Here is a 72,089-nt window from a genome sequence, read left to right as displayed (position 1 = left end):
TTCTTTCTACCGACCTCCACCACGTTCAGTTAACCTAATCTGAGAATATTGTCGGTAAATTATAATTGCCCTATTGGTCAGAGTGATTGTACCTTAATTTTGAGCAAGCTTACATGTAAGAGTTATCGCTGTTATAGGAAGCTTGTAAGTGCTGCTCTGGCCTAACTATAGCAGTTTATTTTATAATTTTTGGCAAATTGTATTTATTTCGGTTTGCAGTCTCCAGTTCTTTTACTATTCCAATGCTTCAACATTTCAATTTTTTAAAAATTTGTTTAAGTTCATTGTAAAATTGTGTTTGATATTTCATTTAATGAAAATTTCGAATAAAAATTATCACATACTGCTCAACATAGTCCTCCCACTCTCTGTATGGCACAATATGTTCGTGTAGGTTTCAGGAGAATGAAAAATATCCTTTTCCTCCCATTCCAAATGATATACACTCCTGGAAATGGAAAAAAGAACACATTGACACCGGTGTGTCAGACCCACCATACTTGCTCCAGACACTGCGAGAGGGCTGTACAAGCAATGATCACACGCACGGCACAGCGGACACACCAGGAACCGCGGTGTTGGCCATCGAATGGCGCTAGCTGCGCAGCATTTGTGCACCGCCGCCGTCAGTGTCAGCCAGTTTGCCGTGGCATACGGAGCTCCATCGCAGTCTTTAACACTGATAGCATGCCGCGACAGCGTGGACGTGAACCGTATGTGCAGTTGACGGACTTTGAGCGAGGGCGTATAGTGGGCATGCGGGAGGCCGGGTGGACGTACCGCCGAATTGTTCAACACGTGGGGCGTGAGGTCTCCACAGTACATCGATGTTGTCGCCAGTGGTCGGCGGAAGGTGCACGTGCCCGTCGACCTGGGACCGGACCGCAGCGACGCACGGATGCGTAGGATCCTACGCAGTGCCGTAGGGGACCGCACAGCCACTTCCCAGCAAATTAGGGACACTGTTGCTCCTGGGGTAGCGGCGAGGACCATTCGCAACCGTCTCCATGAAGCTGGGCTACGGTCCCGCACACCGTTAGGCCGTCTTCCGCTCACGCCCCAACATCGTGCAGCCCGCCTCCAGTGGTGTCGCGACAGGCGTGAATGGAGGGACGAATGAAGACGTGTCGTCTTCAGCGATGAGAGTCGCTTCTGCCTTGGTGCCAATGATGGTCGTATGCGTGTTTGGCGCCGTGCGGGTGAGCGCCACAGTCAGGACTGCATACGACCGAGGCACACAGGGCCAACACCCGGCATCATGGTGTGGGGAGCGATCTCCTACACTGGCCGTACACCTCTGGTGATCGTCGAGGGGACACTGAATAGTGCACGGTACATCCAAACCGTCATCGAACACATCGTTCTACCATTCCTAGACCGGCAAGGGAACTTGCTGTTCCAACAGGACAATGCACTTCCGCATGTATCCCGTGCCACCCAATGTGCTCTAGAAGGTGTAAGTCAACTACCCTGGCCAGCAAGATCTCCGGATCTGTCCCCCATTGAGCATGTTTGGGACTGGATGAAGCGTCGTCTCACGCGGTCTGCACGTCGAGCACGAACGCAGGTCCAACTGAGGCGCCAGGTGGAAATGGCGTGGCAAGCCGTTCCACAGTACTACATCCAGCATCTCTACGATCGTCTCCATGGGAGAATAGCAGCCTGCATTGCTGCGAAAGGTGGATATACACTGTGCTAGTGCCGACATTGTGCATGCTCTGTTGCCTGTGTCTATGTGCCTGTGGTTCTGTCAGTGTGATCATGTGATGTATCTGACCCCAGGAATGTGTCAATAAAGTTTCCCCTTCCTGGGACAATGAATTCACGGTGTTCTTATTTCTGTTTGATATTTTGTTCTTGAAGAAATGACTGTGTGGGAAAGGATTCTATAATATTTTGATTCAAAAGTAAATTTCGGAAATAACATACTGAGAATATGCTGTTGGATAATTGTCAGTCACATTGACTTTTTTATACTCTAAAGATTCAGTTAACGAACTGGCGTAATAATACCTCGTCAGAGGACTATGGTGCACGTAATGTAAATCTCTGGAGTATAGAACATAAACTTTTATGTAAATCCCTATCTTTCTCATCATGCACCCATATTGTAACCGGGCATAGTAATTCGATCGGTATGGACATGATTAACGGTATTATAAATTTTATGTCATTGCCTGTAACAGTACGTTTTGCAGTGTCTGTGTTGCATGGTTACTGCTACGGTCTACAGCTGTGTGAAATAGAAGAAATGTATTTGCTGTTGCAAATACGATTAGACTGCAGCTGCACTAATTATTAGTGACACAGGACAATTTGTGGCGGGACGGGAATCGAAACAGGATTTCCCACTTTACGCAAGCGGTCGCGTTAAGGACTTCTACCATCCGTCACGTGTCCAGGACCGAACCAGACCTCCATACGTCACGTTGTCCACGACACTTGTGGTCACATATTTCACGATTCCTGCAGAAGTGGGGGAAAATATTTTACTGTCGTCTTTTTAGCGTGTCGTGGCATATATGTATTATTGATGATTGCAATGTCCGCATCTTTCCGTTACAACGTCGTTCACTGTTTGAAGAACATTGCGTAGGACACCGTAAAACACGGACACTGCAAGATAGTATTACATGCCGACACAAGTCGCGAAAGTAATAAATAAGTCTCTCATGTGCGGGAAGCGCAGCAACAGTGCGAGTGCAGAACGTAGACAGACGGCGACATATGGAAGTCTCGGTCGGTTCAAGAGGCGCGCCGAGATGTGGTTGAGACGACCGCTCGGGTAAAGCGAGAAACCGCGGTTCGAGTGACGGTCCAGTACAAATATTCGTATGTCAATATTAAATTGTGCAGCTTGTAACAGCGTCTGAAGAAGGAAACTGTAATATCGGTAACAAAATTGCCGGATACCGTTAATGACGTCCATGTACCCAAAGTATGTTCTTTCTTCGCATAAACTGCGAATTTCATCTGTACAGGGGCGGATGGATTACGACTGGCGTCTGAACGGCGTTTTGAAATGAAAGAGTGCAGCAGTTTAAATTTTGGAGGAATTCTACCAGTTGAGGGTACGTGGTACTTGCCCGGACTGACTGCAAGTGCGCGCGCTAGTGTATGTGAAGTCAGCGCATGAGGGTATAGGAAGAGGGAGAGAAGGCTGGTGGCCATTCGGAGACAACAGAGCCAGAGACAGATTGCTCAAGCTATTCGCTCGCTAGAAAAGCTAAAAGGCAAGAGGGACAGAGGCAGTCAGCCCGAAGATGTCCGCTGTGTCTCATAGTGCCGGTCGCGGTGGTCTCACGGTCTTAGGCGCGCAGTCCGGAATCGTGCGTCTGCTACGGTCGCAGGTTCGAATCCTGCCTCGGGCATGGATGTGTGTGATGTCCTTAGGTTAGTTAGGTTTAAGTAGTTCTAAGTTCTAGGGGACTAATGACCACAGCAGTTGAGTCCCATAGTGCTCAGAGCCTTTTTTTTTTTTTTTGGTGTCTCATAGCCGGAGTAAAAGAGAGCTCTCTACCCCAAGACGCCGCCAGCAGTTTCCAAGTAACTAAGTTACCACGCTTCCTGCGGGTTAGCCTACAGACGCGTATGGATCGCTTTTTCAGCAAAGCACCGGAAAGATGGCGTCTTCTGACACGTAGCGACTGTGAGGACTTCAACGCTGAAAGGCGTACAAAACAGTTCAGTATAAAATTTAGTAACCGAACCCTAAAATATTTCCAGACTGGCGAGGCGTTCTGTACACACAATCTCTATTGTGGTGCTCTTCTTGCTAATTATTACAGTATATTTAGTAGCTGCAGAAATAATCCAGTATGATGCAGTATTTCGGTGGGAGTGGAGTTTGGTTGATGTCGTGCGAGATTATTCTATTAAAAGTAATGACTCGCACAGTTACTAGGTCGCATACATAATCAAAATAAACCAGGAGTCTGCGCTCAGTTTTCCAAGTGACTTAATACCTGTCATAGTAACGTTTCTAGGAAATAAGCTTTCGCCCATAATACTATTAAAGCTTTAGACTGGCACCAGTGAATATACAATGATCAGTCAATACATTATGATAACCAACCTAATATACTGTACGTCCGCCTGTGAGGATAACACCGGCGACGTGCCGTGGCAAGTAAACAATGACACCTTGGTAAGTCGCTGGAGTGAATTTGTACCACATCTGCACACACAAGTCATATAATTCCCATAAATTCCGGGGACAGGGCTGTGGAGCTGTGACTCAAGGTTCAATCACATTCCAGATGTTTTCGATCAGGTTCACATCTGGCAAGTTGGGGATCCAGCATATCAACTGAAATTTGCCACTGTGTTCCTGGACCAGTTAATCACACTCCCCCTTGTAACATGGCGCATTATTTTGTCGAAAAATGCCACTGCCGTCAGGAAACACGATCGTCATGAATGGGTGTACGTGGTCTGCAACCAATGTGCCATACCCTTTGGCCGTCATGGTGCCTTGCACGAACTCCAGTGGATCCACGGATGCCCCAGAGCATAATGGAGCCACCACTTGCCTGTTTCTGTCTCGCAGTACACGTGTCCAGGAGCGGTTCCCTTGGAAAACGATGAATTTTCGTCCTCCAATCGGCATGATGAAGAAGGCATCGGGATTTGCCGATGTTGTGGTGTTAACATTGGGATATTCATGGGTCGTTGGCTGCGGAGGCCCCTTCGTTGGGTGTGTTCGGTGCGCTGTATCTTCAGACACACTTTTACTCTGGCCAGCATTAAAATCTGATGTTAGCTTCGCTATAGTTCGCCGCCAGTCGTTTTACCAGTCTGCCCAGCCTACGCCGTTCGACATCTGTAATGGGGGTAGCCGACCACTCCACGACGTCTGGACTTGATTTCACCATGATTCCACTACGTGTTGAAGACAATCACCACAGCACTCGTTGAATTCCCGAAAAGTCGTGCAGCTTCCGAAACGCTCTTGCAGAGTCTTTGGGCCATCGCAATCTGCCCTTGGTCAAACTGAAATAGATCGAGCACCTTACCCATTCTTCATATGGGCAGCAGGCTCTCAGATACTACTCGTTCATGCACCGTGAGTGAGCAGCCATTATTCACCGGGTGATGTTGCTTTCTTCTGGACGAGTTTATGTCGATAGTAGGTCGTTGGTCATAATGTTCTGATAGATCAGTGTACAATCAGAACCTCGTGTGTGTGTGTGTGTGATTCCGATGATGTTAAAGACTTTCAGGGATGACTGAGAAGAGTGAATGTGTCAATCTGAAAGGGGATCCTAGTCCAGAGACGCTTAAGCGAAAATCTACTCAAGTTCAACCTTAGCCTCACTCAGCACCCGAACTAAGGACCCCAACTTGTAAACCATGAAATGCCGTACACAGGTGGAATTGAATATTGTCCAATACCCTCAGATAATTTCCCTTGTTGATGGACTAGCAAGAGGTACGTAACATAATGTTAGTTGACGGTTGGAGACACAAAATTGTTGTTACTGGTAATCTATTGAAACCAGTCCATAGATGTTGGCCACTGATGGAATCGTGTATACAATTGGAATTAACTCCCTCAAAGTTAGTTAAGGCCTGAAGATGGTGTACTGAAGCACCGGAACTGGTGGCCATATAATACATAACATAGGGAAGACAGCTGTAAGTGTTCCATTTTATTACATGAAAAACTTCAAGAGTTCCCAAAATGTGAACTCTTTAGGAACCCAGAATCAAATTCACCATGAAGGTGGAACAGAATGATGAACTCCTCTTTTTGGACGTATCTGTCAAGCGCAGATCGAACAGCGGCATTGAACATGGTGTGTACAGCAAATCCTGATACTCATTTGTATCTCTGGCGCCAGCTGCCATTATTCTTACCAGAGTTGTACTGACGACTATTTTTGGTTGAAACAAACAGGAATGCGGTAGTAAAAGCGATAAGTACATGCGAATCACAGTAAAAAGAATAAATAAAGTACAGGGAAGGGCTGCTGCTTTCCTTTTGATATCCGACGCTCCAGTAGTACCAGAGTGTATCAAGGCAGGATTGTTTCACCCGAATGCACGATGTTATGACCACAATCTTATGTACTGTTTATGGATGGTAACGCTTTGGTACATAAGGATGAAGCAATTTGCGGAAATGTGAAGTTTCCTTTAAGCTGGAAGGCAATGTGCACTGCCTTCAATTTCTTTTACCTGTCCTAGTCCTTGCAAAAAGTATACCATAGCATGTCCGCAAATGACGAAAGCCAGCAAATCATTGCAGCCAGTATTTTCACTGTTAACAGTTGCGTTGCAAGAAAGGCAACCACCGGTTCCCCACCGGCAGCAGGCTCGTCTGTTGTCATTATAAATATGAGAAAACTCGTCTCCACTACAAATATAAGAAAACAGACAAAAGGTGTAACAGTCATGATTTTCCATTACTTTCAACTAGATTTAACCCTAAATCACCGCCAATTGAACAAATAGTAACATAAATGGGATGACGGTTCTTTAACAACAATCATATGGAATAGTTCCTATTGTTGGCATTAGATCGACTATAAATATCTTTATATACTGAATAAAGAGACAGGACACTTGTCAGATGGAAAAATCGCAGCTAACCTCACGAAAAGCTTATTATATTTTTACGGTCAGCTTTGTAGAACAATCAACAAAAGGCTCAGAAAGAAAATTCTGGACTTTGCCTTATCGTTGAAAAACCACAATTGCCTAACAGGAGTTAACGAAGACATAACAGAAAACGTTATCCATGAATAAATATTTAAAACCATAATCGATAAATTTGGTGGATAGCCTACGTGGTGAAATTCAGAATGCATAGAAGGAAGTCAACAGAATCGTAGTGAGCCAATGAAGAGTTACTGGAAGAGTAGGAAGGACAAAACACGTATTAAAAAACTTCAAAGAGCTCCTTAGTTGAGCACAACGAAGCAGGAAAATAGGTCTCTTCCACCGACCACACGTCAGAAAACTTAAATACATGCCTCTTCCAAGTTCTCAGAAGGCTGTATCAACTTAGTTGGAAAATATTGTGACCCTGTCACCAGCATTCACGAAACAGGAAAACTGGACATAAAAAAGAGACAACGCAAACAAGTGCTGTCTACGGATTCCACTGCCCATTTATTGAAAGAGTAACAGATGCGAAGGCTATTAAGCTTCATACTGAAAGAAGGGACTGAGATTCTAGTATCACAGCTGGATCAACAAACGTAGTCCTTACGGCTGTTTCGGAGGGCGTACTGTAGAGAGCAGTTTGCATATCGGATGAACTTGGCATTTTCTGCGTCCTCCTTATCAGCAACTTGATCTTTAGTGTGTCTGCTGCACAACCGTCTTTGAAGCAAATAGAAGCAAAAACAGGGCAGTGTGCTGTTGTGATACGTACGATACTTTTCCTCCACGTTTCTCTCTCCCATATAACGAATCTCATTTTCGTTCCTTATTTCTTACTCCACATTCTCCAAGCCCTCTCCCTGTCATATCTTCTATCTCAAATTCTATATAACATTAGTGTGGCTCAGCGTCGAATGAAAACGCCCCTCTTAACTATGCACATTATTAAGTCCCAAGATTTTGATATGGTTTTGACGAATAGATTGATATACGATGAATGTTATATATAATTTATACTTATAACAACTGTAATTCTATGACATATGGATTGATATTTTTTTCCATGTTTTGTTTGCATTTGTAGTGACATCTCGTGGCAATGATAGGAGCTACAAGCGGGTCACACAGAAGAGGCGGTATCTGGTTAAGTAAACAACCATCTCAACTCCACAGACAAGCAATGCTTGCCCCGAATCTGCATATAGCTTTTATACTCCGCGGCGTTTTTCTGCCTGTATGCGAACCCTATTCTCAGCATCTACTACATAAATTTTGATACTTTTTTTTTTACTAATATACAGGGTGGTCGGGTACAGTCTGCAAAGCTTTTAAGGGTATCGCTAGGGAGATTATGCTGAGAAATAATTGTTAAGAAAAAATTCGGTACCTTGCGCCGTTTCCGAGTTAATTAGCAGTGAAGTTAACCGACGAGGCCGTTGCGTGCTCAAATTCAAGCGGAACGCCAGCAACGGTGTGGCCAAACGGGTTCTTCGTTTGGTTTCCTATAGCCGAACAAGAGAGCGATACAAAAATTGGCACGGTAATGAGGATAGAAGGCGAGGCAAAGCTTGAGCAGCCTTATGCGCTATCATCAACATTATGAGCCAACTGACGCAAATTCTGTCTCATGGGCGGCTTGAATTTAAGTGCGCAACGGGCTGATTGCCTAATTTAATTGCTAACTAACTCGAAAGCGCCGCAACGTATCGAATTTTTTCTGAACAATTATTTCTTAGCACAACCTTCAAAACCCTGACATGCTCACTCTATTGACTCTGCAGTGAGAAACTGTCCCTATGGCGGAAGGATCAGCAGTGATCAATGGCATGAGGATTCAGAAGGGAAAGGAAATCACTGGTTTAAAGACACATTATAGGTATCAACAGCACATATGGCCTGAAACTGCAGAAGTTTCAAAATGATCTGGCGAAGATTCCGGACTAGTTCCCATTCGGATCTCCAAGAGATAATTGTCAAACAGATCTGTCCATGAGACACAGATCGAGTAACCAACAAAAGGATAACGTGGGCGTGGATGTCAGAAGTTTGGACGTGGTAGGGATGCTAGAAAAGCCGAAAAGAGAAATGCAAAGTCTCAATCTAGATATAGTGGAGCTCGGTGAAGTGAAACAAAAGAAAGGCAGGGATTTCTGATCCGATGAGTTCAGGATAATATCAACAACAGCATGAAACGGTATAACGGGAGTAGGATTCGTTATGAATAGGAAGGTAGGTTAGAGTGTCAGATACTGTGAACAGTTCGGAGTTAGGGTTGTTATTATCAGAATCGACAGCAAACCGACAACGATCGTTCAGTTATTCATGCCGACGTCGCAAGCTGAAGACGATCAGATAAAGAAAGTATATGAGGATACTGAACGGGTAATTAACTTACGTAAATGGATATAAAAGTCTCATACTCACGGTGGACTGGACTACAGTTGTAGGGAAAGGAGTGGGACGAAGGCTTAAGGGAGAATTTTGCGAAACCTGATCACTTAGTAGCGACCGTGGGAAGTTTTCACCTTAACGATCGAAGGAGGACTACAGTTAGAATGAGTAACAGCAATTCAGTGAAGCTAAGGGCAGAAATAAGTAAGCAAGATTCTTCTTGTTCGGGAATTGTTTCTGATGTAATCAGCTGGGGCACTTTGCTAGAGATTTTGAGCTTCGGGTCCCACATTTTAAGAAATGCTGATGATACCGATGATGCAGTTGGCCACCAAAATATTGTAGTGAGAACATCGGGGTGAATCATGGTCATCTTTTCATTTGCACTGCTATTAATTGGGAGTTGGTTTGTAATTTGCTAGATTCGATTTCCTGATAGCTATAGTTCTTTCTTCGTCTGTTATGATTATTGGTATTGAAGTTATAGGCTCCTTCGTAAATTACTACCCTTAAAGGCAGTTAAACAACAATGCCATACCATCAATGGGGAAAATTTGCCACTGCTTGGTAAGGTACGGCTCAATGTGAAAATTCAGGATTTCTGTTAGACACCGAATTTCCTGGTAGGCAGGGGTCTTTCTTTGGGCATTATTTTGGGCCATGAGTTTACAATAAAGACACACTGTAACTTGGATTAATCTGGGAATAATTTCCTGTTTAAATTTCAGCCTTAGAAGAAGTTTAGACTGTGATAGTATACTCAAATCGATGGTATTAACGTAGTGGAAAGGGGAATGAAGTAAATTTCATTTGGATCATCTTAGGACAGGAGATGTTCAGGAGATGTTGAATTTTCGGAATAATTTCCTTAATGTTTTGACAGACCGAATGGGCTTTACAAACAAGAGCGAATAGGATATTCAATTAACTGGTCAGGCCTAGTGTGTAGTCCTTACCGCCTATCCCCTCTCAAGATGCGTTAGATGAAGCAGACTGTTACTCAGTTGCTTGACGATGCAACCACTACATCCTCCAGTACTCCTTATAGTGTTCCGATATTTTGGTTTCAAAAAGGGAAGTTAAGGGACACTGACCGCATGTGGATTACCTGGCTTTAAAACAAAAACTTGTGTTGGAGTGGGTGCCCTTAGTAGATCTTCAAGAGTGCCTTGTGTGGTTCATGTGAGCACGTTATTTCGCCATACTTGATTTAAGTCAGGCCTGTTATGAGGTACGCTTAACCTAAAGATCCAAACCCTTACAGCCTTCTGTATGGGTTGGAACCTGTTAGAATACAGCAGAGAACCGTTTGGCTTGTGGAGATGCAGTGCTACGTGGTCTACTGGATTCTATTTCGGGAGATTTCAAAATTACTTGGATGACGTGATCGCTTTAGTAGAATTTTCACGGAACGTCTTGATCATTTGAGGTAGGTTCTGGATTACTTAAAAGAGCCTGTCTTACTGTGTAGCCTAGCAAGATAGAATGTTCCAAAATTTACTTCTTGGGACATCTAGCTTCGGCTCAAAGAATTAAGATCGATAAGGAAGTGACCAAGATCATTCATTACTATCCCATCTCAAAAGACACAAAAAGAATAGCTCTATTTATTGAGATGATCAATATTTTTCGAAACTTTACCCGAAAACCTGTGCAGTTGGCGCCGCTGGTAAAATAAACAAACAAGGTGAGTTTCTTTACTGGTCTGAGAGCCAACAATCAGCATTTGAGGCCGTAAGTGTGGCTCTGAGCGATATGCCATTTACAATGACCGCAGATTCTGGAATAGAATTTGTTCTTCAAGCGGTTGCCAGCAGTAGCAGAGTAGCAGCGGTTCTGCTTTAGGAGCAAGATGAGGAAGACATACCTACTCTTATTCCTTACATGTTCACTCCTTGCCGAGTGCCGAAATGAAGTATTCAGTTCACGAGTTAGAGGTTCTGCCCAAGTTATTGAGTTTAAATAAATTTTGTTTCTCTCTCGAGCCTAAAAACTTGGAGACTGATAATTAAACCTTGAGCTGGACCAGGCCCCAAAAAACCGGGAGTATAGAATGTTGGACAGACTGCTCAAACTTTCGGTGGAGCACATCCAATAAGCAACTGGAGGATTTCTCAAGTCATAAGTTCAAGATGGAGAGGACTGCTGATGCCCTTCGGGAAGCGAGTGAACATGTTTTTTTCAATTGCCGCATTCTAACAGAAATATGTCCGCAGCTCGTGGTCTCGCGGTAGCGCCTCGCTTCCCGAACACGGGGTCCTGGGTTCGATTCCCGGCGGGGTCAGGGATTTTCACCTGCCTCTAGATGACTGGGTGTTGTTGTGTCGTCTTCATCATCATCATCATCATTCATCCCCATTACGGTCGGAGGAAGGCAATGGCAAACCACCTCCACTAGGACCTAGCCTCGTACGGCGGTGGGGGCCTCCCACATCGTTCCCATACGCTCCGTCAAGGAGTATGGGACTTCATCATCATCATCAACAGAAATTCCCACAGCTGGGTCTTGGCCACTCGTCTCGTATAGGGTGCCTAAGGGATGCTGCATTCTTGGAATGCTATACAACAATTCAAGCAAATAACATTAGTAGTTTTATTTCTATAAAGCAGATTGACAGTAGTTAACAAAAGGTGTCACAAGCAATGGACGACCAGCAACATAAATCCGAGTCCTTGCTATACACAATGTTCAGGCAAGTGTCACACAGATTGTGGATCACTACCAACTGTTCTCGTAGCATTCTCTGCTAGGCCGTGCTAACACTCCAAAAACGTCTGGCGCAGGCAGGCAGGAGCGGAACGTATATTCACTTCCTGCAGAGGTCTCTCCTGTCGTGGAACAGTCCTTGTCAGTGGGCGACTGGCTGACGTAGCCTCACCGCCTTCTCTGGTCTTGCGTTCCTGGTTACGACAGGTAACTAAATCTGCAATAGCAGAACATTGCCTTGACCTTGAGCACACCATGGAGTATGACAAAACTAGGATCTTGGCTCAGACCCCCCGATTCTGGGCTAGTGTCATTAATGAATCGATTGAAATCAAGATGACGGAGAACTTGATCAACCGAGAAGCAGGATATCAGCTTAGTACTGCGTGGAATCCTGCTTTGGAACTACTACAGAAACAACGGAAGGAAGTTCCATCCTCCAGGAATTAACTACAGACGTCCAAGGGTATAAGTAACGGAAAAGAAAGGCATACGCGACACCAGGCGGCAGCAAGCTCCTTGGAGGATGGCCATCATAATATGCAGCTTCAACAAGAGCCGGATGCCACAGGAAGCGCACCTTACAGGCGCATACGGCGTTCAGAAGGCCAGGACAATGGCTCGGCCACGAGAGAAACTCGCCGCGGTCGCGGACAGCATAAGGAGCTTCAGCAGAGCCATGATAGTGCTAGGATCGCGCCTATCGGGCGCCGACCCAATAGGGAACGCCTTGGGACGTCCGATACCTCAGAAGAGAGCCGCAACGGGCGCGGACCGAAGAGGAAGCGCCTAGAGACTGATACCACCAACAGAAACGGCCACAGCGGGCGCGGACGGCATAGGGAGCACCACACACCGCCCAGGCATGGGACGAGGTCAGCTCGCCAACCAGTCTCAGGGAACACCTGATGAAGACGCCGAGTTACGACGTCGAGATATCGTGTTGGGAAGACGCGGACCATCGGCAGTACACCCGATTTTACGACATTTCAAGCTTCCTGCTGTACCCCGCCATCCAGCCTCCGCACTGGCGGAAACGCCCCCCGGAAAACAACCAGAAGGGTACGCATTAACCTCCTGCTGCCATGAACCGGATGAAGAAGGCGGTGGCTGCTGCGCTGTGGGCGGGTCCAGCTCCATCGGTAGGACGAGAGGAGGCGGAGGAGGTGAAGGCTCCATCCCCATGGAGTCGTCCTGTAGTGACTTAATGACACCCTCTGGCGGGTGTTGCTACCGCACCGTCCTCTGGACCCGTGAATCCGGGGGAAGAGAGACTGGAAGATCATCGTGTACATGACAGAGGTGTAGTTCATTTTGATGGCGGTGCTGCAAGCCATCTGGACCTGAATGAAGATACATGCAAGCGCCAAGGCGATAGACGATCTCACCTCGCACCCAGCGTTTGCTGCTTCTAAAAACGCTGTACAAGACAATATGATGCGGCGCCAAGCGATACTTGCATCCTTCCTTCGGCGCCGGATTCTGAGGAGGCTGGAGCAGGTGGAGCAGTGTGCGATGGCGGCGGCCGTGAAGCAATTCCTCCGGCAACGGTCCATCTCGTGGGTGCGAACGATATGAGGCGAGAAACAGTTGTAATGCTTGATCCATGGTGTGTGCGGAACGAAGTTTGGCCATTTGCTGCTTGAAGGTTCTGAGAAAACGTTCGCCTTGCCGTTTGGCTGTGGGTGGAACGGAGCACAGGTTAGATGCTGTATGCGTTCACAGAACCTTTCAAATACATTTATAGTGAACTGAGGTCAGCTGTCTGACACTATTACTTCAGGTAACCTTCGAGGCAAAAAGATCGAAGGCAACATCTGAATTGTGCTACAGACGTTGCCGAGTTTATTGGTACAGCAAAAGGAAACTGGCTATACGAGTCAACCACAACCAACCAACGAGTGTTCCAAAACGGTCCCGCGCAATGTCTATGTGCACACATTGCCAAGGCGATTGCGACTTAGGCCAGGAAGAGAATTTTTGTGGTGGGACGGACTGATTTTCCGTACATGAGTGACACTGTGACGTCATCTGTTCTATTTGGGCGCCCATGTCCTGCCAAGTGCAGTGTGGACGTTCTGTTTCGTACGAACAGTCCCCCAGTGTCCTCGATGAAGTAACTGCAAGACTTCTTTTGGAAAGCTTTAGAGATAAACGCACTTGATTAGCCACTGTCATTTTGAACAAGAATTACACCTTTCTGTACAGCGATACCATGCCGACGTGCAAAGTATAGGTGCACTACAGAGTTCTTTATGGTATGCAAGGAACGAGGCCAAGATGTGCGAATGTATGTTAGCAAAATGGCCTGTGAAATTTTCATATAGTTCAGCGGGAAGGACTGAAGCAATTCAGTATGTTGAGCATTTATGTGACAACAAGATGCAGCAGAAGCGTTGAAGTCTTTATCAGGGCCAATCGGAAATTGGAAATTTGTGGTAAGTTCCTAGGGGACCAAACTGCTGAGGTCATCGTTCCCTAGACTTACATATTACTTAAACTAACTTATGATAAGAACAACACACACACACACCCATACCCGAGGGAGGACTCGAACCGCCGGTGGGAGGGGCTGTGCAATCCGTGACATGGTGCCTCTAACCGCGCAACCACCCGGCTCGGTGGGCCAATCGGAAGAGGTCAAAGTGCGTCCGCATTACGATGTTGAGCTGTCAGACGATACACGATCTCGTACTGGTATTGAGACAACAACAAAGCCCATCTTTCCAATTTTTGGGCACTTCGTACAGGACCCGGTTTCGTCGGATGACACAAGGACTGCAAAGGCTTGTGTTCCGTTACTAAGTAGAATTTTCCGCCATACAAATAGTGGTGAAATTTGTTGACATCATTCACAATAGCGAAAGCCTCTTTTTCAATTTGTGAGTAGTTACACTGAGCTTTAGACAACATAGGTCTGTCATTACCACCAATTCCGTGAGAAAGCACTGCGCACTGCACCGATTCCGTAAGAGGAAGTATCAACTTGCAACACAACTGGTTTGGCAGGATCAAAGTGAACTAAGCATCGATCACTGGTCAATGCATCTTTAAGTTTTCGAGAAGCTACTTGTCACTTATTCGTCGAAACAAAGGGACATTCTGGCGACGCAAGCGATGCAATGGCACCACTCTTTGTGCAGCATTTAATATGAACCGAATATAATAGTTTATCTTCCCTAAAACTGTCAGCAATTCTATGATATTGCGGGGAACTGGCAAGTCTCGTATGGCTAACAAATGCGACGGAAGAGCATGTATGTACACCTTGACTGTTGTTGACATGATCAAGATATTGCAACTCAGATTTAAAAAAATCACACTTGTCCAGTCTACACTTTAGTCCTACATCAGATAACACACGAAACAAAGCACCTAAATTTGCAATATGTTCTTCAGGTGTACGACCTTCTACCACAATAGCGTCCAAATAGTATGAACAATTTGGCACTTGAGCAGTCAGCTGCTCCAAATACCGATGTAAAATGGCGGGTGCCGAAGCACTGCCAAAAGGCAAACGGGTATATTTAAACAAACCCAAATGAGAATTTACAGTAAACTCCCGTCTATCGGATTCGTTTTATCTGAAATCTGCTTTATTCGAACAATTTTTTCCGATTTTCGCAGCTCACTTTGGCGCTGACTGACGCATCGCGTAGCTACACTTTTGTCTAGCTAGACTGACACTTGACGAGTTTCAACTTGTCTGGGCCTGGAGCCACGCATTCGCTGCTGTTTATAGGCAGTCTACTGCTAATCAGTGCACTGGCGCGTGTCAAAAGTCCGAGTGTCCTCAATTCATGCGTGTGTTGGTTGAAGTTTTAGCGTGTTTCTTGTTCGTATTGCGTGGCTTCATGCCATTGCCATCTATTGGAACCCCTGGAAATTCAGTACGTGCAGTATTGCTCTATGCTGCGCGCGACGTAGGCCTGTCGAAACCGACAATGAGAGTACGGCGCCAAACACTTTCCGCCTGTTGTTGGTACATCAGACGAAGCCAAGCGCTTAACAATTTAACAGTGAACGTGCAGTGCACTGTGGTGTTGCCACGTTGGCCTGGATAGGAAAGGGGAGAGGGGACAGATTTATCGAATGTTTTCATTCGATGGCTGCCGCAGCCTGCTTTCAAAAGTCAAAAACTTTGTCTAGTGCGTCTCGAGTTTTGTTATGTCGTGCGTCTGCGTGTTTTCGATTTTAAGTTTCGTGCTCGCGCTACTGTTCACGCTTGTCCAGACATAAAAGTGGCCAAAAACCAAAATAAAATCAGTTGAGTGTCGACAAAAAAAACGATGAACATGAATACGGGAGCGAAACGAAAAAAGAATGTGATGTCGTTGGAACAAAACCTTTGGCCTTTGCAGAGAATTGATGCTCGTGAGCCACCCGCGAAAGTAGCTGTGGATTTGAATGTCGGCAGGAGTGCGATTACTGGTTGGAAGACAAAGGGCCCAGAAACTGAAAAATTTTGTTCCATCCAAGCGTCAGGCAGCGCAGTGAAATTTCGAAAAACAATGAGAACAGGTGCACATTCTCAGTTAGAAGAGGCGTTTTTTTGTGGCACGAACAAATGAGAGTCAAAGGTGTGCCAGTTTCAGGTCCTCTACCTCGTCAAAATGCGATGACTCTTTATGACCTGATAGAAGGAAAGGAGCAAGAATTCCTCGGAAGTGATGGCTGGCTGAATCGATTTAAGAAGCGGCATGGCATTCGTGAAATTGCCATCAACGGCGAATCATTATCCGTGGATGAAGCCTCTATCGCTGAATTTACAAAAACACTTGCCTCGAAACAAGAAAAAACGCATCCGGATATAAAAAAGCAAAGAAAGAGTTACTGTCCTCGCATACAGTAATGTCACTGCCAATCATAAACTGCGCCTTACTTTAATTGGCAAATCCCAAAAACCAAAAGCATTTAGATGACAAACAGCTGATAAACCTTTGCCATTTTGGTACACGGATCAGTCTAAGGCGTGGATGAATGGTGCAATCTTCAAAGAATGGTTCCAGGTAGAGTTTGTTCGAGCTGTAAAAAAAAATACATGGAAATAAATGGACTTCCTCGAAAAGCACTACTTTTTGTGGACAAGGCCCCTTCTCACCCAGATGATCCACGTGATGGGGATATCAAAGTTGTGTTTCTTTCACCGAACGTAGCGTCTCTATGTCAAGCGATGGACCAAGGTGTTCTTGAGGCGATGATTGTTGGTGGGTTTAAAAGAGAGGGGGAATGGACCAAACTGCGAGGTCATCGGTCCCTTGTTCCGAACGAAACAACGCAATAAGGATGAGAATAAGACAATGAGACAACAAAGAACAGAATGAAAGGAAAATGACAATAACGAATGAAGGGCAAAAACCACTTAAATGGACAAAAGGGAACAAGAAAACCACAAAGATGCAAGAAACAGGTATGACAGGTTGAAACAAGAAATGAGGTTACCATGGCTGGCTGACTATGAGAATAAAAAGGAAAAGCAAGTCACTTTGCAACACATTAAAACCCCCACCCTCAAAGCACTAGGATGGAGCACACATAGGGACAAAGGACATGCCTTAAAACATAAGACAAATGATAAAAGTCACCCCCATTAATAAAACGTAAAACTAAAGCTGCTGTTGAGGTATTGTCGCCCAACACCGAAGGTAGGGTGCTGGGAAAGTTAAAAGTCCGCCGCAGAGCGGCTAAAAGTGGGCAGTCCAGCAAGAGATGGACGACCGCCATTTGTGAGCCACAGCGACATCGAGATGGGTCCTCACGACGGAGGAAATAACCATGCCTCAGCCATGTATAGCCAATACAGGGTCGACAAGAACCACAGCGCCCCTGCACGAGACGCGCACAGAGGTGTTCCACACATTCATAGTTTTCTTAATGGCACACACCTTGGTGTGCATACTGTGGTTATGCCATTCTGTCTCCTAAAGCTACGAAATCTTGCGGCGTAATACTGAATGCAGGTCAGTTTCAGTGAAGCCAATCTCCATAAGCGGTTTCCGTGTAGCCTGTTTGGCTAGCCTGTCGGCAAGTTCGTTGCCTGGGATTCCAACGTGACCTGGGGCCCAGACAAACACCACTGAACGACCGGACCTTTCCAGGGCAAAGATGGACTCCTGGATGGTCACTACCAAAGGATGGCCGATAGCTTGTAGGCTGCTCAAGGAATCAATACACAGGAGAAATGAGTCACCTGGGCATGAGTGGGTGTGCTGAAGAGCACAAGATATGGCCTACAGCTCTGCAGTTAAAACACTTCAGCCATCTAGCAAGGAGTGCTGCTCTATATGTCCTCCATGAACGTAGGCAAAGCAAACGTAACCATTAGCCGTCGTGCCATCGGTGTAAACTGCTACGTGGCCCCAGTACAAGTCGAGAATCGTGAGGAAGTGACAGCTGAGAGTCGCAGGGTTAACTGAGTCCTTAGGGACATGTGAAGAGTCCAGGCGAAGCTGCGGCCTAGGTGTACACCATGGAGGAGTTCGTGAATGAACCTCAACTATAGGTGGTAAAAGCAAGGATTCAAGTTCAGAGAGAAGGGATCGCACACGAACTCCAATTTTAAACCCTGACCTGGGCCGCCGATGCGGGAGATGAACCGCCGTGGGCGGAAAAAAGAGACTTTAGTTCGGATGCGCAGGAGAACTACGAACGTGTACAATCTACCAGGAGAGAAAATCCGCATGCCTAACCTGCAATGGATGGACTCTGGCCTCCACCAGGATGCAGGTCACTGGACTCGTCCTAAAAGCTCCCATTGCCAGTCAAATGCCACAGTGGGACACTGGGTCGAGTAAACGCAACGCTGAGGGGGCCGCCGAGCTATAAACAAGACTCCCATAGTCTGAGTGGTATTGAACAAGGGCTCTGTAGAGCTGCAGCAGTTAGTGTTGCTCAGGCAGCGGTGGGGATTGAGGTGCTGCCAACGCTTCCGTTTAAGCTGACGAAGGTGATGAAACCAAGTCAATCAGGCGTCGAAAACCAGTCCTAAGAATCAATATGTCTCCACTACAAAGAGTGGATCGTCATTCAGGTAAGGTTCGTGTTGTGGATGAAAGTTATGATTCTGACAGAAGTGCATAATACACGTCTTTTCGGCCGAAAACTGGAAACTGTGGGATAAAGCCCATGACTGCACCTTGTCGATGGACCCCAGCAACGCCAGTACTGGTGGAGCAGTACGAAATGCTGAAGTCATCCACATACAGAGAAGGTGAGACCGACCGCCCTACACCTGCTACTAGTCCGTTAATGGTCACTAAAAATAGAGAGACACTCAATACAGAGCCCTGTAGGACTCCATTCTCCTGGATATGGTGATAATTACGGGAGGCATCAACTTGGACACCGAAAGAATGAATTTTGGATAAAAATTGAGAGTGGGCCTCAGAGACCCCCCCCCCCCCCCCCCCCTTGTATAAGGTGGTAAGAATATGATGTCACCAGTTGGTGTCATACCCTCTCCATAAATAAAAAAAGACGGCAACCAGGTGCTGTCATCTGGAAAAGGCTGTTCGGATGGCAGACTCGAGGAGCAAAAATTATCAGTGGTAGAACGATCCTAGCAAAAGCTACCCTGTCGTGGAGCCAGTAGGCCACGTGAGTCCAGGACCCAACCCCAATGCCAACACACCATACGTTCTAGCAACTTACAAAGAACGTTGGTGAGGCTGACGGGCGATAGCTATCTATATCAATCTCTCTTTTTTACTTGGTTTAAGTGGCAGAATGATGGTGCTCTCCCTCCAATACCATGGAAAGACGCCGTTTCACCAGATCCAGTTGAAGATGACGAAGAGATTTCACTTCAAATGTGTGTGAAATCTTATGGGACTTAACTGCTGAGGTCATCAGTCCCTAAGCTTTCACACTACCTAACCTAAATTATCCTACGGACAAACACACACACACCCATGCCTGAGGGAGGACTCGAATCTCCCCCCAGGGCCAGCCACACTGTCCATGACTGCAGCGCCCTAAACCGCTCTGCTAATCCCGTGCGGCAAGATGCTTGTAGTCAGATGAGAGATGTTTAATCATCTGACCGTGTATCCGATCTGGCCCAGGAGCAGTGTTAGGGCAATGTGCAAGGGCACTGAGGCACTCACACTCTGTAAATGTGGCGTTATAGGATGCACTGTGGTGTGTAGTGAATGAGGGGACATTCCTCTCCCATCCGCCGTTTGACGGTGGAAAAGGTTGGGGGGTAGTAATCTGTTGCAAAGGCTCGAGCATAGTGCTCAGCAAAGTGCTCTACAATCGCATTTTCGTCTTTATACAACACGCCATTGATGTTAATGCCAGGGTACCTGTTCGGGTCTGGTACCCAAAAAGATGTCTGATCTTCGTCCAGACTTGGCATCTAATGGTAGAGATGTATCTCTTCCAGCACTCCTGATTCTGTCTTGGCGAACACAAGCATGGAGCCACTTAAAGGCTATGAGGTACTCCAGGGAAGCGTGTCACTTATGCCACTGTAAGGCTCGCCAACGCTCCTTAATTGCCTCAGGGACTTCCAGCAACCACCAAGGCACCGCCTTTCTCCGGGGGCACCCAAACAGCGAGGGATCGCGTTTTCCACCGCATTAACGATTTTTGTAGTCACCTGCTCAACCATCACATCAAAGTCACCATGCGGGAGAGAGTCAATGGTGACTGTTGAGTTTAAAGTTTCCCAGTCTGCCTTGTTTAAAGCCCATCTGGGTAGGCCTCCGTGGGCCTGACGCAGGGGTAGTGACAGGAAGATGGGGAAGTGGTCACTACCACACAGGTCGTTATGTGATCTCCAGTGGATAGATGGGAGAAGTCCTGGGCTGCAAATGGATAAATCAATGGCTGAGTAACTTCCACGAGCCACACTGAAATGTGTAGCGGGCCTAGTATTTAAAAGGCTGAGGTCAAACTGAGACAGGAAGGTTTCGATATCTCTGCAGTAAGCATGGTGCCACGCTACAAGGGGTTATGGGCGTTAAAGTATCCCAAAAATAGGAAAAGTTTCGATAGTTAATCAATCAGCGCAGCTGATACATCAGGAACTGGATGTTAGAGGTTACCCGAGGACCTAGAAACTATGGAGAGGGTCTGTTACTGCCACAACCACAGTGGTCCACAACCCCACGACAACGACCACAGTCCATTTCACCCCTTCGCTGCCCCACACCGAACCCAGGGATATTGTGTGGTTGGGCCCCCGGTGGACCTCCCCCCCCCCCCCCCCAGGGAATGTCTGACATCGGACTAGTGTAACCCCTGTGTTTGCATGGTAGACTAATGGTGGTGTACGTGTGTTTGGAGACCTTGCTTGCGCAGCAATCTCCGACGTAGTGTAGCTGAGGCGGAATAAGTGGAACCGGCCTGCATTTGCCCAGGCAGATGGAAAATCGCCTAAAAACCATCCACAGACTGGCCAGCTCACCGGTCATCGACACAAGTCCGCCAAGCGGATTCGTGCCGGGGACCAGATGCTCCTTTCCGCTCCAGAATTCCGTGCGTTACACCACTCAGCTAACCCCCTGGCCATATTCAGGGGTACTACACCTTCTGGAGGAAGATATACAATGGAGAGTTATTTCCTGTGTCGTCCCAATTCTGACAGCCACAGCTTCAAGAGGGGTTTTAAGGGGCATAATTGCACTACAGACTGAGTTAAGGACATAAACTCCACCTGTCACTCGATTATAGTCGCTATGGTTCCTGTAATATCCCTTATAACTGCAGAGTAAAGCCCATGACTGGGCAGAAGGTACTGTTTTTATCAAGACTGATCCAGAGCGCATTTTGGAGATGACCTCCACCTCCCCAAACTTGTTCTCTAAATGCTCTACAGAAAATTGTAGCTTCATCGAAACAAAGGAGACCCCATCAATTCTCTTACATACGAGGTACTGCAGTGAATAAGGTTCGCTGCCATCCTTAGCCTGTTGTTTCTCCAGTGGTGTGTCTAGGGAGGGGAATGATTTAGGGTCATACTTTCTTGCATTGTACTGAGACTTGGAACGCTTAGAAACTGCTGTTGTCTGATCACCAGCAATTGATGACATGGTACGCTTCATAGCGCGTCATCCATCCTAATGGCACCCACCCACTCTGACCAAGGGTCTTCCCCATGGGCGCCAATCAGTCGCAGCAAAAGCCACCTGGCAGGATGGCCTTTGCCAAGAGTTCCGATGCCCCAGGGTGATGGGCCATTGGCATATGTGGGGAGTTAACGGCGCAGGCATCAGCAGAGCGATCCCCGCATTGCCAGGGGGCTACAACCAACAGGGTACATGGTGGCCCCACCACAATGGACTGGCTACTATGCTGGATATAAGGTGCAAAGAAGTCCATGGTGATCGTCGGCGCAGAGAGTGGCACTGCATAGTGCATGGTAGAAAATGCACCCATGAAAGTGGTCTCGCCCAAGAGATGGAAAATGGGCATGACTGCAATGCGTCGACGAGAAAGTGGGCTAAAGATCTCAAGACACGATGGACACGGTGCACAATGTAAGGCCCCCTTCCCCAATTGGCTCGCTCTTAGGGAATATTTTGAAAAATGACGGTCAAACCCTACACGGAACTATCACATAAAGGCCGAAACATAATACCTAGGGCCTATTACGAACCCCAAACCCGCAGGGGAGTTTCCGAGGAGATAAAAAACGTATTACGGGTGCAATCTGCTGGAATAATTAATCGGTGCGATTGGTGCTGAAGAAGATTTTGTGCAAGATCTTAAGACTATCGATGTTTTAAGAATCATTCATTGGATTGCTGAAGCTTGGAATCGAATTCCTCCAATTTCTCTCGTTACATCCTGGAGAAAATCTCTTAGATCATAAGGCAATTCATTAGTAGTGGAAGAAGGAGGCAACACCGAAACTCTGGCAGACGTTCCAGAAACAGATGACAATGATGTAATTTTGGTGAATTTCCTGGAGAAGCTATCTGGTTGTGAAAACGCGAACTTCGAAGACTTTGAAGAGTGGCCAGAAAACGACTTTTTTTATTTGACTGTGGAAGAAATCGTTCAAATTGCGACCAGTCAGAAGGCGTGAGACGAATGTGTCTCTGATGAAGTAACACAGAAAAAGGTTCCTCACACAGTCGGTTACGAAGCTCTCCAAACCGCCCTGGAGTACATCAGCCAACAGGAGGAGGCGACTTATCCTAATATCGTTTGTTTCCAAAGTTGGAGATATATTGCCGCAACAAAAGTTTCTCAAGCCAAAAACGAAAAACCATTACAATTTTCTTTACTAAAAAATAAATTCTAATGAAGCGTCGTAGAACTTCAATGTCCAGAAGTTAAGTTTTTCCTTCTTTTTTGTTTTAAACTTCCTTTGAAAAAAAACTTTTCGTTCCTTTGAGTGATCTTTAGATTTGTTTCATAATTTTGTACAGTAGTTTATTTTTTATTCAAAAGAGTAGGTGATAATATTAGAACTCCTGTTTTTTCCTGCTGCAAAATTTGGCAGTATTTTTTTGTCAGAACGCAAAATAAACGACCTTCGTTATTCTGCATTTAAAAACTTTGAGTTTTCAATCTTACTTCGGCGCCTTTTTAACACGTCAACACAGTTTATTCAGTCAAAACATGTAGACTTATTCACAACCATATCAATGACATTCTGCGTACCATACGCACGTTTTACGACCATATTAAGTGGTATTGACGCAATTCGGGGTGTCTCACGCGCGGAAACAAAGGGACTTAGGTTTACCCGAAATTTTCGTCATCAGACCCGGCCGCTGTCCCGATTATTTCGGATAAGCGGGAGTTTACTGTATTACACACACTTTTTGGAGTTCTTAATCGAGCAGTATCTGAAGATACGCATAGCTCAAATCAGTTTTGCAAAGTAGCGTCCAGCGCATAATCTGTCCATGAGATCCAGTGGGCGTGGCAATCGATAAGTATCAATTACAGGTTGTGGGTTGACTGAAGACATAATGTCAACACAAAGGCGAATGCGACCTGAAGGTTTGGGGAGAAAAATCAGTAGACTTGCCCATTCACTAGCTGACATGGGCGCATAACGCTGTTATCTTGCAATTCTTTAAGTTCAGCAGTGACTTTGTCCCGTAACGCAATGGGAACGGTTTTGGCCTAGCAAAATTTTGGCTGAGAATTGTCTTTCAGCGTAATACGTCCAACAGAATTATTAGCCTTGCCTAAACCGTCACAAAAGAGTTCTGGGAATTCCTTTAGGAAGCTATCTACACTGTCTTTTGCATTGAATGAGGAAACTGACAACACATTGGCCTGAATGTTAAAGCTAAGCAAATCAAAAGAACCAGGACACAGTATCTTCTCACACTCGCGTGTAAAAGTCACTGTTCACGTATGTGAGTGATACATGGCGGGCAAAGTACATTTTCCAAGAATGGGAATGTCTTGTCCATTATAAGCTGTCAGTTGTGTGCTAGTTTTAGGCAGGCGTCAGGAGCCTAACAGTTCACGTGTGTGACGATTTAGCAACGTGACAGAGGCGGCAACTGTGTCCAACTGAAGTTTCACAAGTTCCCACAAATACGTAAATGAACAAAAAATTTATTTCGACTGGCGTACCACTGAAGAAACTGCACACTTGCCTGTTGCAGACTTGGGATGTACTACATTAATAACATGGGCCTTGTGACTAGATTTTTGTGAATGGGCCAAATTCTTATATTTGTTACCTAGGAAAAATACGGATTGCACTTGTGCTTTCCCACCACAACCGTCACACTTGCTTCTCAGGAGGTGGAGTTTGTGCCGTGAATAAAACCTAGGGCATGACTTAATTGCATTCGCCTGTGTAGCCGCCTTGCTTATGTGTCGTGGAATGTTATTTACTTGACGTGGCTAGCGCACGCCGCCGGTGCGGAACGGGGCAATCGCAAGAAAGGGACTCAACCCGATAAATAGTTGGCTTCTCAGATATGTGAGTCGACAAGGCACTGGAATAGTACTGATCTAGTTTATATGCACTACCTGCTGAAATGACGGATCGGATTGTTTCCAAATTTGTTCTCGGAGTTTGGCATCAGGTACATTTTACACGACTGCATCACACAATGTGAATATAAAGCACCACAAGGACATTTGGATTTGCATTTCCTTGTCATACCTTGCAAATTTGATACACACTTGCGATAAGTTTGTTTTGACCCTTTTTTTACAATTAAAAAATTGATACCTAGCAGCTACCACATTCACTTGCTGGTAGTAATAGTTAGTTAGCGAAGCAATAATCCGGTCGTAACTAAGTTCACTCGGTGTGGCGTTAGGAAAGAGCTTTTGAATTAATCTGAACACTGCACTTCCTACCTTGGATAATAGATGGGGAAGTTTCACAGTACCTACAACATTGTGGGCTAGTAGGTGTGCCTCGAACTGCGATAAACACTCGAGCCATTCCTCTTCTATGTCACGAAACTGTCAAAAGGGTGGCTATTTATTTGCTGCGACTGAAACTGATACGTCTGCAATAGCTGTGTGGCATCTAATGCTTGCGGCGGGCGGCGCCTGAGCAGGGGGCTGGAAAAGTGGGCAAGACATTTTGGAAGACACCAAATCAACATAAAGACATAAATATGTACCAAGAGATTTTCTGCAACGCCCACCTGAAAACGATGATTAGCAAAAACGACAAGAGACCGTTAAAACAAATTGAGTGCCCCTGCAAAGTAAAACAAGAGAGAACTAAGGCGCTAGCACAATATAAACGGAAAGTTCATGGCAGTCGGGCACTGGGTTTGGAGGATTCTTGTTGCCAGTTGTTGGATCTTGTCCAATTGTCTCGTTTAGGGTGCCTAAGGGATGCTGCCTTCTCGGAATGCTATACAACAATTCTAGCAAATAACATTAGTAGTTTTATTTCTATAAAGCAGATTGACAGTGCTGAACTTTAACATACAAAGGTGTCGCAAGCAATGGGCGACATGCAACATAAATCCGAGTCCTTGCTATACACGGTGTTCAGGCAAATCTGTCACACAATTTGTGGATCACTACTAATTGTTCTCATAGCACTGTCTGCTACGCCGTGCTAACAACCCACTAATGTCCGGCAGAGGCTGGCAGAAGAGGCACTTATATTCAGTTCTTGCAGAGGTCGCACCTGTTGTGGCGCGGTCCTTGTCAGCGGGCTATTGGCAGACGTCGCCTCACTACCTTCTCTCGTCTTGCGTTCTTCCTCTTCGTTCCGGCGCTTATGGTTACGCCAGAATAACCTTCTTATTCCAAAATTTGCAGGAAAAGAGAGGATGAGGATGAAGTTCTGGGAAGCAGTAAAATGCATTAACGGGAAGTAAGTCAGTGAGTGGATAGTATAGGAATAAAGGCCAAAGGGTCGTCTACTGAAGCAGCTTGTGCCAACAGTCCTTCAGTGTTTCTATCGATCGTTGCGCAGAGGATTATTAGGAAATTACAAAACGATTCAAATAATTAAGCAGCAACAAACTTGGTCTATGTTGAATTCTGTCATGGGAACATATGTGGCTCAGGATTGGAGTGTGGCTGTGCAGGCCTAATTCAAATACCCGTAGGGGTTTGTTAAACGCTAATCGTGACGAGCTATTCGTCGACTATTTAAGGCTGCTACCGTACACCAGTAACGAGAATATATATAGCAGCTTTGAGCAGTTATTCCCTAGCAGGGAAATGACCACTGATACCACTATTCAACAACTCAAACGTAATGTTCTCATTTTGGTCCGGCAGAGGTTCTGGTGAGTGATATCGCCGAGCGGTTCGAGGCGCTTCAGTCGGGAACTGCGCACTGTTACGGCCGCAGGGTCGATTCAGGTTTAGGTAGTTCTAAGTTCTAGGGCACTGGTGACCTCAGTTGTTAAGTCCCATAATATTTCACACACATTTGAACATTTTTGTTAAGTCCCGTAGAGCTCAGAGCCATTTGAACTATTTTTTTTTTTTGCCCTTTAAAGTCTGCATTAATTGGTTTTCATGGGCGTTCTCAAGAAATTCGGGCAAATTCCTGTTGTGGGTTAACTTCCTTGCCTCCAATTCGGCGGCCCACGAGTCCCATAAAACTACTATGACGAAACTGGTCTTGACATATTTGCTAAATTCACCTACAGCAAATGCACAGCATATTGACGATTTGCTGTTTGACGAAGCGGATCTTAAGGTGATTAAGAGCAATTGATCTGCGGCATGTAAAAGTATTCTGCTTGCATACCAGAGAGTGGCTGAGAGGTACAACCGAGAAAGACGCACTGTCTTGCTGAATATTGCGAATTTGCATCCCATTAAAGCAACTGTATCCAGAGAAGGGCAGTGAGAGACATTTCCAGAAAATTATTGCTCCGTTTCGTGGTTCCCTATAAAATTTTAGAGCTCCTTACACCGATCTGCTTTTGGGTACGAAGCGTAGCCATGGACAGATCAAGGATAGAAGATTATCGGGCGACGAGGTATGAGAGACCGGGAGTTTGAGCCATGTACTGGGTTGTATCGCTGAGATGCGGGTAAGCCAGCGAGAATGTAAGCCCGCGAGTTGCTGACAGGTGTCATGGCTTCCAGATTGGGGCCCATACGAGGAGACGGGGAAGAAAATATAATGATTTGTCTCCTTAGCAGTATTTACTGGGTCTTAGTTCGGGAGCAGTAGCTAGCACCACGGATGGATTGCAATCAGTGTTCACACTCTATGAGAAATTGCGTGATAACTACGTTGACGCTGTGTGGCATTTAGCCGTAATCGTTCCCTGTGTGTGCTGCAAGGCCAACAGACGATAGTCTGCGTCTACAGCCGAGTGGGCATATAGCCCTTTGTCGCAAGTTTTGGAGGCAGGACTACGGAGAGCCAACACGGCATGTGGCAGTTGACGAAAGATGTTTAGTTTCCATGAATACGATGTAGAAATTTCACCCAAAAAATTACAACCTTCTTGAATCTAGTCGGCTTGAGCTTGGTTAAATTCCAATTAGTAGTAAGTAAATCATTGCCCAGTGATATGTAATGCTCCTAACTGAGTGTTGAGGAAGTAAAAGAGAAGTAACATCGGTGCAGAGCTATTTTTATGTAGTGGGAACAATCTTATTTTATCCTTTAATATGCATAATGATTTACGTAGCCAATTATGTGAAGAGTATTGTTTTGACTGCAATCATTTTCAGTGCTAATCAACTGCTTGTGTTCCGTTCGTATAGTCGCTAACGTTGATTATTGTAATTTTGGCCGGCCGCGGTGGTCTCGCGGTTCTAGGCGCGCAGTCCGGAACCGTGCGACTGCTACGGTCGCAGGTTCGAATCCTGCCTCGGGCATGGGTGTGTGTGATGTCCTTACGTTAGTTAGGTTTAAGTAGTTCTAAGTTCTAGGGGACTGATGACCACAGCAGTTGAGTCACATAGTGCTCAGAGCCATTTTTTGTAATTTTGTTGTATTATGTTGCAATAAATTGGGCTCCTAGTGTGTGGCTTTTTGTAACTGATTTAGTGAGTCATTCGATCAGGCGAGAATAATTCGATCGGGTGTGAATGATGGACCAAGCTACTTGATATCGCACTTACGATAGAGAAGGAAATTGTTTGTCCAGATTGAATTTTTTCCTTTATCTGCTAATTTGAAAGAAAAATTAGGACCATGTAGTTTGGAAAATAACAATTTTCTTGTTTCTTTATGCTTGTATTCAAAATTTTCTTTTAAAATATCCTTTGCTAATGTCCCTAAGAATCAAATAAAATTTAGAAAGAATTTTATGTTTCGTGGCCTAGTCCTCCCACTCCCTGCTCCATGACCTACCAGCATTTAAAAGACTTACTAGTTAACGCATAGACACGACATAGTTTTAGAAGTAGAAGCGTTTCTCCACACTTGTGTATAATTTAACAAGAAAACACTATGTTATCCAATTTATAAAACAACCAATGTCATATCGAATCCTCCAGTGAGTATCTTAAAATGTCAAATTCAGTGACTATTCCTGAACTGGCCTATTAAAACTGTTCTGCTGTTTGAGGACTCCTTCAGACATTGAATCTAAGGTACAATATGAATAATATGGCAGGTTCACAAAGGTCTGTCAACATCTTACTGGAAAATATTGTCTATCTGTCAATACTAGACCTCACACATACAGTACAAATCGTTTCTTTGCGTTGTCCCACCTTGTGTCACAAGTGATATTTCGACATTTCACCAAGTCATCAGGTTATCTGTTTAATTTACTGCTTTATCAGTTTTTTGTACTGGCTGTCTAATGTTCATTTGCTAACACCAGCCACTAGTTTGCTCTTGTGGATTACATTTCCAGACAAGCGGCAGACGGCTATATAATGCATGCAGGGGTGCTCAAGTAACCCACAGAGAAGGAAAGAGGCTAGATATGCATGTTTTGGGAGCCCACCACAGACAACACGTTTGCTTATGAAATGCATGCAAGATGATGTTTGCTTATCATTTGAAGGACTACGTTTTTGTGTCCCTAGTCACTGCAACACCATACAGCCCTCACATGTTACGTGCGAATAGCCAGGGTTTCAAACGACATGCTGCCTGCTAAATCCATTCTGTGATGCCGTGAAGACCATTTGATTTCATCCCAAAAAGAAACTGTAGAACAGAATAGAATTTTTCAGTCAACTAAGAAGCTCAGGGTAGAATTACTTCTACATCAGTTAGTTTTTCGAAAGTTCTTGTCATCAATTACTATTCTCTTTGTTGCACATATATGTGATTCAGTTTCTGCAAGATGGATTTGTTTTCATGTGCATGAATCCATATGTTGCTGCAATGAGTGGGTGAATGAGAGGCAGATGTTGAGTGTCAGGGCTATAGTTTGTTATGATTACATTGGATTTAAGATAATAATTGTAGATACATTATCCCAGGATTTTATTCTCTTCTGTACCGTTATTGAAATTTAAGGGTGACAGTCTGTTATAATAATATTAAAATTAAGATCCCAGTTGTAAAATCGTTTTCACATAATACTGTCCTCTTTTTCAGCTGTCACAGATCTCGTGTCTGACAAAGTAAATGATTATGATTATGATTATGATAATAATGATGATCTTGTATAAAAATTTTTGAGAGAAATCCTTGAATATCAAAAAGAATATTCACAAACATTGTATGTATACAACAGTTAACAAATGTTGTCACCAATATCTATACATACTGTAGCAGCAGTTGGAACGCAAAGTGTACAAGCGCAGTGACTGTAATACCCAGATACAGTATAAAATGTTAGGTACATCTATGTTCAACTGTTTATTGGATTTTAACGCCCTGTTGACATACGAGCCTGCTTTTGACATCACTAATTTGCCCCAGAACGTAAGATGGGGCACAATTCTTACTACATTAGATCATATAACGTTACATTATATTAATGCCTGTGCCATAGGTCATGAATATGATGGATGTGTTAGTTTGACATAAGTCTTCCTTACAAGATTTTTTTCGGTTACTACTTCATACCTAAAACTTCATCTATTGAGTAGGAGTTGTCATTCAGAAATTTTTTAGTTTGCTTTTAAATGCTGGTTGACTATCTGTCAGACTTTGAGTGATATTTGTTAAATGACCAAAGACTTGTGGCAGCATAATTCACCCCTTTCTGTGTCAAATTCAGATTTAACCCAGAATAGCAAAGACCATCCTTTCTTTTAGTGTTGTCACTGTGCACTTTGCTATTATTTTTGAGTTGAGATTGGTTGTTAACAAAAAAATTTCATAAGTGAATATATGTATTATGAAGGTACAATGAAAATCCCTTGTTTGTTAAGTAAATGTTTGCAAGATTATTTTGGATGGCTTCCACCTATTGTTCTAATTATACACAATTTTGAGCAATGAATACTTTATCTCTTAATGATTCATTACCCCAAAATATTAAGCAATATGGAAGCAGTGAATGATAAGAGGCATAATAGGTTGATTTACTCATATTTTTATCGACAAAATTTGCAATAGCCCTAATAGCATAAGTGGCTGAACTCAAATATTTCCTCAGATCTCCAGTGTTTTCCTTCAAATTGAATCTGTCATCAATGCACACACCCAGAAATATTGACTATTCTGTCTTAGCAACACATTGCTGTTCAAAGTTCTTATTTATCAATGATGTTACCCCCTTTTGTTTATTGAATGTGTATGCTGTGTATCCTCAAAATTTAGTGAGCCCATTTGCAGAGAATCACTTAATAAAATTTTCTGAGAGACGTTATTTGGAATTTACTCAGCTAATTCTTATTTGTTAGAAGTTATTACTACGCTTAAATCATCAGCAAAAAGAACTAGCTTTGCATCTTCATGGCTATGTAATGGCAATTCATTAATGTATATTAAGAGCAACAAGGGGCCCAATGCTGAACGCTATCGGACACCATTCTTGGCACATTCCCTATTAGGACTCCGCTGATTTTTGCACAATATCTGTACCTTTAATTTCAAGCATCTGCATTCTTTCAGTTAGATTAGACATTTGTATATTGTGCAACTTATACCACAATGCTTAAGCTTACCTAGAATAATTTGATAAATCACAAAACGTCTCAATGGGTGATGTTTGGTTATTCAGAGCATTTAATATTTGATCAGTTAAAGCACATATAGCATTTTCTGTTGAAAAACTTTATAAACCAACTTGAAATTTTTACAAATATGTGAAGCTGCACTTGAATATGTTACTTTTTAAAGAATTTAGGATAAAGCTATCGAAAGTCAGGTTGGGTGGTAGTTGTTGGGTTCCGACCTCTCCCCCTCGTTATGCAATGATTCAACAATTGCATGTTTCAGTCTATTCAGCAAAATGCAGTGTTCCATTGAGCTTCTACATACGTGGCTAAGAATGCTACTTATCTGTTGAGAATAGGATTTTAGTACTCTGCTAGAAATGCCATCAATTCCGTGTATGCTTTTACTTTCGCTTGAATTTATTTTTTTCCTGATCTGAGCAGGAAAAGTGAGTTTTATTTCAATATAACTCAAATTGCGTTAAGAGTAATTTCTACTTCTGACTTTTGTTAACACATTTTTGATTTCGTTTGGCAGAAATTCAGTCTACCTGTTCTCTCAGTTGTCTATTTCCCTTTTAACAACATTCGAGACTGTTTTAATGTTGTTGCCAGATGTGCGTATCGTAGACATAATGCACATTCTTTTGGACTTTTCTTAATACAGTGCAGTAATTTTTACAATGTTTCACTGTCTTTGGATCACTACTCCTTCTAGCTATAAGATACATTTCCATTTTCCGCTTACAAGATCTGTATACCTCTTTAGTAAACCACTGCTTTTTAGATGGTTTCTTACAATTATGTTTCATTGCTTTCTTAGGGTAACTATTTTCAAATATACTCCCAAAGGTATCATAAACAGATTAAATTTTAAATTAGTATTAGCTCCCTGTACAGCTCATCCCACTCATCTAGCTTTTGTAAGCTTTTACTAAAATTTGCATTTGTGAAATTTTTAACTGAACACGATATTTTTGAGGACTGTTCTGCATTTCTGTAAGGAGCTATATCACATACCACACCAGCTGTGTGTCATTATCACAATGACCATCCTTAATAGGAGAAATTTTCATTTGATTAAATTTATTGTGGTCTATAAAAACATCATCTATCAGTGTGTTGTTTTTTCTGTACTACCCAAGTAGGAAATTCAGTAACTGATGTTAAGGTGAAAGAAGCAAGTACTACTGGAAGCTCATTCTTTCTATCAGTCTCCTTCAGAAAATCTGTATTGAAATCCCAACAAACAATAATTTGCTTCCTTCTGTTTGACAGCACAACAAAGAACCAAATTTTTCCGCAATAGCTGAAAATCTTCCATTGGGGACCTATACATAGGTACATAAATGTGTCGAGAACTACAGCCCTGGAAATTGAAATAAGAACACTGTGAATTCATTGTCCCAGGAAGGGGAAACTTTATTGACACATTCCTGGGGTCAGATACATCACATGATCACACTGACAGAACCACAGGCACATAGACACAGGCAACAGAGCATGCACAATGTCGGCACTAGTACAGTGTATATCCACCTTTCGCAGCAATGCAGGCTGCTATTCTCTCATTGAGACGATCGTAGAGATGCTGGATATAGTCCTGTGGAACGGCTTGCCATGCCGTTTCCACCTGGTGCCTCAGTTGGAGCAGCGTTCGTGCTGGACGTGCAGACCGCGTGAGACGACGCTTCATCCAGTCACAAACATGCTCAATGGGGGACAGATCCAGAGGTCTTGCTGGCCAGGGTAGTTGACTTACACCTTCTAGAGCACGTTGGGTGGCACGGGATACATGCGGACGTGCATTGTGCTGTTGGAACAGCAAGTTCCCTTCCCGGTCTAGGAATGGTAGAACGATGGGTTCGATGACGGTTTGGATGTACCGTGCACTATTCAGTGTCCCCTCGACGATCACCAGAGATGTACGGCCAGTTTAGGAGATCGCTCCCCACACCATGATGCCGGATGTTGGCCCTGTGTGCCTCGGTCGTATGCAGTCCTGATTGTGGCGCTCACCTGCACGGCCTCAAACACGCATTCGACCATCATTGGCACCAAGGCAGAAGCGACTCTCATCGCTGAAGACGACACGTCTCCATTCGTCCCTCCATTCACGCCTGTCGCGACACCACTGGAGGCGGGCTGCACGATGTTGGGGCGTGAGCGGAAGACGAACTAACGGTGTGCGGGACCGTATCCAAGCTTCATGGAGACGGTTGCGAATGGTCCTCGCCGATACCCCAGGAGCAACAGTGTCCCTTATTTGCTGGGAAGTGGCGGTGCGGTCCCCTACGGCACTGCGTAGGATCCCACGGTCTTGGCGTGCATCCGTGCGTAACTGCGGTCCGGTCCCAGGTCGACGGGCACGTGCACCTTCCGCCGACCACTGGCGACAACATCGATGTACTGTGGAGACCTCACGCCCCACGTGTTGAGCAATTCGGTGGTACCTCCACCCGGCCTCCCGCATGCCCACTATACGCCCTCGCTCAAAGTCCGTCAACTGCACATACGGTTCACGTCCACGCTGTCGCGGCATGCTACCAGTGTTAAAGACTGCGATGGAGCTCCGTATGCCACTGCAAACTGGCTGACACTGACGGCGGCGGTGCACAAATGCTGCGCAGCTAGCGCCATTCGACGGCCAACACCGCGGTTCCTGGTGTGTCCGCTGTGCCGTGCGTGTGATCATTGCTTGTTCAGCCCTCTCGCAGTGTCTGGAGCAAGTATGGTGGGTCTCACACACAGGTGTCAATGTGTTCTTTTTCCATTTCCAGGAGTGTAGTACTGTTATAGAACAATGACATACACAGATATGCTTTTGTATCTCTGAAATAAACTTAGCAGAGACAGGAACACTGTTCAGCAAGCACAGAGCAAAATGGTAATATCCCCTCCAAAAATAATACACTCAAAGAGTAAAATAAAGTAAGCAAATTTGTTAAACACTTTGTCCCTACCTTGTAGTTCAAGTAAACATTGGCATCAACAATGCCAGTATTCAGTGGTGTTTTACAATGTCAATTCCAACACAAATCAAACATCATGTGGCACTTCAAACACAATAACCCAAAAAGAGAAGGAAATACATTCATATCCCACACCCATGTCAGCACTCACATATGTCATTTAGGTATCCCAACTCTGACAGTTGTTGAAATAGATCATGATGTCTACTTGAGTGCAATAATGTGGGCAGTTATTTTTGCAACACAACTATTAAGTTACCTGAAATCTCAGACAACATTTCTTATTTAAACCTCAAAAACCGTTCAGAAAAGAGAAATAAAAGTAACAATTTTCAATTCTACCTGTATCCTAGATTCACAATTTGTACCTGCTTAAATCCTCACCTCATATACTTCCTCATATTTCTCATACATTATGTTTTATTGTGGTAATGACTGTCTCTGCCGACATTTGTTTTTATTCAGTTCCTAGTTCTCACACTCTGTTTCCCTTTTTTCATTCATTATGTTATCATTTTTACTATTATATCCTTTAAGTCTAGTACATTTGAGATCAATAATATTTTTAAAATCATATCTCATCTTAATTTGTCCCCATTAGTGTTTACTTGTTTCCTCTGTTGACACTGTTGCTACTTGTTAAGTCATGTCCCCACACATAATGATTTCTTGTTCCTCAAATTCACAGAAACATTACTCTGATTGTCTACCTATTATTTCATCAGCATCATTACACTTATTATCTTCATGGTATCTGCCATTTACCCTGTCTCTCCCTATTATTCTCTCATATCTATTATTATATCTTTCATTCTTCTTCTCTGAATATTCTAAACATCATGACCCTATACCAAGTAGCTCATTGTCCCATATTTGCATTACTTCCACCAGACACTGCTCTTCATTAGCTTGGCCAACAACAGATACACTGCCAGATCCCTTGTACTACTTCTTTACCTCACCTACAGTTATACCACACATTTCAACAGTTTTTCTAGAAAATTATTATTAATTTGTTTGCCTTCTTCTACTAAATTCTGTAATTCAGTTCTCATGTTCCCACTTCTTCTCCAACAGACATGGTTGATACTTTTAATCTACTTAGAGCTCTGCTTAAATCTACCAGTATCCCATCACATTTTACATAGATGTAGCTATCTTCTGCTCTCAGTTTCACTACATATTCATCAAAATCCATATTAACTCTACACTCTCCCATCAAGTCTATTCCAATGAGTGTATATACACATAGATCAGAAATTACAAAAACAATTTTACAGTTAGCTCCCCTATTCGAATATTCGTTGTCATCAGTCTTTTAGTAATTTTGTTTAGTTGCCACCACAATTTTCAGTCAATATACTAGCTTATCCATTATTTGTTTTTCTTTCTTTATCTTTCCATAAAATTATTCTGGAATATCATAAATCTGACTGCCTGTACCTAGCAACGATCCTTCATCTGTACCATATTCCTTGATGAGCACTAAAAGTTGTTGTCTGTCATTGTTATTATAATCTGGATGCAACTGATCTTCCTCAACTGCCTCATGGGTCCACTCATCTAGATATGCCTTTTTACCCCTTGTATAAACTTCCTTTATTAGTGTTATCTCAGGCTTATCATTGTTTTCTATTAGATTTCCATCAATTTTCCTTATAAAGAACAATTCAGTTCATTTTTCCTTACCTAGTTCCTCATTACCATCTTCTATGCCCTTGACAGACTCTGTATTGCTGGTTATATTCAATTCCCTTTGCACAAGGCACTTACACCTTCACCTCTTTCCTAAAATACGTATCCAATGCATCACTACTAGATTGATTCACAGTTGTATCATCATTAAAGCTGTAAATTTCACTGTATTCCCACTTATTTCATTTTCCTTCTACCCACATACACTGTGTTCTCCTGTACACCACTTATGCTCAGATTCTGTTTACTCATCTGTTAGAAGTCATCAACATGCTGCTCTCTCATCTCTTCCCCATCTTACAAATAATTCATAACTATTGGTTTCTGACTATTTCACCCTTCTGTTTGCAAATAGTTCACTGCTATACAAGTTGTCTTCTTTGTTGCTGTTTTAAATGAAACCATTAAATAATGTTAGTGTTCATTTCAACAATTCTGCGAGTAAGTTGGTTCTCTCCTTTCATCTGGGACACTGCATACTCACTATTGCGGCATGTTGTTCCTAATATGTAATGCTGGTCTCCCATGATTGCAGTAGCACCATATCCTCTAAAATTAGTTGGACTTTTTCCTCCTCTCAAACCTATAGGACTCATATTATTCACAATGTCCTCTCTTCCAGCAAATTTTCATGTTGTTGTTTTGATGCAGCTCTTCATGCTACTCTATCCTGTACAAGCTTCTTCATCTCTCAGTACATACAGCAGCCTACATCCTTCAGAATTTGCATAGTGTATTCATCTCTTGGTCTCCCTCTACGATTTTTACCCTCCACGCTACCCTCCAATACTAAATCGGTGATCCCTTAATGCCTCAGAACATGTCCTACCAGCTGATCCCCTCTTCTAGTCAAGTTGTGCCACAAACTTCTCTTCTCCCCAATCCTATTCAGTACTTCCTCATTAGTTATGTGATCTGCCCATCTAATCTTCAGCATTGTTCTGTAGCACCACATTTGAAAAGCTTCTATTCTCTTCTTGTCCAAACTATTTATCGTCCATGTTTCACTTACATACGTGGCTACACTCCATAAAAATACTTTCAGAAACGACTTCCTGACATTTAAAACTATACTCGATGTTAACAAAATTTTCTTCTTCAGAAACGCTTTCCTTGCCATTGCCAGTCTACATTTGATATCCTCTCTACTTCAGTTATTTTGCTCCCCAAATAGCAAAACTCATTTACTACTTTAACTGTCTCATTTCCTAATCTAATTCCCTCAGCATCATCCGACTTAATTCAATTATCCTCGTTTTGCTTTTGTTGATGTTCATCTTATACCCTCCTCTCAAGACACTGTCCATTCCATTCAACTGCTCTTCCAAGTCCTTTGCTGTCTCTGACAGAATTACAATGTCATCGGCCTACCTCAAAGTTTTTATTTCTTCTCTATGGATTTTAATACCTTCTATGAACTTTTTTGTTTCTTTTATTGCTTGCTCAACATACATATTGAGTAGCATCGGGGAGAGGCTACAACCCTGTCGCATTCCTTTCCCAGCCACTGCTTCCCTTTCATGTCCCGCAACTCTTATAACTGCCATCTGCTTTCTGTACAAATTTTAAATAGCCTTTCGCTCCCTGTATTTTACCCCTGCCATCTTCAGCATTTGAAAAAGATTATTCCAGTCAACATTGTCATACAGTAAAGCTAAATGCCCTTGGGAAAAATTACGGACATAGTTTCCCCTTGCTTTCGGCTGTTAGCAGTACCAGAACAGCAAGGCCATTTTGGTTAGTGTTACAAGGCCAGATCAGTCAATCATCCAGACTGTTGCCCCTGCAACTACTGAAAAGGCTGCTGCTCCTCTTCAGGAACCACACTTTTTTCTGGGCTCGCAACAGATACCCCTCTGTTATGGTTGCACCTACGGTATGGCTATCTGTATCGTTGAGGCACACAAGCATCCCCACCAACGGCAAGGTCCATCGTTCATGCTTCATACTGTTTTGAACTATAGTCCCCTTGCCACTTGTCAATTTCTCTTAACTTTTTCCAAAAATTCTGCTAGAGTATGACTGAATGATTGCTATCTATCAGACTTCCTCTTTCATCATAGGCTATGCTTTAGTGAATGAATTTATGATATCCTTCTCTATCCTAAAAGGTACAATTGTGTTAAATTTTGGGACAATTCTTCACTATATTCCATTAATGTTTTCCTAGTTGACTTTACTGTCTGGGTTTTCTTCTTACTTACTCCCTATTACTTCCTCCTGCATAGCTCTGGATCAATATATTTCAGAAATATAAATTTCAAAACGTTCCTAAAATATCAGAAATCATGCCTAGATTTTCTCTGCCGAATGGTGCACTGGCTCGTTTTAATGTATCGTTTCTGTCGAACCCTTCTGAAACTGATTTTTCAAGCTTTTTATGAAATAAACTGGGTGCCACAATCCTTTGAGCATAAAATGATGTTAATGAAACTGTTCTCATCTTTTGTGTGTGTTATTAGTGGTTGCTTTCCAGTCTGCCCTTTCATAAATTTATTTTAAACAAAATCCACTGTCCCTTGTATTTAAGAGATGGCTTTTCTTGTTTTCAGTTTTCTTTAGTCATCTTTTGCTTTTGAAAATTCTGACCACCAATAAGTTTTAACTTCCTCTTTTCCTTTCTTGCGTTCGTTTGCTTGGTCCTCCAGAATTTGCTCCAAGTCCTGTTTCTGCTTTTCCACTTGTTATACTAATTTTTCTTTATTTTCTTGTATATTCTCTGTTTTCTCTGAAAATATGTCCTTCACTTACTTCACAACAGACGTTATCTCCTGGTTTAACCCTGTTATTGTTTCTTGTAGCTTTTCTTCTGCTTCTTTCACTGTTTTTCAGTTAAACTTCCCCTATTGATTTATAAGTCTTATCAACTGCTCACTTAATTCCTTCATAGATCTATCTTGGGTCTCCAAACCAATTTATAGTTCAGCATCGATCGTAGATTCCATCCCTTTTACTTAAGCTGTGGCTGCAAATTCTTCCCATTTTATTTTGGTTGCAACTTTAAAATTCTACCCCTTTCATATTAGCTGTAAGCTTAGATACTATTCTACAACTTGCTTGCAGAAATATTTGCTATGTATTATCCATACCTTTTTCACGTCATTTGTAATTGTATCTGAACCCAACTCTATTTCCCCATTAATATTCTCTTGGTCAGTCCCCTTTGTTTCACTCTTGTAGTTGAAAACTCAATCTCTTCTATTCTCAATTTATACTCGTTTTCAACAGTCAAGGGTAAACGGAATGAGTTTTTCGATGAAAAAAATCGATTTTTGGGTAAATGCATTTTCGAAAAATTTAGACTCTCCCGTTTAATACCATGTATAAAATATTTGGATGACGTGAATATAACTATTTTAAATAATTTTTTTAAAATAATTTCGACATACGATGTTCTGCACCTTGTATATGAGACGTGAAATACACCTGATATAGACAGCCTTGCCAGAGATATAATTGAGCACAAGAGAGTTAGCTTTTCTGTTGGCTACACTGCTAGACAGTTGACAATAGATTCTGCACCATTTGTATTGTTTCCTTTGTGAGTAAATCCATGTCACTGTCGTGAAAGTCGTATGTGGAGAAGTCATTCAGTTTTCTTTCATTCAACATGCCAAGACCTAGTCTGAAGGTATTTAGAAAGCGTGTACATTGGCGCAAGAAAGTAAAGTGTACTAAAATTCGTGTGATTCATCTTCACCAGTATCTGATGTCCCAGTAGCGACTAACTTCAACAGTGGTAGTGATACATTGAGTGATGCTGCTGCGACTACACTGGAAAGTGCTTCAAGAAGAAAACTAGCTGGAATTGAAGAAGAATACAAAAAACTAAATGCTGGGACTACAAAATATGAGGTAATTAACGTCTCTTTATTATCAGACGTTTTGGAGAACAATGTGTGCTGCAAACAATGTGGAAACTGTGGTGTTTCATTGAAAACAAACTTACATGTAGGACTTGCTTGTGAATTAGAGTTGATGTGCAGTTATAGCAAACACAGTGTTACTTTCTTCAATTCCTCACATGTTACTGCAGATACAGGTAAACTATACGATATAAACATTAGACTGGTATGGATTACGGTGTATAGGAAACGGCAGGGCTGCAGGTGCCATGTTGTGTGATGTGATCAACCTACCTCCTCCACCTTCAAAATTTAACCAACACATAACTGCAATAGGCTCTGCTGTAGAAGATGTGGCACAGGAAAACATGAAAGATGCTGTTGAGGAAGCAGTTGTTGAAAATAATAATAGCAGAGACTTGTCCATAGCTTTTGATGGAAGCTGGCAGAAGAGAGGCCACGCATCTCTGAATGGTCTAGTAACAGCTACAAGTGTGGACACTGGTAAGGTAGTTGATGAGGCAATACTTTCCAAGCATTGCAGATGCAAGGAGAAAATGAAAACTGAACATGAAAAGGAGTGCATGGCAAATTACTATGGGTCAAGCGGTGGTATGGAAGTTGCTGGTGTAAGAAGTATTTATCAACGCTCAAAAAATGGTACAACGTTATATACATAAATTATCTTGGAGATGGTGACTCAAAGGCTTTCAAAGAACTTGAGGAACTGAGACCCTATGGTAACGATGTGAAAATTTCCAAACTGGAGTGTGTTGGCCAAGTTCAGAAAAGGATGGGATCAAGACTTCGACGGCTCAAGGCTAGCATGAAAGGCAAGAAATTGAGCGATGGAAAAACTTTAGATGGTAAAAATAGACTGACAGATGCTACAATAGATCATATTCAGAATTGCTGTGGTCTAGCAATAAGACAGAATACAGCAGATGCAGAATTAATGAGAAGAGCAGTTTGGGCTCTGTTTTTTCATACAACTTCAAACAATGAGAATCCTCAACATGTGCTATGTCCAAAAGGAGACGATAGTTGGTGCAAGTTCAACAGAGGCAAGGTAACTAAGAACCAATACAATCACCCTCATCACCTGCCACCTGCCATAATGGATGGAATATAACCAATATTTCGAGACCTCGCAGATATTAGTCTACTAAAGAAATGTCTTCATGGCCGAACACAAAATCCAAATGAGTGTGTGAACCATATGATACGGAATAGACTACCTAAAAACACACTTCACTTTGGCGTTTATGATGCTGTTTCATCATTCAATCAGGGCAATATAACAAGACGGCATAGCAGAGCCATCAAGAGGAAGTTGTGGGACGATTCTGATGCTACAAGCTATGGAGCAGGCTTGTACTGAAGTAAAAACTTTGAAACTAATTTCTCGTAACTTTAGTTTTTTTGTGTATAAGGTACATTTTCTCAGGGCCTATTTATAGTAGAAAGATGAAATTTTCTGTAGTTGTTCCTTAAGACCTAATATATATGAATTAAAAGATATGTGGAATTATTTTGTATTAATGGATGTAAATTTTAAAATACTTGTTAAAATGTATAACTTTTTTAACATTTACAAAAAATAAAATATCTGAAAAATTATACATTATTTTTCAAAATTAATAATTCAGCATAAAAGCAGAACGTATCTCTGCGTTCTGTGAAAAAATCAAGAGTATCGTCCAAATAACAAAGGAGAAAAGTTCCTAACTTTTAGCTCAATTTAACATTGTAAGCATAGGGCGTTCCGTGTACCCTTAACTGAAAACCTGCTAAGAGTATTTCTGTAACCCACTAAACAATACTTGATCTCTCCCCTCAAAGTACAGGCCCAGGAGTCCCGAACATAAAAATTCCCAGTCCATCACACACACAGCAGCTGTATAGCGAGTGTAGGACCCTGAAACATTATACAATATTAGGCAGTAAAAATAACAAGCAGATGGAAACAACAAATTGGCTGAACTCCTGGAAGTGCACCATTAACAAGACCTGTACTGCACTGAAGGTGGGGAGAAATGATTTCAGTACAGTGGAACTAGAGGAGGATGCATCGCCTTCAAATAAGTTCACTTTGCGTCTGATATCTAGAAAGCAGCGCTGTGGTCAGCTCACCAGAGGTATAGATGGTAGTGAAATTCTGGATCCAACCTCTTCAGTCTTATCGATTAGAAAACAATTCCAGAAACTGCCCTCTTCAAAAGTGAAATAGACCATGTAAATCCTCAGATGCTTTATTCTCAGTTTCCCAAGACATTCCTAGTTCCATAATCGAGGTAGCGCCTATTATAATCAGATTATTGCCAAAATAGTTGATATGTGCAAATAAATTGCAGCTTTAAAAATAAAACAAATTCATGGAAGTAGTGTGTTGTGAAATGGTAGAATACATAATCTCGAAAATTTCACAATATGAAATGAAAATTATAAAAGCTGTTTCTGATGCACAATTAACAAAAGAGACAAAATTTGGGAAAACAGTTGGTGAATGCCTTATACCCAAACGGACCACTCGAAACAGAAATAGAGTGGTATGATTTTATCTTAAAATTTAGTGAACTAATTTTAAGAGAAATCTTCCAAAAATGGCGATTATCGAACAGTAAAGTAGGTATACAACAAAGTGATCATACCGAAATCTCGATCCACGTCATACAGTACTGGTAACTTTCAGATACTTAAATGAACAAGTATAGGAGTAGATCACGCCCTAAAAGTTAAGAAAAAGAATTTCAGCTGTCCCCTCTACGACAGCATACATTCAACACATGGAATAATAACAAATTAGAGAATTCACATGGTAATTCCCCCCCATGAACCATGGACCTTGCCGTTGGTGGGGAGGCTTGCGTGCCTCAGCGATACAGATGGCCGTACCGTAGGTGCAACCACAACGGAGGGGTATCTGTTGAGAGGCCAGACAAACGTGTGGTTCCTGAAGAGGGGCAGCAGCCTTTTCAGTAGTTGCAGGGGCAACAGTCTGGATGATTGACTGATCTGGCCTTGCAACATTAACCAAAACGGCCTTGCTGTGCTGGTACTGCGAACGGCTGAAAGCAAAGGGAAACTACAGCCGTAATTTTTCCCGAGGACATGCAGCTTTACTGTATGATTAAATGATGATGGCATCCTCTTGGGTAAAATATTCCGGAGGTAAAATAGTCCCCCATTCGGATCTCCGGGCGGGGACTACTCAGGAGGATGTCGTTATCAGGAGAAAGAAAACTGGCGTTCTACGGATCGGAGCGTGGAATGTCAGATCCCTTAATCGGGCAGGTAGGTTAGAAAATTTAAAAAGGGAAATGGATAGGTTAAAGTTAGATATAGTGGGAATTAGTGAAGTTCGGTGGCAGGAGGAACAAGAATTCTGGTCAGGTGACTACAGGGTTATAAACACAAAATCAAATAGGGGTAATGCAGGAGTAGGTTTAATAATGAATAGGAAAACAGGAATGCGGGTAAGCTACTACAAACAGCATAGTGAACGCATTATTATGGCCAAGATAGATACGAAGCCCACACCTACTACAGTAGTACAAGTTTATATGCCAACTAGCTCTGCAGATGATGAAGAAATTGAAGAAATGTACGATGAAATAAAAGAAATTATTCAGATAGTGAAGGGAGACGAAAATTTAATAGTAATGGGTGACTGGAATTCGAGTGTAGGAAAAGGGAGAAAAGGAAACATAATAGGTGAATATGGATTGGGGCTAAGAAATGAAAGAGGAATCCGCCTAGCAGAATTTTGCACAGAGCACAACTTAATCATAGCTAACACTTGGTTTAAGAATCATGAAAGAAGGTTGTATACGTGGAAGAACCCTGGAGATACTAAAAGGTATCAGATAGATTATATAATGGTAAGACAGAGATTTAGGAACCAGGTTTTAAGTTGTAAGACATTCCCAGGGGCAGATGTGGATTCTGACCACAATCTATTGGTTATGACCTGTAGATTAAAACTGAAGAAACTGCAAAAATGTGGGAAATTAAGGAGATGGGACCTGGATAAACTGAAAGAACCAGAGGTTGTACAGAGTTTCAGGGAGAGCATAAGGGAACAATTGACAGGAATAGGGGAAAGAAATACAGTAGAAGAAGAATGGGTAGCTCTGAGGGATGTAGTAGTGAAGGCAGCAGAGGATAAAGTAGGTACAAAGACGAGGGCTGCCAGAAATCCTTGGGTAACAGAAGAAATATTGAATTTAATTGATGAAAGGAGAAAATATAAAAATGCAGTAAATGAAGCAGGCAAAAAGGAATACAAACGTCTCAAAAATGAGATCGACAGGAAGTGCAAAATGGCTAAACAGGGATGGCTAGAGGACAAATGTAAGGATGTAGAAGCTTATTTCACTAGGGGTAAGATAGATACTGCCTACAGGAAAATTAAAGAGACCTTTGGAGAGAAGAGAACCACGTGTATGAATATCAAGAGCTCAGATGGCAGCCCAGTTCTAAGCAAAGAAGGGAAGGCAGAAAGGTGGAAGGAGTATATAGAAGGTTTATACAAGGGCGATGTACTTGAGGACAATATTATGGAAATGGAAGAGGATGTAGATGAAGACGAAATGGGAGATACGATACTGCGTGAAGAGTTTGACAGAGCACTGAAAGACCTGAGTCGAAACAGGGCCCCCGGAGTAGACAACATTCCATTAGAACTACTGACGGCCTTAGGACAACCAGTCCTGACAAAACTCTACCAGCTGGTGAGCAAGATGTATGAGACAGGCGAAATACCCTCAGACTTCATGAAGAATATAATAATTCCAATCCCAAAGAAAGCAGGTGCTGACAGATGAGAAAATTACCGAACTATCAGTTTAATAAGCCACGGCTGCAAAATACTAACGCGAATTCTTTACAGACGAATGGAAAAACTGGTAGATGCAGACCTCGGGGAGGATCAGTTTGGATTCCGTCGAAATGTTGGAACACGTGAGGCAATACTGACCTTACGACTTCTCTTAGAAGAAAGATTAAGAAAAGGCAAACCTACGTTTCTAGCATTTGTGGACTTAGAGAAAGCTTTTGACAATGTTGACTGGAATACTCTTTTTCAAATTCTAAAGGTGGCAGGGGTAAAATACAGGGAGCGAAAGGCTATTTATAATTTGTACAGAAACCAGATGGCAGTCATAAGAGTCGAGGGGCATGAAAGGGAAGCAGTGGTTGAGAAAGGAGTGAGACAGGGCTGTAGCCTCTCCCCGATGTTATTCAATCTGTATATTGAGCAAGCAGTAAAGGAAACAAAAGAAAAATTTGGAGTAGGTATTAAAATTCATGGAAACGAAGTAAAAACTTTGAGGTTCGCCGATGACATTGTAATTCTGTCAGAGACGGCAAAGGACTTGGAAGAGCAGTTGAACGGAATGGACAGTGTCTTGAAAGGAGGATATAAGATGAACATTAACAAAAGCAAAACGAGGATAATGGAATGTAGTCAAATTAAATCGGGTGATGCTGAGGGAATTAGATTAGGAAATGAGACACTTAAAGTAGTAAAGGAGTTTTGCTATTTAGGAAGTAAAATAACTGATGATGGCCGAAGTAGAGAGGATATAAAATGTAGACTGGCAATGGCAAGGAAAGCGTTTCTGAGGAAGAGAAATTTGTTAACATCGAATATAGATTTATGTATCAGGAAGTCGTTGCTGAAAGTATTTGTTTGGAGTGTAGCCATGTATGGAAGTGAAACATGGACGATAACTAGTTTGGACAAGAAGAGAATAGAAGCTTTCGAAATGTGGTGCTACAGAAGAATACTGAAGATAAGGTGCACAGATCACGTAACTAATGAGGAGGTATTGAATAGGATTGGGGAGAAGAGAAGTTTGTGGCACAACTTGACTAGAAGAAGGGATCGGTTGGTAGGACATGTTTTGAGGCATCAAGGGATCACAAATTTAGCATTGGAGGGCAGCGTGGAGGGTAAAAATCGTAGAGGGAGACCGAGAGATGAGTACACTAAGCAGATTCAGAAGGATGTAGGTTGCAGTAGGTACTGGGAGATGAAGCAGCTTGCACAGGATAGAGAAGCATGGAGAGCTGCATCAAACCATTCTCAGGACTGAAGACAACAACAACAACATGGTAATTCCTGGAAATTAGAAAACAAGCTTCCAACTGAATTAGATAAATAAGAATACAATAGGAGAACAGCCAGCTCTGTGATATTAATAAACAGCAGGATTTTAAATAAACCATTTATAAGGAAGTTCAACAATCTGTTTCGAAGGAAAATGGGCAACTGGGCTTAACAACCAACAAAATTAAAAATATATCTCCAAATGTTCCAAGAATATTCTTCATTTCAGTGAGTCCACAGAGATTTCGGCCAGAAATTCCGCGAAAACCAAATGAGACTCATAAAAACGAAATTAAAAAACTGAAAAATAACAAGGCGGAATTGTTGCAAGATCGTAAAGTTAGCTGGTCTAAAAAACTTACAAGAAATTTTCATGCATGGTATTCGGCAAACAGAGAGTATTGTGGCCGAGTAGAAAACTGCGTTGATAAACTTGCTACGTAAGAAGGCAGAACCCATGTTAATAACTATATGTGAATTTCCTTCTTCTTGTCAAGGACAAAATTCTGTCTCAATGCCTTCTATACCGAACATAACTACTTGAATGCGAATATCAAGCATGTCTCGAACCAAATAGGCCAGTATCTTAATATGAACAGATTTTAGTCTTTATACTACATCTTAGACATAAAAATATTTAGAATTAGGAAGTAGCGTATATCTCTGTAGATTTAAAAAAAAAAGTTTATGATATAGTGTAACGTAAGTTTCGTTCCCAAAACCTGAAAGAATGTTTCTGAGCCTCAGTTCACTGTAGGTATTAGTGAAACACTAAATGGTACAAAATGTAACGTAAAGTTCAGGTGAGAAATATCCGATAATTTTGAAATTAAAACAAGAGTCAGACAAAGTGACACAATTTCTTCCTAATTTATAACTGTGTTAGAAATATTCATCCAAAAGTGGCTGAAGCTAAAATCTGACACTGAAATTGACGATAAAGTCTAATTAGAAAGAACCAATATCAGGGGGCATTGTTTATCTTTTGTAGATCTGGATAATCCATACCAAGACATTCAGAGTACTGAAACAAATACCAACAGCAAAAAGAGTTGGCTTCTCAATGTTATGTCTAGCAACAATATGATACTCAAAAATTCTGAAACTAGATTAAAGAATAAAGAGAGTTTTTGAGTTCTGTTATTTAGGGGAAACCATTCAGCAGACTGGAAAATACGAGTTTTTAAATTCGTTGACACAAAATGGAATAATCTTTGGACGCCCAATAGATATTTACAACAAGAAAATTCATTTCTAAATTCACAAAATAAAGACACTACAACCTTCAGTAAACCAAAATTTCTTTATTAGGCGTAAACACTAATTTTAAACAAAAAAGAGAGTAAAACTAATCACGAATGCTTTAGGTTCAAAGTTTACTCAAGAAGGAACAAGTAAAGAGCAAATAGGAAACTGAAAAGTTTACCAATATCTATTCGGATATGAAAACCGCGTCTGAAACTGTGGGTACAGTAAATTTTGCCGCCGACTACGTTAAGTATACTGATTAAGAAATTTCACTGATGTCGCATTAATCTTAAATTAAAACAATAAAGGGAACAATATGTGTTGTGGTTATATATGTGACTAGTTACTCACTGTAACTAAATTTTAATGACCTGTAGATGACTGCTCCGAAACCGATAATCACTTTACAAGTCTGCGAAATATCGTTCGATGGATGGTTATACTTTAAATGAATCGACTTCTAGGTGATTTTAGTATGATGAATGTGTGTCTTACACAGTCTAATGTTAGGTTTTCCAGATGGCACGAACTTTGGCAAAGTGCTACATATGTAACAAGAACACAGTTGCGAAAATTATCTTATTAGGCTGGTGTTCATGTTTCTTTGTAACACAAAAGAAGAACAACAGGATGTTTTCCGAGAAAACAGTTTTCGGTTCCTTGCATTCACCATTGTCACTTGAATGAGATTCGTATGTAGAACAGCTAACCAGCCAGTGTCTTCATATGCAGGCCCTGCGACTCTCATGCGAAGTGGATCACTCGGCACAATCACTTGCCCTCTATCGTGTCCCGGACAATGGCGACGCAGTGCAATTATATTGATGCTTTTGGCTTCGCTCCAGATGGCGAACACTGCACACGATCGCCCCACATTCGACAAACGTGACTGAGCGTACTGCATTCCAAATAAAATTTTATATAAAAGTTTGTTCGAGACGACACAGAACTGTTACTAGATAAAACATCAAAACAAAATATATCGAAATGAGAGTGGACTGTGGTTTTTTAAGTAGTTAGCTCAAAAACGAAAATATGCTTAGGAAGCAGAAAGATTTTTCTCATCATAGCTATTCCGTTTTGATTCACTGTACTTCCTAAAGTTGCCGGTATGTAGGTAGCAACTCCGTACAACGAAACAGATGTCAGTTCGCTCAAAGACTGCTGCAAGTCTCGAGTGAAGGGTTGTCTGTCATTGATATCGCTTCTCAAAAGCAACAACGGTTGTTTCTCTGAACTCCTTACGTTGGTTGTACTCCATCCCACACATCCCTCGAACGCCCTCTCAGAGTACCATATATTGAAGCTTCATCTTCATATTTGTCAGTAATGTAAGAAATATGCTAAAAACAGCCGATATTTCTTAAGCCATCCCATTAAGCAGTTTCCTTTAGTACTATTTTGAGTGATGACTCTGCTTCCTTGCTTCGTTTGGTACGCTACGTCTGCTAGAACCATTGCATTCAAGATACCAAAATTTCAGATTGGTTCTGTGAATCAGGCTTATAACAATGACATTGTCTTTTTCGCAATGGTTGTTAATGTTCCGCAATAAACTGAGTGACATATGAAACGAATGTTGAAATATAAGGAATGTTCAAATGAAAAGGTACGAAACGTCTTAACAACCGAACCTGCTGAAATTTTGATATTCCCGTTGGGATAACGTGGTGAGACATATAGAGACACGAAAGTAGCGCCGTTACCTTCCTGTAAAATGTTCAAAGTTGTGACCTCAGAAGGTAAGATGATGCCTGCCTTTTTTTTTTTTTTTTTCGAGATCCGATACTCATCGAAATTCTCGTTCACGACAAACCATTAGCAGTAACGTATACTGTGAGACACTTTGTACCCTACGAAAGTCCACGAAGAACAGACGGCTTGGGCTGCTCACGGATGGAGATATTCAGCTCCACGGTAGAACGAGTTCACACATCCACGAATTCACACAAAGTGTAATGTTCAAATTCAAGTGGTCCAGTAAAAAAAAAAAACTCATGGTGAAGCGCTTCACCTCGGACGACGAACTGAAGGGCACAGAGGAAGGCTGGCTTCTTTCACAGCCACAGGAGTTCAAGGAACAGGGAATCCTTCGGCTCGTGAATGAGTAGGATGGATGTGCTCCGGCCTCTGAACAAAGACTTCAGTTGTACCCACAGTGCTGCCTAGCTCCCTTTCTTTGAACAGCCCATATATTTTAGTCACTACTGCTTTTATAAGTGGTCTTGTTTTATGTTCTTAGGTTTATAACGTATACGTGACAGCAGTGGCGTGGAAAATACTGTGGATCAGATGGTGTATCGCCAAAGGAAATCCAGTTTCTAAGGTGTCTGCTCGTTTGCATTCAGAAACTAAGACAAGGATGGCTAAACTACATAAAGAACAACAATAAATGGCATATACCACGCAAACCTCATGCACCACCAAGATCGAAATGGGGAAAAAATCGAAAATCAAGCTAATACATCTACATACGACAACGCTCTCTCACTGGAAAAATGGGGTAATGTGATATATTAAGTGTTGGAATTACGTCCGAAATATGCGACTTGAAAATATTTACAGTCCATGTTAGAAATCATATCAAATGTAGACAACCTTCCATTACAGCCATGTAACACATCAAGGAAGAAATCTACTAAATGGAAAATATGTAGACATCAAAGGCGACTAGGTAAAAAAGGAAGACTAAGTTTTTACTTGTAGAACGACCTTCCACAACCAAGCCGGTAATATGTCACGGAGTCCGGTCGTCGGTGTCAGTATGATGCTGTGGGGGACAATCACATAGAGATCCAAGATAGCTGTGGACTACTTGAACATTATTGTGTCCCTTAATGCATAATATAATATCCCCTACGACACTATCATATCCCTGAAATCACAGTAGCAGTATTTTATCCTTGTGATGCGGAGAGCAATGTTCTTCAAAGATGACATCGCTGTCGCACGGGGCATTACATTATGCATTAAGAGATGCTATAATACATACGCAGTCCCCAGCTGTCATGGAGCCATTGCCCGATCCGAACCCGACGGAACGCTTGATGTTCACCCTCACACCACCGGACTGTAATTTATAGAAACTGCGTTATCCTTGCGTAGTCATTTGGCGCCACGTACTTCCCAAACGTTTGTTCAGTTCTGCGCAGAATTACAGCTATATTTCACCCGAAATATCGAATAAACGTTACTAAGCAGGTGATCGTCATGTTTGGCCTCATCGGGTGTAGCCGTGTGAGTCGAGCTGGCAAACTGTATGTTCGGCGAGGTATCGGCGCATTTCCCACTAGTTGTTTCCAAATGATCTACACAGTCATTTACACACTGCAATTGGAACTGTGTGTATCCAAAAGCTTGTTATTTGATACATTTCATCATTTTTGTTAGTGAATTTTTGTCTTCAATATTCATAAGATACTGTTACACCCTCATTTACATCCCCATCAACTTCTGCATACCCCGCAAGCCACCGTGCGGTCATTTCCTTGAGTGTTCCACTCGCAAGCAGAACGAGGGAAAAACGACTACCTACACCCATGGAAATTAAAATAAGAACACCGTGAATTCATTGTCCCAGGAAGGGGAAACTTTATTGACACATTCCTGGGGTCAGATACATCACATGATCACACTGACAGAACCACAGGCACATAGACACAGGCAACAGAGCATGCACAATGTCGGCACTAGTACAGTGTATATCCACCTTTCGCAGCAATGCAGGCTGCTATTCTCCCATAGAGACGATCGTAGAGATGCTGGATGTAGTCCTGTGGAACGGCTTGCCATACCATTTCGACCTGGCGCCTCAGTTGGACCAGCGTTCGTGCTGGACGTGCAGACCGCGTGAGACGACGCTTCATCCAGTCCCAAACATGCTCAATGGGGGACACATCCGGAGATCTTGCTGGCCAGGGTAGTTGACTTACACCTTCTACAGCACGTTGGGTGGCACGGGATACATGCGGACGTGCATTGTCCTGTTGGAACAGAAAGTTCCCTTGCCGGTCTAGGAATGGTAGAACGATGGGTTCGATGACGGTTTGGATGTACCATGCACTATTCAGTGTCCCTTCGACGATCACCAGAGGTGTACGGCCAGTGTAGGAGATCGCTCCCCACACCATGATGCCGGGTGTTGGCCCTGTGTGCCTCGGTCGTATGCAGTCCTGATTGTGGCGCTCACCTGCACGGCGCCAAACACGCATACGACCATCATTGGCACCATGGCAGAAGCGACTCTCATCGCTGAAGACGACACGTCTCCATTCGTCCCTCCATTCACGCCTGTCGCGACACCACTGGAGGCGGGCTTCACGATGTTGGGGCGTGAGCGGAAGACGGCCTAACGGTGTGCGGGACCGTAGTCCAGCTTCATGGAGACGGTTGCGAATGGTCCTCGCCGATACCCCAGGAGCAACAGTGTCCCTAATTTGCTGGGAAGTGGCGGTGCGGTCCCCTAGAGCACTGCGTAGGATCCTACGGTCTTGGCCTGCATCCGTGCGTCGCTGCAGTCCAGTCCCAGGTCGACGGGCACGTGCACCTTCCTCCGACCACTGGCGACAACATCGATGTACTGTGGAGACCTCACGCCCCACGTGTTGAGCAATTCGGCGGTACGTCCACCCGGCCTCCCGCATGCCCACTATACGCCCTCGCTCAAAGTCCGTCAACTGCACATACGGTTCACGTCCACGCTGTCGCGGCATGCTACCAGTGTTAAAGACTGCGATGGAGCTCCGTATGCCACTGCAAACTGGCTGACACTGACGGCGGCGGTGCACAAATGCTGCGCAGCTAGCGCCATTCGACGGCCAACACCGCGGTTCCTGGTGTGTCCGCTGTGCCGTGCGTGTGATCATTGCTTGTACAGCCCTCTCGCAGTGTCCGGAGCAAGTATGGTGGGTCTGACACACCGGTGTCAATGTGTTCTTTTTTCCATTTCCAGGAGTGTATATGCCTCCGTAAGAGTCCAAAAATTTCTAATCTCATCTTCGTGGTCCTTTCGCAAAATTAACGTTGGCAACAGTAACCATTCTCCGGTCAACTTCAACTGTCACTCCCCTAAATTTTCTCAATAGAGTTCCTCGGAATAGAACGTCGCACCCCGTCCAGGGATTTCCATTTGAGTTCCCGAAACATCTCCGTAATGGCTGCGTGTTGTTCGAACCTACCGGTAAAAAATCTACTAGCATGCCTCCGAACTGCTTTGATGTCTTCCTTTAATTCTACCTGATGCGCAACCCAAACATTCGAGCAGTACTAAAGAATAGGTCACACTTAAGTCCTATATGTGGTCTTCTTTACAGATGAACCTCACATTCCTAACAGTCTCCAAACAAAGAGAAGTCGACCTTTCGTCTTCCCTACCTCAATTCTTATATATTCGTTCCATTTCCTCTCGCTTTGCATCGTTACGCCGTTTTACTTAATCGGCATGACTGTCAAACAGCACACTGCTAATGGTGTATTCGAATATTACAGGATTCTTTTTCTTACTGGTTTCTGTTACTTAAGAAGTCTTAGAACCACTCACGTATCTAGGAACCTATTCTGTTTGCTTGAGCGTTCATTAACAGTCTGCAGTGGTGTACCGTGTCAAATACTTTTCCGAAATCTAGGTAAATGGAATATTCCTGTTGCCCTTCACCCAAAGTTAGGAGGATAACATGTGAGAGAAGAACAAACCTGAGTTTCACTTTGGCGATAATTCTATAGGCGTTGCAAACAAATTTAGTACTGGTAAAATCTTAAAAAAAGTTACACAAGATTAGTTACTGTTGGATTCATCGTATTAAGATTATTGCAAATAATTAAAGAGAATTGTAGTCCTTCTTCAAATATGGGTACAGATATTGGCACTTTTCCGTTGTCACAGATTAAAAACAGTATTTGCTTGTTAAGTTGGCGTGCAATTTGTTCACTGTTTTTCTGCCTCGAGTTCACATTTTCTGCAAACCACTGATTTTTCTTTCGTTGTTAGCGAAGGCTCGGGTCGAAAGAAACTGGTTGTGCATATATACCTGACAGCTTTTTTTTGGAAGCACTTTCTCTTACGCTGCATTGGGGTTGTTTGCACTTCACCTCGCTTTAGAAATATAGCTGCAGTTACATGTCTTCGCTCTTAGCACGGCATTACAGTGTTCATGTTTGTTCGTTTGTTTTTCATGTAGGTTGTGAGAGCTGCCATCCTGTGGAACTTTTATTTCTAGGTGTGTGTGTGTGTGTGTGTGTGTGTGTGTGTGTGTGTGTGTGTGTGTGTGAGTGTGTTTGTATGTGTATGTATTCAAGAATGTGTGTGTGTGTGTGTGAGTGCTTATGGGTTACTGAATATGTCTTATATGTTCTGGAGACAACTGAGTGAAACGTGTTGGATTTGGCAGTTGTGGTTAAAGTTTGGGAGGGGGGGGGGATAATGATTATAGGAAGGAAACTGGGAGGAGATGGTAGTGGAGAATGGGGTCTGACTCCGGTTGTAAGTGAGTGACATATATGGGAATGCGATTATATGTGTGTATGTAATGTTGTATTAAGTGGTCAATTAGTTTAAATAGAGTGCAGTTTATCAGGCTGGTCTGACCATTTGTGAATTGTTTATTCTTTGTCATGCTTTTCTGAATGTTGTACTTTCCTTGTAGGACGAGGAGGTGTTCTTTGTTGTTATTTATCCTTATGATTTCCATGTCAATGTCTTTGATGGTAGTTTTATATTGGTGTTCGTGTAAATGTTCTGCAAAAGTGGGAGAATTTGTCAGTACTTCCATGCTCTGAGATGTTCTTCGTACCTGGTGTTAAATATCCTCATTGTTTGATTTATGTGCCTCATATCACATGTATTTCGTTTGATTATATTCCAGGATTTCTGATATAGATAAGTTTTTCCTGTTGCTTTTGGAAACCACATTTGACTTTAATTGTTGGTTTGGTGGGCTATTTTTATGCCTTGTTTATTGAAAATATTGTATATTTTCTTTGTGCATTTGTGGCTGTTTGTCATATTATATGATTTCTTGTGTCCTGTTTCTTTCCCACTTTGTGCGTTCGTGTTCTTGTGCCTTGTATGACTGTTTGCGTGAGATTCAGTACTTGTGTTGACGATAGCTGGGTGTTAGCAGTTTCCTGTCCTAGATTTCACTGATCAGCTTTGTTACTTAGTTTTCTTTGTATTCATTGTTTGTGGCTATTTGTATTATGGTACTGATTTCTTTTTGGTAGTTGTTTCTGTGTGTAGGTGCTGTGGTTAGTCTGTGGAGAGTTTATGTAGGTGCTACCTGCTTTTGATGGTTCAGGTGATGTGATTTCTGATATATAATATTGTGTCTGTTGTTGTCGGTTTTCGGTATATGTCAGATCTATTTTACCATGAGCAACGATTACATCTGAAACATCCTGGCAGATAAGAACTGTGTGCCGGATCGAGGCTCGAACTCGAGACCTTTGCCTTTCGCGGACAAGTGCTCTACCACCTGAGCTACCCAACCACGACTCACGGCCCGTCCTCACAGCTTTCATTCCGCTAGTACCTCGTCTCCTACATTCCAAACTTCACAGAAGCTCTTTCTTCCAGGAGTGCTAGTTCTGCTAGGTTCGCAGGAGAGTTTCTGTGAAGTTTAGATAGTAGGAGACGAGGTACTGGCGGCATTAAAGCTGTGAGGACGGGGCGTGAGTCGTGCTTGGGTAGCTCAGGTGGTAGAACACTTGCCCGCAAAAGGCAAAGATCTCGAGTTCGAATATCGGTCCTGCACACAGTTTTAATCTGCCACGAAGTTTCATATCAGCGCACACTACGCTGTAGAGTGAATATTTCATTCTAGCAATTACATCTATATGTAACCGATCAGTTTTCACTACCTGCTTCACCTATCAGGCACAAGATGTCATCCATATATCTATTTTGTTAAATATGATCAATTCAGCATGGTTAATTAATATGTTGCTATGGTTCCAGACACTGGGTACCGGATTGGTAATCCTTGGTTTTGTAGATAGAATTCATTATTGAACTGGGAATAGCTGTGCTCCATTACTGGCAGCTTGATTGTTTCAGTGGTTTATTCATGTGATGAGAGGAACGTGAATGTTTGGAAGCTGTATGTCTTCTATGTACTAAACCAAGTGTATGGTGTTAAATATAATTCTATCTTCTTGTGGCTTTGTGATACTATTGTTAACATTTATCTAGCAAATGGGTATGTGTGAGCTTTTCTGTGACTTACACTGGCTCTGTGTGCGAGGCATTTCTTTTATAGCTTGGCTGGTAATGGGGGGAAGGTGCTCTTAGATTTGTCTGTAAAAGTTTCCTTTTTTGGTTGTCTTACAGTGTATATTGAATGTCTTTCAAAGTGTTTCTCAATTTCTTTTGGAACCTATTAGTTGGATCCAATTTCAATTTTATAATTTTATTTTTGTTACCAGCTCTTGTGTGTTATTGATGTACTGCTCTTTATCCATGAGAACGATTCTGCTTCCTTTATCCCCTCTCGTAATGATGACGTTGTTTTCCTGTAGTTTCTTTTTTAAGGTTTTGTTAGTATTATGGAGTCTGCATTGTAATGGTTTTCTGTGTTTTCTTTCATCTGTGTTAGTTTTTGTTTCATTGTTTCATACCTCTCTTGTCAGATCAATGTTCACCTCACTTCTCTCGTTTCTTTTATGATGTATGAGATCCTTTCTGACTCAACTATGAGGTTCTCCAAGTATTCTTCGTCTGTTTGTATGCTGAAATCTTGTTTAAGACCTTTTTTGAGCCTGTGAGGTATACCAGTGTCAGATAGAAGTTGTGTCTTTCGTTAGACTGAATGCAGTTTGTGACTGTGTTTTGTTAGATTTTAAATTTGCAATCTTTGCTCTTTGTTTTTTATTTTCATTTTTTCTGTCAGTGTCGATGTGCGATTGTCAACCTTGCTAACAAGAGACTGTCAGAAAACAAAAACATGTGCTAGGGGTCTGGTCTATGATATGGATTTATCTGTCGACACTACAGAAGTTCTAATCCAGTTTTGCTCATCTTCCACCCCTTCATTACCAAAAATGAAGAACATTCAGAACAACCCTCAAATTTAGAAACGTGCATGCAGCTTTCTTTCATCCACCGGTGTGCGTACACCAATAATTCCAAATATCCCTATAGCTAGAAATGAAATGAGTAATTTTAATTCAATGGGTAGGCAACTCATTAAATGTTTGGCTTGTATGTTGTTGTACATGTAGAAAATAGGGGGGGGGGGACTCTTCGTGAATAAGCCACCCCTGAACTCCTTGTGCTGAAGTTATGTTTTCCAGTACCATGTGTAACTGGATGTGTAGAAATTAAAGGTAATATGAATCTGTGAGTTCAGTAAAGCGAATAGTCCTTCGACTCCCTCATCTAAAATGAAAATGAGTAATTTTTGATCAATGGGTAGGCCATTCATTAAATGTTTGGCTTATATATTGTTTCACATGTCGTAGAAATTAGGAGTGGTGTGACTTTGTTTGTAAACCACACCTGAACTCCTTATGCGGAAGTAACGTTTTTCAGTACCATGTATAACTGAGTGTGTAGAAATTGAAGGTAATATGAATCTGCAAATGAGTTCAGCAAAGTGACTGGTCCTTCGACTCTCTCTGCCACAGTTTCTGATACTAGGGAAATACCTAATATCTTGTCTCTAGGACTGCTTGAAAATCTCAACTGGTCATACGTGGCTATTCCAATAACTCAATTTTATTTGCGCCTGCAGCCCATCTCTATATGAGGACAATCTCAGTGCTATTTAGAATGGAGGTAAACTCATTTTTACGTGATAGCAGCAACATATGATTACATGATAGTACATGGAAGAACTGTAATATAGTAAAATTAGAAACACAATAACAAAAAAAGAATAGGAAACCCGAGGAAAAAGGAAAGTGAGACAGATAGTTAAGAAACATATGAGACTGGGAAACAATACTGAGACTACACAGAATGGTGTGTAAAGAGTTAGGAGTATAGGAGCAGATACCATTAACTTTTAGACTTAGGCCACTTTAAGAATTAAGTTTTGATACGAGAGACATGGGTTGCTCCTCCAATGTTAGGGGGCAGGTTACTCCTTAGCCGAGAGCTTGCAGTACTCACAAACTTGACACATCCTCTTGTAGTACTAGTGGGAAGTGTTTATGATTGTAATGATCTGGTATCTCCCATATAATGTTGATGTAGGAATGATCTACTTGAGAGCAGAGATTTGGGGTTAAGATTTAGAGGGAGTCAATAAAGTTTTTGTGTCAATCACTCCATGAGTATGTAACCACCATAGCCATAGTGATATTTAGAAAGAGGTGAAGAGTTATGGTTGTGCCTAGCCGTTCATCTTACACGGAAATCAATTGTTTCACTCTTCGTGAAAACCATCTCAACCATAAAATAAAAAAAAGACGTATCCAGTTAAAATTTGAGGGTCAGCCAGTTGATCTCCACTTAAGTCAGAATTGCCAGTTGTATGTACGTGCCCACACCTGCTGTGACTTACTGAGGAAAGTAATTTAACTTCATAGTCTGTTTCTTCATTTTGAAAACCTCACTTCATTTCACAATTTAGGAATTAGGTTATTTCGCCCCCCTGAGCTTTATCAATATACATCAGTTTAAAAATTGTTATGTACGTGGCATGACATTTTACGATGTTGAGCACGCCATGTGTGTTTTCACGGCAATAATTATACTAATTTATTGTGAAGTGTTGTATGTAGGCACAGTGACAAGACCCTCATAAGGCTTGCGTTTACGTTTTTTTTTTTATGGTTGTGAGAAACTCTTAATAAGGCTGTCATCGTATGTTACTTCCTCATATAGATGTGTAGAACATATCAAACGTAAAACATATCCTAAGGTGCCCTATCAAAGCTGGGGAAGGCCGTTGCAACAGGGCCGAAACGTCATGTATTTTAGTACTTTCACATTTCGTGTGACTTCTCAGGTCACACAAAATACAACTTGTACTGCCCTCTCTATCAGCCACACATTTTGCTTGAACATGCTGTGGCAGCAGGATCATGAGTTTAAACTGAGCGTGACTAAAGATAAATATTTTTTTTACATTATAGCAATACGTTTTTTCCGAAATATTTATGTATGGACGTATCCCTTTTGTGAGCAGAGAGATGTGGAACGTATTTGGAAAAATAAATATTGGAAGAAATAGCAGAGCTGTTGTGTCTGATGGGTGTGACGCTCTGTACAGGTAGAAAAGTCGGCAAATGATGAAAGAAATTGTTTTCGCAGGAGATGATAGTTAAGATCCACATAACGATATTTTTTAGGAAAAATGCACGTCTTATTTATAATTACACATTGCATTCAGAATGTTAGTTTTCCATGGAAATATAAATTCGTAATTACCAGTCTTTTACAAGTGAGTGTTAATAAAGATTGCCCAGTTCAAGAAAGTGTCACAGTTTAATTTGTTGGGGCAAAAATTAAAAAAACATCTGGTTGGAAATCAAACACTCTTGTACATTGTTTTATACTGCAATTGTGGTCTCACACGAGCCAGAGCGATATGCGTCGAAAAAACACGAAAAAAGTTTTCATGGCATCGAACAGACTGTAGAAGTGCCGAAGTTATAGAATCGCAATTTTATCAATCTATTTTCGATGATAACTTGAATTATGCTTGCAGGATATAACTATAAATAAAAGGAAGTGCATTTTTCGTAAAATAGTTTTGTCTTTAAGTGACGTAATTGTTTCAAGAGAATGAAAAAGGAACAAAAATAAGTTCGAAGCGAGGCACAGACCTGCAATCCAGTATTACTAGTTTCGAGCGTTATCGATAGTGTCATTCGGTCGGTCAAAAACTATCCGATCTCTAGTGAATTGAAGTCCCTCAGAGGATTCCGAAGTCTATTTTCTCGAGAATTTTTGAGTCACATCAGAGTACTTTATGTGACTGACATTTACTTTCTCAACTTCACATATCATAGGTATAAAAAATTACAGTAATACGAATGTCCTGTTGTCGTCTTGCGTGTTTCCTTCCCCGAATCTTAAAACTGCTGATAAACTCTCCTCTATTATTATTATTATTATTATTATTATTATTATTATATTGTGATTTTATTGTCATGCTGAGTATCGTTTTGCTGAGTTTGCATGCATAGTTTCTCATTGTTGGTATTCACTTCAGGTAATTTAGAAACAGAATCATTTAAATACTTCTTCCAGTCAGTGAAAAGACTGCACTAAAACTAAATAAATTGTGTAATGTGTTTGCAGTAAAACACTGATGCAAATACGTTAAATTCTTTTATTACCCGCATACACTAAACATTGTTGACTTTCTACAGTAATAACATAACATTTTTTTTTGTTTCTTGTTTTGTCTTGTTATTTATGAATTGGTATTAGCAGCATGTGTGAGTGTTGCTCTTTATTTTGTATGTTGCGGCTTAGTCTGCAGTGGATTATACAATTTTAATTCAAACTGCTGGTGAAATACGTCCGTCGTAAGAAGTTAGCATCAATTCAGTTACCTTCATCTAGTTGGAGCAGAAGGGCGATTTTGCGGTAGTGGGGCGTGCAGATAGCGAAAGAGCTTTAAATTTGACAGTAGCGTACTGAACACTGGCTTGACATTCATACTTTGACAATGTATATGTCAGTCGAGAGAGAATTTTTCGTTGATGGCGAATGGTGGGTGATACTGTGGTCCTATTGTATACTAAGCGTGCTAAGCCGTCACCATCTGTTGTTGGTACGTTTTAAAAATTAAAAAAAGGGAAATAAGAAGAAAAAATTTCGCTACTGAAAGTAACAGCAGCTGATTGGAGAATGATATTCGTCTGTAATTTTTCGGGTCCGTTCCTTGACCATTCCCATGCAGATGAGTTACCTGCGCATTTTCAGTCGTTTCCACTAGGAGAAATATTGGCGATAAATGCAAGCTAAGTAAGGGGCCAATGCCATAGAGTACTCTCTGAAAACCGAATTAGAATTTCACCCAGAAATGGCGACTTCTTTTTTCAGCTTGTTCGTGGATTTCTTCAGTTCTTTCAGTTGCTTATGACAGGGATAACTGTTTTTATGTACTTTATAGGGAAGTTATGTGACGGTAAATGATCGTATGTTCATAGATCCTCCTGCGTGAGTCAGTGTATGATTTAAAACTTATGATTTCTTCTGCTATCTTATATTGCCACACCAGACCAGTTGGAAAGCAAGTGGATATTGGCTGCAAAAAGTCCTGCTGAGGAATGAAAAGATTGGCACAGGAGAAAAATGCTTAGTTGCTTCATCAACCGGTGAGAAGACTGATGGAAAAAAATCCGTGGAAAAGCGAATAGGACTCGCACACAGAGGGTTCCAAACTGTAAAGGAACTGAAAATATTGTGATTTAATCGCAGAGGTGCTGAAAAATTGTTCCAGTGACACACCAGAGAAATATCTGGTAAACTTTTTATCTTTGAGAGACATAGGAACAATTTCGCCCTTCGTTTTTTATTTCTTGTATGAACGACTACTTTTTGTTCTGATGGGCTGGTGGGATGTCGTACTGTCTAATTACTAGTGTGTGTGTGTGTGTGGTAAATGAATGAGTTAAAAGACGCAAGATGTGTTTTATATTATTTTCATCGCACAACAAGCCTTATTCCCATGCCTATGGAGTATTTATGTTAAGCAGAGAAGGCGAGTTTTAGATGGAACCGAAGATCTCCAAAACGGCGCTGCTCAACAATAGAGGTTCGTGATTGTGCTCTCTACTTTCCTTTCGTGGCCGCTAAAATTACTTCCGATTCGTTTTGCCGAGACATTCAGAACCTGCAATCTTCTTTTTCTTATAAAAATACTAGTCCGATGCAAAAGAAATACTCTTAGATTTAAATAATTGCCATTCTTTTACCCAGGCCACGGGGAATGATAGAACGTACGTGCCTCTACTCTGAATGTACGTTCGCAATCTCCGAGTGTGTTACGACGAAATTATTTCACAATGAAAATTTCTCATCAGACCGCAACCACTCGCATGCGAATGTACGTACCCTCTGAATGTATCTAGTCAGTCACGCGCGTTGTTCAAAAGCTTTACTTTTAATATACAGTGGATTACATTTCCGAAATTAATTTTTGTTCATGCTGCAAATCGTACTTCACGCGATGTATTTATTACCTAAGTTTCAGGCTCAATTTAATAAAAAAAAAAAAGATTCCGAATAATAGAAATAAAGAATAACAATCAAACAAATCAAACCTAAATAAATAAAAAGAGGGGAAGGTTACAAAACAAACTTGGTTATGCATATACACTGGTGTTCAAAATTAACGCAACAAATGGAAATTTTGCAGGGTTGCTTTTATTCTGTACAAACAGGTGATAGTCAAGTAGAAACAACGCAAAGAATTCAGAAAGTAAACAACTGCAACATATATAACTGTAGATAAATATGTTCTTCGTTTTTTTCCAGCTTAACGGATTTCCACACACATTCCGACAACCGTGTAATCTATTTAGTATGGGGTATGACCCCCTATGGCAACACTACAGGCCTGACGAGGATGGGGCATTCTGTGAATGTTATCAGTCTCACGTTGAGGCAATAACGCCCACTCTTCCTGCAGAGCTGCTCGCAGTCTTGGAGAGTGGTTGGTGGATGCTGACGTGATGCAAGGAGTTCCCTGGCGCATCCCAGACATGCTACGGGATTCAAATCGGGAAAGCGAGGAGGCCACGCTATGCGTGCAATATCTTCCGTTTCCAAGAAAACCAACTACCCGTGCTCTACAAGGTCGAGCATTATCGGCCATCAGTACGAAGTCTGGACTCATAGCATCTCGCAACAACCACAAACGAGGTCCCAAGATCTCATCACGGTACCAGACAGCAGTTAAACTTGTTGATTCACCCGTACTATTTCATGAATAGGGGTTCGAGTGGTAACATAATTCGTGCCCCCACCATTAGGAATACTCCTCGATATCGGCCACTTTTCACAGCGTTCAGGTCGTGAACCCATGTTCAACGTTCCCTCCAGGTGCGAATCCATCGAGAATTACTCTCCAGACTAAATAGAGACTCATTTGTGAAAACTACAATGGTCCACTGTTGCACCACCTAGGTGGCATGTTGATGACTCCACTTTGGACGTTCCCGTCTGTGAAGATGCGTCAGAGTTAGACATACAGCAGGTCTCTGACAACAAAGGCCACTCTGCCGAAGCCTACTGGAGACCGTTTGCCTCGACACAGTTCGCCCAGTGGATGCTGCGAGCTAGCATGCCTGTTGCCATCCAATGCTTAGGCGGTACTGTCGTGCTCTTACACCCAAATTCCGGCCCTCTCTTCTAAAGTCACATCTGGTCAGCCCTTACCTGGGCGTCGGGATAGAGTTTCAGTCCCTATAAACTGTCACTACATGCTGAGAAACAACAGAACGATTCACACTAAGCCACGAGGCTACATCGATTTGCGACTATCCTGCTTCCGCTCTTTCTATGGCTCTCCAACGCAGAGATCGGGTAGGCATCTTCTCTGTGCCATGTTGCACCGCCTGTGACTGTATAGACAGCAACTGTTGTATGGGACTACCCGGAAAACACTACCTCGTTTCATAGGTGTCCCGACGTCATCGATGGCGTGGTTGACCGGAATGCTATTTTCCGTGCAGAACAAGATCGTACAGACATCTATTTGACAGGTTGTATTATTATATCACGAATTAGACTCAGGACGGGGAAATAACGATTTGTTACTTTTAATTTTGTACACCAGCGTATACAGAGTGGTTCATTGATCGTGACCTGGCCAAATATCTCCCGAAATAAACGTCAAACGAAAAAAGGACAAAGAACGAAACTTGTCTAGCTTGATGGGGCAAACCAGATGGCGCTATGGTTGGCCCGCTAGATGGCGCTGCCATAGGTCAAACGGATATCAACTGCGTTTTTTTTAAACTAGGACACCCCACTTTTTAAATTACATATTCGTATACCACGTAAAAAATACGAATGTTTTAGTTGGACCACTTTTTATGCTTTGTGATAGATGGCACTGTAATAGTCATAAACATATGGCTCACAATTTTAGACGTACAGTTGGTAATAGGTAGGTTTTTTAAATTAAAATACAGAACGTAGGTTCGTTTAAACATTTTATTTCGGTTGTTCCAATGTAATACATGTACCTTTGTGAACTTATCATTTCTGACAACGCATGCTGTTACAGCATGATTGCCTGTAAATACCACATTAATGCAATAGATGCTCAAAATGATGTCCATCAATCTCAATGCATTTGGCAACACGTGTAACGATATTCCTCTCAACAGCGAGTAGTTTGCCTTCCGTAACGTTCGCACATGCTTTGACAATGCGCTGACGTATGTTGTCAGGCGTTGTCGGTGGATCACGATAGCAAATATCGTTCAACTTTCCCCACAGAAAGAAATCCGGGGGCGTCACATGCGGTGTACGTGCGGGCCATGGTATGGTGCTTCGACGACAAATCCACCTCTCATGAAATATGCTATTCAATACCGCTTCAACCGCACGCGAGCTATGTGCTGGACATCCATCTTGTTGGAAGTACATCACCACTGTGTCATGCAGTGAAACATCTTGTAGTAACATCGGTAGAACATTCCGTAGGAAATTAGCATGCATTGCGCCATTTAGATTGCCATTGATGAAATGGGGGCAATTATCCTTCCTCCCATAGTGCCGCACCATACATTAACCCGCCAAGGTCGCTGATGTTCCACTTGTCGCAGCCATCGTGGATTTTCCGTTGCCCAATAGTGCAAATATGCCGGTTTACGTTGCCGCTGTTGGTGAATGACGCTTCGTCGCTAAATAGAACGCGTGCAAAAAATCTGTCATCGTTCCGTAATTTATCTTGCGCCCAGTGGCAGAACTGTACACGACGTTCAAAGTCGTCGCAATGCAATTCCTTGTGCATAGAAATATGGTAATGGGTGCAATCGATGTTGATGTAGCATTCTGAACACCGACGTTTTTGAGATACCCGATTCTCGCGCGATTTGTCTGCTACTGATGTGCGGATTAGCCGCGACAGCAGCTAAAACACCTACTTGGGCATCATCATTTGTTGCAGTTCGTGGTGGACATTTCACATGTGGCTGAACACTTCCTGTTTCCTTAAATAACGTAACTATCAGACGAACGGAGATGGGCACTTGGATGATGTCGTCCAGGATACGGAGCAGCATACATAGCACACGCCCGTTGGGCATTTTGATCACAATAGCCATACATCAACACTATAATGACCTTTTCCGCAATTGGTAAACGGTCTATTTTAACACAGGTAATGTATCACGAAGCAAATACTGTCCGCACTGGCGGAATGTTACGTGACACTACGTTCTTATACGTTTATGACTATTACAGCGCCATCTATCACAAAGCGAAAAACGTGGTCCAACTAAAACATTCATACACGAATATGTAGTAGAAATGAGGGTTCCCATTTTTAAAAAAAACGCAATTGATATCCGTTTGACCTATGGCAGCGCCATCTAGCGGGCCAACCATAGCGCCATCTGGTTTCCCCCTTCAAGCTAGACGAGTTTCGTTCTTTGTACTTTTTTCGTTTGATGCTTATTTCGTGAGATATTTGGACCGGTCGCTATCAATGGACCACCCTGTGTATAGATAGTTCATCCATACCGTGAATGAAGAATTTGCCTGTTATCAGTATAGATACATACGAGGTATCAAAATAAGGGAAAAAGCGGCGTATCTTTTGACTGAGGTGACGTAGATGCTTAAATGTTTACACCACCAAGGGACTTAGACTTAATGTGACAAATTGCAGATTAATACGTCTACGCTTCCTGAGAAAAACGGGGTCTTAATAGTCGGACAGACAGAAACCCACCGACAGACGAACAAACAAAGTGATGCTATAAGTGTTAATTATTTACCGACCGAGGTACGGAACCCTAAAAATATATAAAAGCATTTTAGGAATTATTACTTATTTCCCTATTGAGTAAGTATCGTAACTCCGTCCCCTTTTATTACAATACTATCTCTCTGTGTTTTTCTTCATCTAAAAGCTTCAGTCATCCATTACGAAACGAAAATACTAAGAATTCTATTCTTTGTTTATTCAGCGAAGGCGGATCATTTCCTTCTAGCACAGCAAAACTGTTATCAGCTGTATGTGGGGAACGTATTCGTGTAGGGCTGATACGTCGAGGACAGATCGGATTACTCGATGTCGCATTATGAAAAGTACACGCCACAGAGGACACAGTTCGCGGAGCACATTTCTCTGCTGCGGGGCTGAAACCAATCTCCTCTCGAAATGGTGACGCCGAAATTAAATCCGGTCGATCAGTGGAAGAGCTGCGATGGGGCAACACAAAAAGAGTGTGTGTGCTCGAATGTGGGCGTACGCATGAGGATGTAGGCGTGTGTGCTAGAGAAATCAAGAGAGAGGAAGAGGAAGAAAGGCGGGGATTTCATTAGAAAAACCAAACAGAAACTCGGGAAGGGGCACAGGCTCTCTGACTAGTAAAGGGCTGCACAAACACGTCTTTGTTTTAATTTCGTAACCTGAACACGCATCTTAGCCTTTTTTCATGAGGGTGGAACATTCAACATTTTGAAATTACATAACCTAAAATTATTCCATATTAGAAACACCGTGTGAAAGCTGAGATGTCGCTATTTCCCGCTGTTACTGGACACGTAATAAGAGAATTATATTTCGCTTTAGAAAATCGCTTTACTGATTAGAAGAATAAATTAATCTATCATCTTTGTTGACACATCCAATGAACCAATTTCGCGGAAAATGTAAAATTATGATGTGAGAATGTCTTTGCACATGTTATTCAATTTGTTGCTTCTTGATTAAAGAGCAAAAGGTTGTTTCTTTGAATAGTCTGCATAGTAGGTCATTTGGCGCTGTTTGTTTGTGTAACTTATAACGTATTTTCATCATTCAGTTATTGCTATTCTTATAACAAAAGTAATACAAAGACCTGTAGGTTGACTTTATGTTATTATATTTGACGCGATTAGGCACTGATTTGTTGATGTTGTTTAAATCTTGTTTTACAATGGAATTTCCAGGATGAAATGTAACAATATTATGCAGAGGAAAGTTGCTACTCATCATATAGTGGGGTTGCTGAGTCGCAGATAGGCACAACAAAAAGACTGTTTCAAATGAATCTTTCGGCCCGTAAGGTCTTCGTGAAAAATATACACACACAGTGTGGCTACAGTTGCCTTAGACTGCAGTTATATATGTATGTGTGTGTGTTTGTGTGTGTGTGTGGGGGGGGGGGGGGGGGTTGTGTGTGTATTTTTGGCGAAGGCCTTAAGGATCGAAAGCTTTATTTGGAAAAGTCTTTTTGTTGTGCCTATTTGCGACCTAGCATCTCCGCTATATGGTGAGTAGCAACTTTCCTTTTGATGATGATGTCACCGGTTCTAAAACATTTGATGCCGACGGAACACTTTTGAAATAGTGAATATTTTATGGAGCCCTAAAAGAAATAAAACTTGGCTGTATGTTCATTATTTAACTATAATCACTTAATGAAAATCATACACTAACAGGTAAGTTAACACTACAGACTTCAACACTAACCTTTTATTTTTTTTTTCACCAACTGTTTGATGTCAGTCTTGACAGAAGGGACTTACAGAAGCATGTCAGGTTCAACGTCCAGTCTATTTTGGTATTTTGTCTTTGTAGCTGCATATGGTAAGACTCCCATTTCACACATCTGAGACGGGAGAAGACCAGTGAGAGCCTGTGTTTCAAGTAGTGGAAATTCATCCAGAACTCTGCACTAATAAACAAGTAAATTGTTTTGAACGTTGATTTCACGCTTGAATCTGATGTCATGTCTAAAAAAGAACATAGATTTCGTTTGACACTTTTTTCTGGGTTCTGAAAATTCAGTTAAAATGGTTTCTGAACCCAATAATTTATTTTCAGTTTTCTGTTCTGATCTTCATAAAAATATGTCACAAAAGGTTCGTGCACATAATGGGGACGTTGCACCAGTTCTGCAAATATTTCATATGGTTATCTGATTTCTCACCAACGAACACATTCAGGGTCAAAAAGCTTTGTAGTTCCCTCTCACCAAAACAAACAAATCAATTTTTTTGGTAGGTGGTTATTTTGTTATTAGTACTGAAAAAAGCTGTCAGTTTTACTTGGAAAGATAGATTTAATTCATTAATTTCTCCATATCTGCCAGAAAAGACACATCGCTCAAACGGTATTTTCATTTTAAAAAAGGTTAGTCATAAAAGCTTGTGATTCATATCTACTTCGAATAATCTTATTAAGATCTTACACCCCAAGATAATCGTCTCACCTCTGAGTTGAGCAGTAGTGTTTTATGTCAGCTCCCATGATCTCCACACAATATTGAATTCAACTTGCAGGGAAGAAGGCGTGATTTACCGTAACTGATTATTTTTACTTTTTCATCAAGAAACAAAAATAGATTTGGCGGTAGCTTCTATAATGCAGCTGCTTCTCTGTGACTGACAATGTGTCTGGAACTATACTATGGCCATTTACTTTTTATTAGTGATACTGCTCCTGTTGTTTTATCAGTCATTGCCTTGGCCCCATCTGTACGCATATCAATATATTAATTTCCTTCAAAAAATTGTTAATCATTTCAAAAATTTCTTTTCCAGTAGTGTTAGTTGCCAACGATGCACACATAAGAAAGTCTACTTCGATTGAATGTTCATATGGATATCGTAAAATTATCAACAGGATGGCCAGTCCAGCAACATCGGTCGGCTATCCAATTCCAAGACGAAGCTGTTATGTTGAAAGTGACCAATTGTTGATACAACCTGCGAGAACTTTAATTCGACGAAAAATAATGTCGTTCGAAAGCGGCACTTTGGAAAGCTCCTCTGCGGAGTTTTCTTCGAGCATACATTGCGTTTTGTGTGCCGCACATGGTTTTATGAGCCCTTTAACTACCATCGGGCATCAGAGGCCCACCTGTGATTTTCATTATATGAATGAAATTTTACGATTTACTAATTCGTGTCTTCTTAGTCACAAGATCCCCCCTATGAACCATGGACCTTGCCGCTGGTGGGGAGGCTTGCGTGCCTCAGCGATACAGATAGCCGTACCGTAGGTGCAACCACAACGGAGGGGTATCTGTTGAGAGGCCAGACAAACGTGTGGTTCCTGAAGAGGGGCAGCAGCCTTTTCAGTAGTTGCAGGGGCAACAGTCTGGATGATTGACTGATCTGGCCTTGTAACAAAACCAAAACAGCCTTGCTGTGCTGGTACTGCGAACGGCTGAAAGCAAGGCGAAACTACAGCCGTAATTTTTCCCGAGGGCATGCAGCTTTACTGTATGATTAAATGATGATGGCATCCTCTTTGGTAAAATATTCTGGAGGTAAAATAGTCCCCCATTCGGATCTCCGGGCGGGGACTACTCAAGAGGATATCGTTATCAGGAGAAAGAAAACTGGCGTTCTACGGATCGGAGCGTGGAATGTCAGATCACTTAATCGGGCAGGTAGGTTAGAAAATTTAAAAAGGGAAATGGATAGGTTAAAGTTAGATATAGTGGGAATTAGTGAAGTTCGGTGGCAAGAGGAACAAGACTTCTGGTCAGGTGACTACAGGGTTATAAACACAAAATCAAATAGGGGTAATGCAGGAGTAGGTTTAATAATGAATAGGAAAATAGGAATGCGGGTAAGCTACTACAAACAGCATAGTGAACGCATTATTGTGGCCAAGATAGATACGAAGCCCACACCTACTACAGTAGTACAAGTTTATATGCCAACTAGTTCTGCAGATGACGAAGAAATTGAAGAAATGTATGATCAAATAAAAGAAATTATTCAGATAGTGAAGGGTGATGAAAATTTAATAGTCATGGGTGACTGGAATTCGGCAGTAGGAAAAGGGAGAGAAGGAAACATAGCAGGTGAATATGGATTGGGGCTAAGAAATGAAAGAGGAACCCGCCTGGTAGAATTTTGCACAGAGCACAACTTAATCATAGGTAACACTTGGTTCAAGAATCATAAAAGAAGGCTGTATACATGGAAGAAGCCTGGAGATACTGACAGGTTTCAGATAGATTATATAATGGTACGACAGAGATTTAGGAACCAGGTTTTAAATTGTAAGACATTTCCTGGGGCAGATGTGGACTCTGACCACAATCTATTGGTTATGACCTGTAGATTAAAACAGAAGAAACTGCAAAAAGATGGCAATTTTAGGAGATGGGACCTGGATAAACTGAAAGAACCAGAGGTTGTACGGAGTTTCAAGGAGAGCATAAGGGAGCAATTGACAGGAATGGGGGAAAGAAATACAATAGAAGAAGAATGGGTAGCTTTGAGGGATGAAGTAGTGAAGGCAGCAAAGGATCAAGTAGGTAAAAAGACTAGGGCTAGTAGAAATCCTTGGGTAACAGAAGAAATATTGAATTTAATTGATGAAAGGAGAAAATATAAAAATGCAGTAAATGAAGCAGGCAAAGAGGAATACAAACGTCTCAAAAATGAGATCGACAGGAAGTGCAAAATGGCTAAGCAGGGATGGCTAGAGGACAAATGTAAGGATGTAGAGGCTTATCTCACTAGAGGTAAGATAGATACTGCCTACAGGAAAATTAAAGAGACCTTTGGAGAAAAGAGGACCACTTGTATGAATATTAAGAGCTCAGATGGAATCCCAGTTCTAACCAAAGAAGGGAAAGCAGAAAGGTGGAAGGAGTAATAGAGGGTCTATACAAGGGCGATGTACTTGAGGACAATATTATGGAAATGGAAGAGGATGTAGATGAAGATGAAATGGGAGATACGATACTGCGTGAAGAGTTTGACAGAGCACTGAAAGACCTGAGTCGAAACAAGGCCCCCGGAGATGACAACATTCCATTGGAACTACTGACGGCCTTGGGAGAACCAGTCCTGACAAAACTGGAGATGTCATATATCCCAGATATTCTAAGCCCTGCTGCGTTTTTAACTGGTCTCAGTAACTGACAGATTTTGGTCTGAGGCCTGAAGATCGATTTGGTTTTGTGTTGTTTCAGGAGGCGGCTTATCTTGCCGGACACGGAGCAACAGAACGACAAGAAAGCAACTCTCTTTTCTTGCTCCCCGTCGTCGGTCTTTTTTGTGAGTTTTGCATGAAATCATTTCATTTGTTTGATGGACGTTATAGCCGTTGTTTCTAAAGACCCTGTGTCGGTGGCTCAGCTCACGGGACGCGTTATCAGCGATCGTATCATACCTGCATGAAGCACCAATGTGCGCAATGGCCTGCAAGCACTACGCAGCGATGAGAGCGTTGTGGTCCTCTCTGCTGGCATGGGGAATGCAACAGTAATTGTCGAGTACAGGAACTATGATACGATGTGTAAGAAAATGAAATGAAACACCTACATCCGCCCTTATAATGTTATTTATTGTATTACTACCAGTTTCAGTGCTTCATTGCACCATCTTCAGGCCTTAGCTGATACTGAGGGGGTTTACCACCATCCTTACATAAGATGCATCGGAGCTAACATTTATAACTGGGTTTCCCAGACCATCTGCAACCGTGATATTGTCTCATAAACCATGAATTACCAACTGATCAGTTTTTACAACCTTTTTGCAGTTGAAATTCAAACCTTCGTCTAAGGGCAGCTTGTTTGACTAATAACGATAACGCCTTGGGTTCCGGATTCGAGTCCAGCCATTTCTTGAATTTTGAAGAAAAATCAACAGTAGTGGCTGCCAAAGACTTCCGGTCTAGAAAATCACCATCGTTCTACAAACAGCTTTGTCAAAGAGGGCGGAGGAATGTGCAAAGATCCCGGGCACTGTCTTGTGCTTGGGTTGGGCAACTGCCCTTACTAGGTGGAAGAATCATCAGTGATCAAAGACAAGAAGTTGCGGAAGGAAGTGAAAACCACTGCATTAAAGGAACAAAATGTGTGGCCGAATTCTCTGATGACGTGTTAGAAGAAATTAGTCCACAGGAATGACTTAGGAAAGCCAGTATTACAGAAATAATTTAAAAGAGCTCTGCATGACTGCATATTAAATAAGGCAGAATGGAGGGGTAACATTCCTTCGGAATTTCTAAAATCAATTGGCAAGTGGCACCCAAAGTGGCTGGTTAACAGCTTATGCATCAAAACTGCTGAAAAGAGTAATAAACAGAAAAATGAGAAAGAAAATCTGTTAGACGACGATCTGTTTGGCTTTAGGAAAGGTAACGAAGTTATCACGTTCCGCTTGGTGATGGAAGCAAGACTAAAGAAAACTCAAGACATGCTCATAGGATTTGTCTAATAGAGAAAGCTTTCGAGAAGGTAAAACTGATACAAAATGTTCAAAGTTCTGAGAAAAATAGGCTATAGGAAACGGGGGCTAATACACTAGATGCACAAGAATCAAGACGGGACAATGACTGGAGGATTAAGAACGAAGTGCTCGGATTGTAAATTTGTGGTACAAGACATGGGTGCAGTCTTTCATCCCACTGCTCAATCTGTATATCGAAGAAACAATGAGGAAAATAAAAGGAAGATTCAAGATTGGTGTTAAAATTCAGAGGGGGGGGGGGGGGCGGAAGGATGTGAGTGATAAGACTCATGATAACATTGATATCTCAGCCGTGCGTGGCTCGTGTTCCCACCATCATGTATTTCGCACTCTGTTTTTAACGTACATCCACCTCACTACGTTAATTTAAATTATTACTTTCACTGAGTTGCTGCTCTGCCTGACCGTGACCGGCGCTAGCAGCGAGTATCGATATATCGTCTCTCATAATATCTTTCCTCGACTGCTGTTACTTCCTCGTTGTCTGTTGTAAGGGAGTTCGGGTTGCGAGTTTGAGTCTGCCAGTCAGTTGGAACGCGTATGGAGCATAGTTCGGGCCTGCCAGTCGGGGAGTTGCATTGAGGCACTAGTGCAGTCGGGTTGGAGCAGCAGTGAGGTCTGCGTCGACATGGCTCGGACGATCATTGCCGCCACGCATCACTTGAGCCGGGCCATGGTCTTGATGGATCGTCGGTCAGTCGTCCTTTCGGACGACGCATTT

Source organism: Schistocerca gregaria, chromosome 3 (genome assembly GCF_023897955.1).
Source record: "Schistocerca gregaria isolate iqSchGreg1 chromosome 3, iqSchGreg1.2, whole genome shotgun sequence".
Classification (NCBI taxonomy): Eukaryota; Metazoa; Arthropoda; class Insecta; order Orthoptera; family Acrididae; genus Schistocerca; species Schistocerca gregaria.
Note: the sequence above shows the minus strand (reverse complement) of the source record.